General features: G+C 47.9%; 1 pseudogene; it reads right to left on the bottom strand.

Annotated features, from left to right (window-relative positions):
• Window positions 1-10,324: 10,324 nt before the first annotated feature.
• LOC102010681 lies at window positions 10,325-31,262 on the bottom strand (annotated as a pseudogene).
• Window positions 31,263-67,550: the final 36,288 nt, after the last annotated feature.

The raw sequence follows: 67,550 nt of genomic DNA, 5'->3' as shown, positions 1-67,550 counted from the left end.
GCCGCTGAGCTAAATCCCCAGCCCCTAAGTTATTTGATATTGCTAGAACACTAGATCCAAATGCAGAAAATGTATTTTAAGTGCACAAGAAAATGCACAAGGATAGGTTATCTTTTGGTCCAAAAATCAAGTCTCAGTAAATCTGAAGTACTAAAATAATTAAGGCAAGAAAACCTATTGTCTAAAGACAAATTAAATGTCCTTCTGCACCACCATTTCTCCTTTATAGCCAGCCAACCATGGGCTTAACCCACTGAAGCTGAGAGCCCAAGTAAACCTTCCTCTTTAATTTGTGGGTGTCAGGCATTTTGTCTCAGTGACAGGAAGGTAACTAATACAGTGGTGTTGTTAGGTGATATGGCAGGAGAATCTTTATCGGCTTTCTCCAGCTGTGCTCTTTGCACCTGGAACAAATCTAAAATGACTCCAAGCTGTCTAGCAGGATTTTTTCCTGCCCAGGGCAAAACAACCTCTAGTACAGTCCAAGAAAGGGCCTCCAAAAGCATCTTGACAGCTTGTGCATCTGATCACTGTGGAGGCAACTGATCACCACCAGATGTCAACTCTACCCCTGACTCTGCAGTTTCCTCTGAAGAGGTGAGAAGAGCTAGGCATTCACTCAGTGAGAAAGCCACCCTCTTGCCTGTGGGGCCCAAATCTGGACATGGAATGCTGGTGGGGACATCTAGTGCCTCCCTCCTCAACAGAGCTCTCCACAGGAATGGATCACGTCCCAGAGCTTTGAAGCCTTTCATCCTCTTTGCATGGCATGGCTGAAAGGGATCTAGACTTGACGACTTTCTCCTGTGCAGTATTCTATGACAAGATCCATATCGGTCTGGGATGTAGTGTATTCTTTGGGATTTAATAGGAATAATACACCGTGGGTAATGCTATTCAACACGGAAATAAAAGGGAAAAGAAATTGAACTATTTTATTTTTGAAATATCAACTATATCATGGAGAAAGCACAGGAAAGAATAAGAATTATTTAATACTTCTTAATGATCATCGTGAGCCAATTCTGTCGAATGATACAGTCTCTAAACTCCCTGTGAGGTCAATGACCGGCTGTTGCCTCCAGCCAGGAGGTAGTAAGGCTTCACAGAAACCACTGTCCATACGCAGACACACCCGCACTCCAAAGAACACAAACTGGGTCCATACGATAATGACCAGCACTGAGTCAGCCTGGAACGATGAATCTGCTTCAATACGGAAGTTCAGGTGCTCATCTTGCTTCTCACTTTGTCCTACATGTTGACAGTGTTTCTCGCTGTCATCCACACATGGCATTCATTATTTCTCCTGTCTGCAGATCTCAGAGCTGCATGAAATAAAAGGGCCAATATAGCCAGGCGTGGTCGTGCACACCTGTAATCCCAGCACTGGGGAGGCTGAGGCAGGAGGATCATTGTGAGTTTGAGGCCAGACTGGGCTACCAAGTGAACTCAAGGCCAGCCTGAACTGCATAGAGAGACTGTCTCAAAAAAAAAAAAAAAAAAGGCCCAATGAGCCTCACAGCTCTCAGGCAATCCCAAGATGCCCGAGATGATTGGAAAATACTCTCCCCATTCCAGTTCTCCAGGTTGAAAACTGAGGCACAAGTTCATCTATTGCCAAAACACCCAAGGGACACTGCTCTTAGGGTAGCTTAGTGTAGGCTAAGTGACATTGGATAATTCTCTTTGCCCTCGGTTTTAAATCCACAGCCACAGCTGCTGGAGCTTGAAACCTAGATTTACAAAAATAAAACAGAAAAACTTAAGAACACTGCTGTGGAGTCACCTACCAGTCCCAGAACTTGTGCACGGGAGACTGGCCCCGAGGTGTTCCCAGCATGTTGTACCTCTGGTCTGTTAGAGACACCTCCTAAGGCAACATCTGCAGGCCAGTGAAGCCTCTGTTGGAGTTTTTAGGTAAGTTATTTTCAAACTGGGGTCCCCATAACAGATTTTAATATATCTAACACCTATGTGTCATTTATTTATCTGTCAGCTATGTTTATCTACCATCTATCACCCCTCATGTATCATCTCTCTATGTGTCTCTGTCATCTATCTATCACCTATCATCCATCATCTATCTGTCCATCCATCCATCTGTCAGGCTGTCCATCTACTCATCCTGTGTTATTTTGTATCAGAGTGAGTGACGTCGGCTTTGTTCATGGGTGAAGTGAAAATTCCCTTTCCTTCGTGTGTGTTGAGCTCACTCGTTGGTGACCACCATACATTAGAAGGGTGGTGCCTTTGCAGTCCTCAGTAGCAGCAGCTCCATCCTGCATGCATTTCTCCATACAGACCTTTGCCAAGCACTCTGCAGTGTCCCAGGGAAAGTGGCCTCCCACCTTGCAGGTCACGGTGAGACTCCCATGGAGGTAGTTTTGGTGCTTGTTAGGAGTTTGACATCCTTCTTACCTCACTTTTAGTCATAAAGAAAAGAGAAGTTGCTACATTTTGTTACTTAATTTATCTTGGAAAAACATTTTCTTCTGTTCCTCTTGAAAGCTCCTGATCTAATTTAATTGGAATTGTCCAGGGTTTTAAGGCACACTTTAAGGCAGAAAGATCACAAGTTCAAGCCCAGCCTGGGAAACCTAGAGACTCAACAAAATGCTGTCTCAGTATAAAATTTTTTTAAAAAGTGTTAGGGATGTAGCTCAGTGGGAAAGCCCTAGGTTTAATCCACAATACTGCAAAATAAGAACGATAATCACCATTCACAGCTATCTTTCTCATTCTGTGAGCACAAATTGGAACGTTCTTGTCATAGTGCTACCAAAGCATAATAAACAAAAACGTGGCTTCGGGGGCCATATAAAAAGTATTGCAATCCGCTCTCCATTATGTCAACTTTTAAAAGTCTATTGAAACAATCTCATTGTTCTCTGAGTTGTAATATTAAGTATTAGAAAAGCAAACAAGATAATTTGATGGAAATGGATGTGTTTCTATCAGTTTTATGTTAGAGTCTTAGGTAAAATGGAAAATTTGAAAAATGGATCTTGATTTTGAAGCATTCCAGAAGATGTATTCTAGACATCACAAACTGGCAAAGGAGGAGTCACCCGTGGTGACCCATTCACTTGTTTGAAGTAATATTTTAGATCTCAGTCATTTTAGATAGAATACACATTTCAGGCTCCTCTGCAAGATGAGAGTTTTAGATGTGATCTCTAACACAGACTCAGTCATACTCAGCAGAAGAAGAGCAGAGCCACCTGCCTAGAGCTCCCTGGCTCCCCTCCTGAGCCTGGGCCTTGACCCTGCCTGCGTATGCGCTCAGCGCTTCTGAGTGGACTGAGAGCTGTGTCTCCCCTCCCTTTCTCCAGCTACACGTTTTGCGGCTGCCTTTCCAGTGCAGAGTGCCCTGCCCTGCCTCTTGCTTGGTGCACATAGATATTTCTCCTCTGTTTTTCTAGCATTTTGCCTCACACCAATTGGAAACACAAGTGAGATCTTCAGAAAGCTTTGTGAGGTTCCTGGGAACACAGTCGAGCTCAGTGAAGTCAGGACTATGAGACAGCCCTGCGGTCTGACATTGGTCAGGGGCAGTCAGGTGTTTTTGCCATAACACAACCCTGTAGGTTCCAAAGTGTGGACATAAAAAAAAAAAAAAAAAAATCAAAGGACTTAAAAGTGTTTCTCCAACATAAAAGGCACCTGACTCTCTTCCCGGGGCTGGGCACATGTTGCTCAGCACCTGCCTGAGCAGCCCTACAGGCAGGCTCTGCCTCTCGAGGTGTTGGGAAAACATTGCCCAGACAGATTGTCTTGTAATGGCTGCCCAGATGTTCATTTGCCTCTGAGCAAAACAGATGTTTGCTGAGATTTACAGGAGTGGAAGTGCTCCCCTCCTCTCCTCTGGACCCCTTCATGGGCCCCTCCCCACAGCGCCCTGGGCTTTGGGAGGCAGGGCTCCTGCGCACCAGGTACCCGAGGAGATGGCTGAGGACACAGCCTGGAAGTGGCCAGTGGGAGGGCGCAGAGTCCATGGTGGACAGACCCAGAGGACATGCAGGGAGAGTCACAGAGGAGAGAGCAATGCTGGCATTTCTACTCGGGGAGGAGGCAGCTCCATGTGCTGTCGCCTCTGGGCCATCTGCCAGGCTGGGAAGAGCCATGAGCGCTTTTTTCCGCACCTCTGCACCTGCGCTGCCATCCCACGGTGGAGAAAGAACGCTCACCACCTCCTTAGGCAGGGAGGGGCTCAGAGATAAGAAAGATAACCTGGGGGCAGTGAGAGAGGCCATGACAAGAAGCAGGGAGGGGGCACAGGGTCCCAGGCCTTGGAAAAAAACAGGGAACGAGGCCAGAAACTAATGACTAGGGTGTCTCACTCCAGAGACCTGAGTTGCCACAGACTAGAAGGGCCGGAGACAAGTAAGAGATACTGAGTAGGGCGTGGTGCTGGTGGTGACAGAGATGATGACAGGAAGCTGAACGGGGCCTGCTGAGGGCTCTGCAGAATGGAGATGGTGACTCTTTGCTGAGGGCTGGCAGGGTCAGGAGCTTCTTGGGTCTCTGTAAAAGGCACTAATCTGGTCATGGGGAACCATCTTTTTTTTTTGTCTTTTTGAGACAGGGTCTCACTATGGAGTTCAGGCTGGCCTTAAACTCACTTTGTAGCCCAGGCTGGTCTCGAACTTGCAACGATCGACCTGCCTCAGCCTTCCGAGGGCTGCAATTACAGGCGTGCACCATAACACTGGGCACAGGGAACCATCATTATAACCTAATCACCTCTCATCTCCTAAAGCTCCTTGGGGATGAGGAATTTAACACATGTGTTCTGGAGGACTGTTACCGATGGACCGATGGTGTGTGTGAGTGGGCTGGGGAAAGGCTCTGTATCCTTGGCATCCTGAACAAAGAACAGAGCAGGACACTGAGAAAGAGTAGCAAGAATAAGATTCATTAAGAGCAAAAGTACACTACAGGGAGAGAGTGGGCCAATAAGATCTTAGCGCTCTCAGGCACTTACTGCCTCTGTTGGAGTCCTGGGGTTATGGGAAGGTCTATAGCTGGAGACTGGTGGGACTCGTGGCCCAATAGGGTACTGACTCAGCCCACTATCAGAGGGATGAGGAGCTTCTGACATTGTGGTATTTGTAGAGGAAGTGTCACGGCATCCAAAAGCCCCCAAGGTGCCAAAACCACAATGCAAATGAGGTTGGACACAGGCCTGGGTCCTGTACTTTTGGGTTTATGCATGCCTACGGGATGGGTAACTCTACCTATAGTTCCCTGCTATTTGGGCAGAGTCATCCTTGCTCTATCCTGTTTTGTGACTCTTGTCCCAGGCCTTTCTCTTGTTTCTCATGTTCTGGTCTCTGGTCTACAACAGAAAGCAAAGTGGCGCAGGGGAAGACAAAGGGTGATCCTGTTCCACGTGTAGTAGTCCCACTCTTCTGTAAGCCTATGGATGCTGACTGTCTTTCCGGAAGCCTCAGCCCCGGGCCTTGGAACAGACTGAGTCACTGATGTGACGACCCTGCCCTTGACCACTCTGGGAGTTCTGCTTGGGCCTCCCTGATGTCACCTCTCCCAAGGTGGGAGGTGGGTCCAGGTCTAGGGACTAAAACATGCAGATGCTCTCTGTTCAACCCAGCTCCAGGGGTGAACCCACCTTGCTGTCTGGCAGGTGATGATAGCCCAGGACAACATGGTGAGATCCCCTATGGGGCTGCACTCAGGCAGGGGTCCTCCTCATCTCCGTGTCACACAGGACATAGCATTAGACTCTCACATCAGGAAGAGGACTGTGGACAGTCTCATATGAGAAGGTAGGTCGTGTGGTGGTAGATGTCATCATGTAGGGTTAATTTTTAAATGCAGTTTTACAGGAGATTCGGTGTAGACGTCCAGGCATGAGGCCGTGCTGTGTGAAGCCACATGTGTCTCCTTGGACATCTCCTTCATCCCCTTACTGCAGGTGGAGCCAGGAATCTGAAAAGTCCTGACATCCTATAAAATTATCAGAAACTTGGTTCTACTCCTTCATTTGAAAGATGTATGGTTAGCATTATCTCCTTTTAACTCTACATTTCTTAGAATAGATTTTATCAGAAGATAAAGACCACACTTCAGGACACAAAAGAAGCCAAGCAATGTTGGTGAAGAGGTAGATGAAGAATTCACTGTTATTTCTTATTCTCTTTCTCTTTTTTTTTGTTTTTTTTTCCGGTACCGCGGATCAAACTCACGACCTTGTGCTTGCCGGGCAGGCACTGTACCGCTGAGCTAAATCCCCAGCCCCTGTTATTTCTTATTCATTGTTATTTCAATTTTAATACTTTATTTAAACTGACAAACACAAAGTATAAACATCAATAAGAAATTATTTCTCTGGACCTCTACAAACGCAGGATTTCACCTTCAACAGAGACCTAAGTGCCTTTCCATATGAATGGACACCTCTCAACTCCTAGAAGCTCTGTGGAACAAGCTCCAACCCTCAGCCCTGAGAGCTGAGGGCGGGAGCTTCCCTGGGTCCCCACTCTCCGTAGCCATGCCACACCTCTCCAAGGTGCTTGCTACTCTGACACAGCCACAGGTGAGATCTCTGGGCTCCCTGGTGCCTGGCCACCCACCTACTCTGAGTCTCCACCTTCTCCCAGGGCCCAGGGCGGGCTCCAGGCCCCAGCGCATTCCGACATGTCCTCAGGCTAGTTCATATTTTCATTTTCCAGTCAAGTTTTTCCTTATGTGAAACTGAAACTGGGTTTTGTTTTATTTTGTTTTGTTTTACTTTGTTTTGCTTTAAGCCAATTTCCTCTTTTACAAACATCTGTGGATAGAGAAAATTTCTGCTTAATATCCCTTCATCAAAAACACTCACACTGTCAGAGGAGCCATTCCCACACCAGCCTGCTCCACTGCCCACCCTGATTCCACTCGCTGATTCACAGCTCTGAATCACTTTCACTGAGCTCATTTGTCGCTTAGTAATTAACTGTAAGTGATTATTTGGGAGCAGGGTTTCACTTGGGACCCTGGGCATTCGTTACATCCACTTAGTGTCACTCAGCAACGGGGAGGACGGGGCTTAAGCACAGGTATTTGGAGGCACTTGATCACTCCGATTCGGTTGTGTGGAAAGCCTAGAAGTGAGGATCCTGTCAAAGTTTTCAGGAACACCAACTTCAAAGCTTTAGCTTTGATTTACAGGCGTTTCAGTTTAACCCTGGAGGGGAATGATGGATGTCTGCTGTACAGTCTACGTCACATCAGTAGGGGATGGGTCAGAACTGACTTCCCCAAAGTTACTGTCTCTGGGAGAAGCAGTGGGGAGCACAGGCACCTGTAGAATGAGACCACCCTGGCATTTTTCCCACACGATGAGAGGGGAGCACCTTCCTAGTGGGGTGGAGGACAGGTCACTCTCCAAGGGGCTTCCCAGGGGTGATGGGAGCAATGGGGCGGCAGCCAGCGCGGCCCCTCTGCGGTCTCGAGCACCACATCCCCATCTGGGTGTGGTTCTTCCCCCAGGTAGGTGTGTGCAGCCGCAATGCAGCCACGTCAAGCCCAGTGGTCTCCTTAGGAGGAAACAGTCTCTGGGGGTTGTCTGGGAGAAAACAAAGTTTGCTCCTTCCAGACCAACAGGAACTTTGATCCGCTTTCCCATCTAATGTCCTTCCAGTTCAGCCTAGTCTACCTGTCCAGAGCCAGTCTTGTGAAGTGGCTCATGGGAGTGAGCCTAAGCCTTTGGGAAGAGCTCACTGGGCAGATCAGACTGCATGATCCAGGAAAAATCATTTCCAAAAAAGAAAATGAAAACAAAATCCCAGCCATCACCACCCGAGAGGCAGGATTGGTTTCATTTCTAAAACCTGCAGGGATTCTTCTGGAGGTCCCAGATGGGGAAGATTTCAATTTAGAATCTGATGGATCCCAGCTCACCTGTTTTATTGAAGTGCATAGCTGCCCACCAGACCCGCCTGCTGCTGAGCCAGGTCTGTTGTGAATTCAGACTTGGCTATAAGAGCTCTGTAATAAAAATAATTCTTTGATGTCCAATCCCAGCACATAAAAATCCCCAAATATGCTTTTACTAAGGTGAGTGAGTGAATGGTTTGGGTTAACATGTGAACAGTTACGAATGTCAGAAGCCCGGAGGGGTATAAACTGCACTGGAAATTTCACTCAAGTCAGGTGCCTGGTTCAAATTTGAGGAATCGAATATTTTAAATATGCTTTATTGAGCTGTCATGCATGAAATTGCATCCTTAGGTGCCTGAAAAACATTGGGTAGTTTTCTCAGAAGTTTGTAGGGTGCCCGTGGTCTTTGCAGACTGAAGGGCTCTGTCCCCACACCTTACCCCATATGGCCCTTGGCTCCACCTTGGCCAAGCCTAGGGGGAGCGTATGGTGGCCAGCTCTGCTGTCAGCACCCTGGCCCTGGCAGAATCTTGCACAGCCCAGGAAAACCTACCACTGTCTCTGTCCAGGTGTAGCAGCTCTTCTGCTGGGAACGGAGGAGGCAGCTCTTGCCTCTATGCAAAGGAATGTGGAGGACTTTCCAGCTTGTTTGCAACCACTGTCCCCGTGCAGTGTGCTCATAGGTGCAACTGCAGGAGTTATGAGTGACACCCGATTGATGTGTGCAAATGACACACTGCTTGATTCTTTGCCTTTAAGACTGAGTTTAAAAATTTAATCTACAAAATATACAGTGAAGTATTTGATAAACTGTACCATAGTTAAAGCAATGTATTGGATATAATTTATAGAATTCTCTAGACGTCATCTCTCCTGCCAGCTCTCTCTCCCCACATTCCGGGTGTGTGTACACATGCAGCAACAGGTGCTTTTATCCTCACTCAGTAGAAGCCCACACTGCTTGTGCCAAAGTCATTTAATCTTTCCAGCATTTGTTTTCTATGTCTACAAACAGTAGCAAGGAAGCCAAGCGTAGTGGTGCACACTCAGGAGGCTAAAGCAGGAAGATCATTGTGAGTTTGAGGACAGTCTGAGCTATGTAGAGAGACATTGCCTCAGAAACATAAATAAATATGTCTATTTTATAATACAGTAATGAGATTAACTAATAGGATATATGTAAATGACTAACAGCAGAGGTGAGAAAAAACACCAGCTATAATTATTAACAAACAAAATTGTCTTGGTCCTGTAGGCAGACGATGAATTTGATTTCAGGAGAGAATGCTAGCGAAAATGGAAGGCTGCTGATTCTAGCTGTTCCTTGGGAGGAGCTATAGAATGCTGTAATCCCCTGTGATGGACTGACAACTGGTGATCAGCTTGTAACACCCAGCTGAACTGAACCAGCATGGTGTTGGGTGTGGGAGGCCCACCTGAGGATTGTTGCCAGCATTATCAGGGGCTGTTAGGGAAGCTGTAGAGAGGCTGTTGGGAGCTGAAAAAGACTGCTGGGAGCTGCGAGAAGCTGTTGGGAACTGAGAGAAGCTGCTGAGCACTGGCAGGAGCTGTAAGGAGCTGCTGGTTCTCTTGGAGGAGCTTGTCACGCTGGCTTTCCTGATGAACTCAGCTGTTCTCATCATCTGAGAAGCTGAGGACCTTGTTGTTGAGACTGGCTTTGGTTCACTTTGGGGGAGCTCTGGTCCTCACTTTGAGCATCACTTCCTAGCTCCAAAGGGAAGATGGTACACTGCTGAGTCTCCTGGAGAAGCTTGTCAAACTGGCTTTCTTGATGGCAACTCAGCTTTCTCATCAGCAGAGGAATTAGGGACCTCACTGTTGCTGAGGATGGCTGTGGTACTTTTCGGATGAGCTCTAGTTCTTTTTTTTTTTTTTTTTTTCAATTTGGAAAGAATTTAATTAACAAAATAGAGTGGAGGGAAAATGGTGCAGGTGGGTCTATAGCACAAGAGGACTCCAGCTAAAACCTGACGTGCACCAGCACCCAACAGAAAGAGCTTTGACAACCAAACCAGCACGCCACATGCTTCCTGCATCGTTGCTACATACAGACACGGAAGCCAGAGAACCAAGCTCTGCTGCACAGGTGTCCAGCCCCTGGGTGCTGGCTTCGCATATCACACATGCAAACCAAGGAGACTTCGGGCTTCAGCAGTTAACTTTGGCAAAAAAAAAAAAAAAAAAAAAGAAAGAAAAGAAAAAAAAGAGAAAACAAAGAGCTGAAATTCATAAGCAGGATTAAAAGCCACTGCAGTGAAAACGGTGTATCTTCTCAAAAATATGGAGTGAGACTATCGCTATGATTTTTTTTTAAAGTCTCCGCCATCCTCTCCCCCAGTTCAGGTTAAAGTTCATAGCAGCAATGCAAAGTCCTCCTCAAGCCTGTTCTCTGCTCCCAGGGTCAGACTCAAGGTCAAGCTCAGTCAGTCTGCAGGATCATCGGAGGGTGCTTGCTGTCTTCATCCAGGCACGGGGTGCTGGCCTTGGCCTCCAGGCACACACTGCCCACGGCACCCAGGTCTTTGTGTAGGCTTCCAGGTTTTCGACCTGCTCCTTACCAAGTCTCGTGGGGGAAGAGGGCATGTGAGCACCTTTCACCCATAGGCCTGTGTTACTAAAGGGCGGTTGTGGGAGGCAGAGTCTACGATCGCACTGGTCATCTCCATACTGCCACCCAGCCTGTGCTGTTGCATCAGGGCACACTCGCTGCCCTCCTGGGAGTCCAGGTGGAACATGCACAAGTGGCCGTTGGAAACGCCTACCAGTAACTGGGGGATCTTCTGAATTGTGGCTAAGGAGCAGATATTCTTGTGGCCACAGAGGGCAGGTGGACGGTGGCAAAGGCTCTGCCCTGGTTGAATGTGCCTGTCACTTGTGAGGGCAGGTAGCTGGTGAACGCCATGAGCACCTTCCTGAAGAAGCCAGTCCAGGTGGCAGGCTCCTCAGGGAGGAGGTGGGTCCAGCCAAATGTGGGCCGTCATGAGGAGCCCACCTTTCCTTTACAGTCACGAGCTTAAAGATGTGCACAGTCTCAGTGTTTTTGGACATGGACAGGAACACACCTGAGTTCTGGAGAGGAGTAAAGAGGTTTGTGAGCATCTGCTCCCTGGCCTTCAGCATGGATGCAGCTCTGGTTCTTACTTTGAGCCTCATTTCCTGGCTCCACTGCAGATCCCTCAGCCTGCTAGCACAGATCCTTCATCTCACTGGCACAGACTTTCTAGCTTCCACCACTAACCTTTGGGCCTTCCCAGCACAGATCCTTGAAACAGGGCTGCATGAGATATTGTTATGGGCTCTGGGCCTCCAGTTGTTATGAGCTCTAGGTCTTCAGCTGAACTCATTTGGACATTATCGTGGGATCTAGGCCCTAGCTAGATTCTTTGGTCTTTAGGGTGTGAACAGATTTCCTGCACTCTGTTTGTATATGATCCTTTGGGTGACTATTATAAATAATCTTATAAAATAGGTGACCTGTATTGTATTGTTCCCTTTGCAAAACCCCCAAATGACAACACCCCCAAATTCTGTGCAGTGACCTATTCCTTCATGTGGTGCTGGTGGGAAGGTGTGATGGCTTGTGTCTAGATGTCTCTCTAATTCCTCATGTGGTCATAGGTGGGGCTTTTCAGAGGTGGCGGGATTTAGAGTGTGTGACCCTGGGATCAAGGATGTGTCATAATTAAACTAGTCCACTGATTGGTTTGGCATCATTCTGGGTAGGATTAAGGGTGCCCCACCCTGGGCATGAGTGCTACCTGCCTTAAGGGCAAGTAGCCTAGCTAGGAAGAGGGTTAGTGTCTTTCACTTGTTGCTGGCTGCTTTTGCTGCCTTCTGCCTGCCATGAACTATTTCTCCTCTGTGATGCCTCTCTGCCATGCCACCCTGCCTTGGATCCAGCCACTTCTGAATTGAAATCTCTACAAATTGTGAACCAAAATAAATTTTGCCTTCTTTAACTTTGGGTGTTGGGTATTTTGTCTCTGCAATGAGAAAAGTAAATAAGACAAAAGATAAAGTAGTACAGGCATTGCAAAACATCCATTGGAGTTTAACAGTTTCCTTAAAAGGTAAGGATCCGTTCACCACACAACCCCATGACTTGATCCCATGGATATTCCTCAAGGTGAATGATAGTGTATGAGCACACAAGATCTAGCTCTGGAATGGTTACAGCATGATCATTCACGACGGTCCCAACCTGGAAACTGCCAAGAGATAAGTAAATAACCCAATTATGGTGACACCCATATAGTACCAGGGGAAGTCAGTGACCAGTCAAGAGAGGGCTGCCAGTGCAAGCAGAGTCCTGAGCCCATCCCAAGAGTACCCCACAGAGCCTGAGAAGAAAGACACAGGAAAGCACCGAATGTGTGATTTTGTGCACATGAGATTCTAGAACAATCAAGTCCTCAGAGTGAGCAAAAGGGAGGCTCACGGGGTTTTAGGAGGAGGGATGGAGCTGGACTACAAGATGCAACAAGGGGGAGACTTCTGCAGTGGTGGGAAAGTTTAAAACTGAATTGTGAAGCTGAAGACACATCTGTGTAAATTCTTTTTTCTTTTCTTTTCTTTTTGTAAATTCAATAGAAATCACCAAATGTGCACTTACAACAGGGGAATGTTATGATATATAAATCCTACCTCAATAAAGCTGTGAAAAAAATAGTGAGGGTAGAATAAACTTTAGTTTTTCAACTAAGCAAAAAATAAAGAGACATTGTCACCAGCACAGCTGTGGTGGGAGGAATACAAGAGGAATCTGGACAGCAAAGGACGGCAGCTCCGTGAGGACCTGGATGTGACCAGAGAAAAGAGCAGGGGTGGTGAGCGGGGCCCTCAAACTGTCATTGCAGGCAGTTCTCCAAAATGTGCCTCGCTGTTTAATAAAAGTATGGAATGGGTTCAGAACACACGCAGAAGTAAGATACCTCAGCACACCGCTTGGAGGACTGGGATGGAGGGACCAGCTAATCCCACTGCAGCCAGCAGGAGCATAAGCGTGAAACAGCAGGTATGGCCAGCAACCCTAAAAATACTCTCTTCCAAATGCAGAAAAACAACAAATAGGGAAAATAGAAAGCTGAGAGTATGACTCTGTGTGTGTGTGTGTTTGTGTGCTGGGGATTGAACCCAGTTATTTCTCAATGAGTTACAACTACATCCTTTATTTACTATTTATTTATTTAAATTTTGAGACACAATCTCTCTAGTTACCATATTGCCCAGGTGGCCTCAAATTGTTGATTCTCTTGCCTCAGCCTTCCAGGGTGCTGGGATTACTCCTATACTTCCAACTAAACTTGTGGCCGTAATTTCTATGGCGTGGATTGTCATATTAAATATGAATGGTCTCAAGAAGAATCCTTATTTATGGTTCCCCTGACATCCATTTCTAAAAAATGCAGCCAGGAAAGGAGTGGGGACACAGGGAAGGGACGTGAGGGCAAATTATGAAGAGGCACAGTTGTGTATTTATGACAGACTTACTCAACTCTGTACTTCAAGAACAAGCAGTTTGTTGCATGTTCATTATGCCACAATAAAGAAGCCATAAACTAAAATGAAGCTTATCAAATTATACACTTTCAATGTATATAGTTTATTGCATGTCAGTTACAGCTCAATAAAGATAAATAAAATACTAATAAAAAAGAAATAAAATGTAATCAGACCTTTACGGACTGGCTCTTTGAGAATAAAGTTTCAACCACGTTTACTTTTTTTCTTCTAAAGTCCTATATACTGAGTAGATGTTGATTTTTAAAAGCTCATGATTTAAACAATCTGTTTAAAAGATGAAGGTGGTCAGACTGGATGAAATAACAAGAACAACCCAGGCAAGCACCAGGCATAAGAACTTGGCTGAATTAATGGGAGACAAAGTGGACTTAGAGCTTCCCGGACTTCAAGTGTCAGGAGAGGGGAATTGCGCTAAGTGCTGAAGACACTGTCCCAACAGAAGCAAGGTGAAGCCACCTCTGAGGAGAGGTCATAGAAGGAGAGAGCACTGGGAAACTGAGTCACATGCAGCTGATGCCAAGGCCCTGGGGCTTCTACCGGCTGCTGCATCTCGAACTCCCTCTGTGCAGTCCCTCCCCACAGGGAGTGTGCGCACATGGTCTCAGAGCCAGGATCAAAGCCACACTTGTGCCCCTGCATGAAGACATGAGTCAGGACGTGCCCTCCACCGTGGATGGGTATGTCCGCTATTTTCATATAAAGAAAAATTGGGGTGCTTTTGGTTGACAAAGTGTTAAAAAATCAGGAATGTGGCCATGCTTTTGGAATGATGTATTTTTGCTTATTCCTTCTGACAGACGTTCCTATTATTTATGGGAATCAGGGAATTGTGGCATTCTCGTAGGTCACCTGTGGAACATCTGGCTTTCATTTATGGACATGGGTTCATTAAAGGAGCTGTAATTTATTTGACTGCTTTTGGCCCTGATCAGGGAGCACTTAGTTGTCAATATTCTAGGCAGGTCTGTGAGTTCTATGCTGTATAAACAACAGTAAAAAGTCTTCAGGCTTAAGAGACAGCCAAGATCAATACTCAGACGCAGGATTTTTCCCTGCTGGGCGCACAGGTATTGGTTCGGAATGTATAAAATCATAAAAGTTTTGTTTGCTCTACCTTCTAATAATCATACCCTCTTTATGAGAGCCTGGTCAGCAAGCTATCAAAGAGCAAGGGGAAAAAAAATCCTCAAGATCCTGAAAAGCTTTCTGCAGAAATGAAATATATCATTTGCTCTCTAACCTCAGCGGATGATATTGCAAATGCTATAAGAATGGGTATTTCTGTCATTTGTAAAAACAGGACTGGAATAGAAATTAGCCAATAAACTGTTTCACAGAGGTCAGGTCAAACCGACTCTCTCTTGATTTCTAAACCAGACCCTTGCCTGGGAAAACGGCCCTCTTTGCCAAGGGGATCTGAAGAACTGTTAATTCCACGTCAGGAAATCGCTGGGAGCAGAGTGAGGAGGATGCGCTGTTTCCCAGGGCGACCAAGTGCACCTGGGGAGGGCCGGGAGGAGACCTCCACCCTCATCGCCTCCCCACGCACAGGGCCCGTGGACTCCTTTTCTACTGTTTTGATTATGAAGATAAAAATAAAATGCAACGGAAACCTTTGAAGGTGATTTCCAATATCACCTTCTGATGGCCTTGAGCACCAACCCAGGACCCCGGGGGGAGCGCCCAGGCTGAGGCGCTCCTAGAAGCGGCCTCCTGTCAGTCCCTAGCAGCGTCCCCCACACTCGGGCCTCTCAGGACCGGGGAGTTCTCTGGAGTGCTGGCTGAAGATAAGAAGCCTGCCCTACACAGCAGAGCTGAGAACCGGAAGAGGCGGAGATAGCACCAATACTCAACCACGCCAGAATTCAGGGTAACGTCAAAGGCAGCATCTCCGGGCACAGAGCTCTAAGTCTGGTGAAATGCATTGCTGAAGACGGCGCAATTAGATAATTCATCAAGGGAAAACACTGACATTAAATTATCTGATTTTAATTAGGTTAATCATGAAACTGAAGACAGCTTCCCTCGGGCACTAGACAGCCTCCGTAGTGGTGTTTATGAGGTTGTACGAAATACAGAGAGCAGGCGGGGCTCGAGATGGCTCTAATCATGTGAAGTCTAAGAACTTGCAAGAAAAGGCTGCGCCGCATCCCATGTGGGAAAGGTGAAAGTCAACGTCAGCGCCTGGGCAGTGGGTGGAGTGGGAAGGTATCTTGCGCAGGGCTGTGGTCTCCATGACTCTCTCCATGGTTGGCACCCTGACAGCGCCCAGTTCTAGGAGCGGCAGAGGCACAGCGCCTAGGCCTCTCAGACCGCCAAGTGGGACTCAGCTATGCACGCGCTTTGTGCACATGCGCGTTTGAGCTGCACCCCCCTCAGCTTTGCCCACGTGGCCAGGGCTCTCCCAAGGCCCGGTGAGTGGTTTCTTCAGAGCTCAGCCACCCAAGGCGGCAACCACGCACATATGACTCAAGTTATTGCTGGATCGTTCACGAGCTCCTTGCAGCCTTCCTGGGGCTGGCATCTGCCTCTGAGGAGAGTCTCAAGGGCAGAGGTGCTTGGCTTGTCTGCTGGGCACTGGCGATGTATTCAGAATGGCCAGGGATTTGGGGCCTCTGAAGATAAACACAGCCTGGGGATCCTCATTCCCAGGGTTTTAAAACGACAACTGTGGGCTTCTAATCTCTTTGGTAAGGTTTGGACAAGGAGCAGCGAAGGTGAACTCATCAGAGGTGACCTAAGGAAGGGGACTGCCAACCACCAAATATCCGCTACACATCTTGAAAAGAGGCTTCCCTGGGTGAAGCCTCTTTTATGCAAAGGGCAGATGGACACAGAAAATCCCAGGATACACACGATGCAGCCAAACGAACCCGTTCCCTAGAGGTGCCAGAACTGGCGAAGTCTGGACACATATCTAGACTGAAATTGTTGGCGATATAAAAGCTACTTGTGTTCGTTAACACTCCCTCACCCTTTCTGCGGAGAAGGAAAGGTCCACTTGAAACTTACAACCACTCCTGTGCCAGGAAATTAGAATTTGTTTAGACAAACTCTAAAATTCCTTTAAGGTCCAAATCCACAATTTTGTAATCATTTGGTGACCTCACATCAAAAGGAATATTGGAAACACAAACAGAAACCCAAAACCAAAAACACCCTCTTTGTTTGTTTGTCTTTTTCCAGCACTTAGGGACTGATTAGGTCCTGGGGTCGAGGAGGGACCTGCTAATCTCACAACTATGTGTTTTGCTTTCAGTGGTCGGTTTTTGTTTAGTTTGCTTTATTAAAAATTAAAATGGAACACAGGAGATGAATAATTGAATGAAATATCACCACTACCAGAAAAACCTTAACAGTAAATAGAAATTCATTTTTGGGAAAACGTAACTGATTAGTAACATGGATAAACAAGTGCATGCCCATTGGGTGAGATCAACTTTTTATCATCCCTGTCCAGCAAGGTTGGCTCATTGCTAAACTGCCTATCCTCGTACAGGAAGCCCAGATGAGATTCATTTCTTTATTACTTTGGTTCAAAGTCTATTATTTCAAAATAATGTACATTTAATTTAAATGCAAAATGAAATTTATCCTGATTTTGAAAATATAAGCTCCAGGGCAAAGCCTACATTTGTTTTATTTATTTATTTAGTCTTTTCAAGGTTTTCATTTTGGTGCTCACCTGTAACCCCAGCTCCCACCTGGGAGCCAGAGGCAAGAGGATCAAAAGTCCAAGCTTGGTCAATTTAGAGATTTAGTGAGATTCTGTCTCAAAATTTAAAAAGGCTGAGGATGTACTCATTGTGAAGGCTTTGTGTTCAGCCCCCAGTGACAAAGTGTAGAAAATAAACAAAAAGGAACACTAAGTGAACTGATAAAGTGGGTTATTTCTACTGATACTTACTAGGAAAGAAAACTAAAAATTTTTAAAGTTTTATGTTCTTTCTCTAGAAATATAACACAACATAACATAAATAATATGGAATGTTAACATAACTTCATGAAAAATAAATGTAATTTCTAACCAAATCATCCTAGTGACAATTGGTATTAATTTTACTTCTGCAAGTGGGATGCATAGGGTGTAGCAAGTTGGCCTCTTACACCTGCTTCCGCATCAACCCCTGCCAGTACATTGTTTCGATGGACATGGACCGTGCACACCCAGTATCATCACAAGTGAACATGGGAGTGATTATGTAGTGACCTGTTTCAGATGATCGTGGCCACTCCTGTCTGATCCTTCCCCAACTCCAGAACTGGTGGCTCCTCACAGGCAGCTGCTGTGGGGACACTGTCCCAGGAGCTTGATTCTGTTGACAACACTGACCTCTTTGGATGTGTAACTTGGAGTCCTTTCCTCACTCCTGGGTCACAGCAGTTGTCCACTCACAGTTCTTGTAGAATTTCCAGGCACTTGCACTTTTCATTGCACTAGATGGAGAATCTCTTCTGCCGTTGTCAGTGTGGATCAGATCTGGAAACCCTCCAAGGACCGTGCAACCAGGAGGCTCACAGAGTTAGAGTCTAATTACATTTTTCACATGGTCATTTCAACTTTATCTTAGGCAAAAGTACTCCCAGTTGTCTTTAAGGCAGGCACATTTCCTCATTTTTTGGAAAATGCCTGTCTGATCCCTTGTCCAGATGCCAAATTTCACCTGTCACTTACTACTCAAGTGGTCACCGTGTTCACGAAAACAAACACAGCCAGTTCTCTCGGCAACTCCAAAAACTGCATGGTGCCACTCCTGAAGACAACCACCACAACCATAACAGAACAGGAACGCTTTGTCCACACTTCCCGTTTTGATGGATGAAACATGGAAAAGACACATTCTCAAGGGGTGGCACTTGCTGGGCTTAAAGTGGTGTTGCTTTATGAAGGACCTGGAGCTGGACTTCAGTCAAGTGGCAAATGCCAGGCAAGGAACTGTTCCAAGCCTACCAGTGCAGGTCGAGCACCATCTTCATTTACTCCTGGCAGCCTGCAGTGCTGTTCCTGTTGTTCTGATGATCGGACACATTTCCATGGGGTTGCCCCAGGGCAAATGGTAGGATGTAGAATAGTTATTCGGTGCTTTGGATAACTAGGCATGACTCTGGTTTGTCGTGAAGCCTTCATTCAAGAGATTTCCTCTGGGGCTTAGATGGTGCTCAATCCAGATACATCTGTCCAGGTAAAGACCAAATTGAATTAACTGCAAAGTTACACATATTTATACTCAATACTAGAATATTCTACAAGGTCCCAAGAATGTAAAAACATCTTCTTTTAATCTCAGAGAGGTGCTACTTCACATTTCAAGTAACTTCCATTAATCTATGCACTCAGAAGAGAATAAGAGAGAGAAGACACCATGTGCCATATGGGTTTGCTGGGGTTGCCCTAACAAGGTACCATAGACTGGGTAGGTAGATAGTTTAAACAGCAGAAAACTATTATCTCAACTCAAATTATATCACAGACTTGGAGGCTTAAGTTGAAGATCAAGGTGTCAGCAGGGTGTATTCTGTCAGAGGACTACGGAGGAGATTCTGTTCCAGCATTCCCCTAGCTATCGGTGGTTTTCCGGCAATCATTAGAATTCTTTGATGGATAGGTGCATCACCAGACCACTGTCTTCATCTGTACATGGTTCTTCTTGTGTACCACTCTGGATCCCAACTTCTCCCATTCCCAAGGTAGAGTTACATCTGAAACACCCTTGTGTCCATTTATCTATAACTCCCCAATATCTAAAATATATCACATTCTGAGTTCCTGGGAGTCAGGGCCTCAAATATGAATTTTAGTGGATGCGATTCAACCTACAACATATGCTTTAACACTATCATGAAAGTAGCTTTTATCTCCAGGACTCCATATAGAACCCCTAATACCTGCAAGTATCCTAAGGCTGTAGCTTGAGAACCCACACATAAATGCCTTAATCTACGTAGGCTGTTAAAGCAACTGCTTTAGACTGGAGAGTTTAAAACCAACAGACATTTATTTCTTTCTCACAGATCTGGAGGCTCGATATCCAAGATCAAGGCAACATTCAATTCAATTCAGTGTCTGGTGAGGACTGCCGCCGGCCTCAAAGATAGTGCCGTTTCACTGTGTCTGAGTGTGGGAGAAGAGGAGAGGGAGCTCTTTTGGGTCTGTGATGAGATTACTATCCCCATTGTGGAGATCCACCCTAATGATGTAGTCACCCCCACACACACTAACTCCATCACCTAAGATTTCACCATACAGAGTTGGATGAACACAAGCACATAGACCATAGGGTAAATATTCCCTTACATTTTTTATCATGCTATTTCTTCATTATTACTCCTCTTTTCAATGAATTTTACAAATTTTACTTTCTCTTTAGCTAGAGAAAGGCTATGAGGCAGCAATCCTTTTCTTTCCAGTTAACAACCTGCTTATCAACATCCTTGTTATGGTTTGGACAGAATGTGTTCCTCAAGTTCCATGTATTCAGAGATGATGGTGATTGGGTGGTGGTTACACCACTCTCATCAGTGAACTCAACTATTGTAGAGTTCATAGCTAAATGTGTTCTCTGGAGATGCAGCCTGTTTGGGAGAAGTGAGTCACTCAAGGAATGTCTTTAGAGGATATCTCCTTGTCCCTGTCTCCTCCCTTCTGTCTCTGCTTCCTGGATGTCATGGGTTGAGCAGCTTGCTTCAAGCATGTCCTTCCACTGTGCTACTTCTGTCTTACAGCTGGTCAACCATAGACTGAATCACCTAAAGCCATGAGTCAACTGAAACCTTTTCTCCTGCAAGTTATGGCTTTCAGGTATTTTGTCCTAGTGATGGAAAAGTGGCTAATACAGCCTTTTTGTACGCACTTTCTCTTTTTATTTTTCTGTTTTTCCAATCAACTGGAAGAGTTTCCCACTTTTAACTGGTGATTGTTGATGCATAGGGAGATAGAAACTTTTGGACGTTTACTTTGAAATCACCAGCTTTACTGATTAATTGACTTTTGCTTCTCAGTGACATCTTAAATAGATTCCCTGAGCACTGGAGGGCTGCACACTCTGAGACCTGCTTCTCTTAGCTTATATGGGAGGGAGACTTTCCCAGGATGGACACTGTTCGAGTTTCTGCCATGCATTTGAAGGCTCAGATCACTGGATGCTGATGCCTCACCACTACTCACAAGAAGACAAATCAGAGTCCTCCTCACACAGATCCCACCGAAGAACCTGGCTGACACATCTTTCTTGCATTTCCGGAAGTTCTTCATTCCTACACAGTGTGCTGTCCGCTGATATATGCTCCTCACTCCCTGGAGCAATTCTATTGCCATCTCAGGCAGAAACAAGACACTTCCCTGGCTCTTCCATCCCCTGTGGGTTCTGCTCACAGTTACTTACTGTGCTCCAACCAACATCACTCCTTCCTGTGTTATCCTGTCTCATCTTCCCTCTTATGTTGTGGCAGGGATGTGTCCCCTGGAGACTTCTTGTATTTTACAAGATTGCCTGTTGAAGTATCATTATTCCTCTGAACTTTTCTGACATCTTCTCAGAGCAGAATGCCCTCCACGATGCTTGCTTCCAGAGTCTCTGTAGTTTGTTTCTACCATAGCCGTCTTCCTTTGCATTGTGAGGCTATTGCCTATAGGTGCTGGTGGGCAGAACCAGCCCAGGCTTACCCTCTCACCCAGGGCACAGACAGCTTGGCTGAGTGCTGTGCATGGGCAGGAGTGAGCAGGCTACCAGCAAAGCTACCAAGGCTCCTTCCACCTGCAGACTCCACGCTTCCAAAGCTTTCCTGCATCTCCACTCCTCCTGCTGCCACAGTTGTTCACGTCTCACTCATGGTTCAGGCAGAACATCTATGGAGAGTCCCCTGACAGATTCTTCTGTCTACTGCATTCAGGAGGAAGCTCACAGCCAACACTGGCTGCCTTCTGACCCCGGCTGGCTACTGAGCAGCAGTGAGGAAAGCAAGCCCCAGCACCAGAAGCTCCATCCCAGGCCCACTGGGAGCTCACTGTCACCTAAGTGTTCAAGTCCTAAGCTTAAGAACACAAATGACTTTTTACTTTGATAATTTGCAAATAAGCTTAGGTGACTGAAGTAAGTCTATTGTGTGACTTAGTAAGGCATTCGGGTAAGAAACTTCTAACCAACATCATCACTGCAGATTCCCCATGGGTTTGCATTTGATTTTACATGCATGCAACAATGAGGGTAATGAGGATAATGATCTGACTCTTTTGCTTGGCTTTGTTCAGTGGTAAACAAATATAAATCTGAGGGGGAAACCGAAGTATTTTTAACTTTTCTTTTAAAATGATGCATGGTATTTAAGTTTCAATTGAAGAAATAGCCAGATGCACATTCTATTTTGTTTCTTAAGCCCTAGATTGAAATTTATATATTTGATATGGAAATTTCATATTTTAACATTTTCTTGGGGACACATTCTGCCAATCTGCAGGTTTGGGGATCACTGTGGAGATTTTCCTTATAAGAACACATCCTTAGGCACAGTGAGCCAGTTACGGGGCGGGGCTCCAGCTGGCAGAGGCTCCTGCTGCCTGGGGTGAAAAGTCCTCGCTGCATAATTAAATGCCGGGATTCCCACAGCAGAACAGACCATGACAGGCGGGAAGGCCACAGGCCAAGTCCTCCTCGTTTGATGCACAGCAGCGGGAGCATCTTCCCATGCCTCACTGTGCCAACTCTCAGCACCATAGGCGACTCTCTGCATGGACTCTCTGACACCCATGGTTTCTGCCTCCATTCATGCTAGATTTTCTGCAGTGATAATTCTCTTACCTGTCGTATCTAGTAATCTTCCTCATTTCTGCTGCATGATTTCAAAGAAAAGTAAAAACAAATCGTCATTTGCTGAAAACTGACAGGCTGCTGGGTGCTGACTGTGATGCCTCCATGCAGGAATTCTAATCACTAGCAGCACCCTAGGAAGTTGGGATTTTTTTTATCAATGTTTTGTTGTTGTCTTTGAAACAGTTGCTTTTTAGGAACGTCCACGAGCGTGAACCCTGCAAAGTTAGCAAGCCATGTTAGTTCTGCTACACCACATTGTCCAAAACTTAACTCCAAATCTGAATGAACTCTGTGTTAGTCACCTGTCTGTCACTGTGACAAATATCTGAGATATACAACTTCAAGGAAGGAAGGTTTTTTTGGCTCACAGCTCTTGAGGTGTTAGTCCATGGTGGGCTGATGACATCAACTGTGGGCAGGAGCAGCAGCACTGGGTTGGGCGGAGATGTGAAAGAGCAGAACTGCTCACTCTGCAGCCAGGAAGCAGATAACACAGAGAGCCAGGGAGAGAAAAAGGCACTGGAGACAAGATATGGTCCTTATGATCTGCTTGTTTTAAGGGATCTTGCCCTCCTGTTTCTGCCACCTCTCAAGAACGCCATAAATTTATTAACCCAGAAATGGATTAATCCACTGCTGAAGTCCAACCCAGTCACCTCTCCAGGTCCCCCCTCATGGTACCCAAGTCTCTGGGGACACTTCACATTTACAATATAATGCATTACTGTCCTTGTATTGCCATCCTATATTTTCTTGCAAAAGTCCTTTGGCAGAGTAAATATTTCTAAAAGGTGAGAATAATGACAAATATATCACAAGGAGTGTAACACTTTTAAAAGACTTGGATATTTAAGAGTACAGCTTTGTACTCTAGTATAAGCTCATATGCCCACACAATATAACTAGTATTACACAATTTCCACTTAAATTAGTTAGAATTTGAATGTGATGTCTTTATAATGCAAATGACGCTTTATCGTCTTCATCTAGAATACTAAATCTGCATCAAAGGAAGGCTGAGCATTTCTGGTTAGAAACATCTACCCTAAAGTGCGTAGATAAGCCCATCAGTCACCAGTGGTCCTGTTGCTATAGTAACAGTAGAAACCAAAGCTCAGTGCTGTGGTTGGGTCCAGATCCAGGAGAAAGCAGATGGGTTGAACCTGCAAGGATGTCACCCCACAGCAGGCTTAGGGTGTGGCTAGCTGTAGCAGTCATCCTAATGCCAACCTTGAAAATAGGTGCCCTGCTTCCAGTAAGGATCCTGACTAATGCAGGAAAGGACATACAGCTTGGGCACCAAGTAAGAGATTGAAGCTAGTATGGTCATCATCTGATGCCACCTCCTGTGTTGACCCAGAGAAAAGTGTGTACCTCCCTCGGCTGCCTCCCAGCTCCTTCTCCCACCCCTTACCTCTGCACTCACTCTCATGCACATGCACATGCGCACACACTCACACACACAGCTCAGGATGGGATTCTGTGCAACTCTTGTGTCCAGCAGCCCTTGCATTCCTGAACATCTCTGCCAATCTTGTAGGAGATCTTTCCCCAAGGCACAGGAAAGGCCATAGCAACATGTAACTAGGCCCTATGGGCAACCTGTGATTGGCTAGAGGGTCTCTGCCCTCCCTCTGGGACTGTACCCCCACCCCAGGGACATTCAGGTTCCTGCTGTCCACTGATATCCACTTGTCCCTGCCTAAACCCAACACTGTTTATCTCTGAGAGAAACAAATCTCTTCTCTGTATGTTCATTGCCCTCCTACGGCTTTTTCCTTCCAAGTACTATCCTTCCCTTGGGTTTATCTGGGACATACATCCATGCTGCTGAGCTTGTCCTTGTTGCCAGGTCTTTCTCACCTCCCCAAGACGCAGAGCCCACCTACTGAGCTGCTAAGGCGGGTTCTTTCTGGGGTCTCTGCTATAGATTCATTTTCACTGTCACAGCCTCATGCATAAATCTTTCTGGGGCTTTTTCAGGAACTCTGATACTGTCTCATACTGCCTGGAGTCTTAGTTCTTCTTTGAAATCTGGGTAGAAGCCTGCATGACCCCCAACTCTTACAGTCTGCATACCTGCAAAACCAATTTCATGTGAATGATGTCAAATCCTATTGCTAATGTGAGCAATAGCCAGTTCCCCTTAGATGATGGCTGTAACAGCCTATGAGTATCTGGTTAGTTGATCATCAAGAAATTCTTTCTTAGGGGACCCTGAGTAAGCAGGCACCATGGTGCTCTTTTCTCCAAAGTGTAAACTTCAAAAGAGTTTACACTTTTACACCCTTAAGTCTTCAAAAGGTGAGGTTTTTCTGATTCCTGAGATCCTCTCAAGACATCTTTCCTGTCCACTTACAAAGTACTTGGCTTCTTTTTTTGTGTGTGAGACAGGGTCCTGCTCTGCAATTCAGGCTGGCCTTGAGCTCACTTTGTAGTTGGCTTTTTTTTAACCACACTAACCTCTTCAACAACCACACCCTCTTTGGCAAACCTTATACCGTGCTTCTTTTTTTGTTTGGTTTGTTTTGTTTTGCTTTTCTTCCGGTACTGTGAATCAAACTCATGACCTTGCTCTTGCCAGGAAGGTGCTGTGCCGCTGAGCTAAATCTCCAGTCCCCCAAGCTTCTTTTCTAGCTGAGTACAAGTTTTGAGAAAATCTTTCTCCTCTGCTTTTTGTTCCTACTTCTTATTGTAAATCTGGACGGATGCATCCAGCAGCAACCATGTTACATACTGAATATTGTTCTGTCTTAAAATTTCTTCTGTCAGATTAAGCATAATACACCACTTTAAACTCAACCTCACACATTTTAGGCAATGGACAAAATGTAGACAAATTTTTGCCAGAATGTGATACACATGACCCCTAGTCTAGCTCCCAATGGAGTCTTTACTTCATCTGAGGCCTCATGAACAGTCTTTACAGTTCAACACCCCTGTCACCATCCTTGTCTTCTGAACACATACAAGAATTTCCCACCCAGCTATGCTTACAGCTTTCTAGGTTTTCTCCAGCCAACTCTCCAAACTGTCCCAAGATTAGCCTCACAGTGTGAGAGCCTTGTGTGCATATATATGTGTGCAAATCTGAGAATGTATGGTATGTGTGGGTCTGTGTGTTTGTGTGGTGTGAGTGTGTGGTGTATGTCCATTTCCTCTGCTAGTCCATTGAGCTCTGGGACTCTTGGGTTGACTATCTCCAGTTCTCCCTCTCCCCGTTTCCCCAAGAGTCTCACCTCCTCTCAGGCGGTGGACAGGCTGGTCCCTCCAGTGCCTTCACCGGGCCCTTCTGGAACCTTAGGCATGCGTGCACAAAGCTCCCAGCTGTGACCTTCAGATGTACCCTGCAGATGCGCCCTGCGGAATCACGGCAGCCTTTGCACAAAGGGGTTCTATCTCCATCCTCTCCTAACCCAGAGGTCACTGCATTCACCTCAGAGCTGGAGACTGCACCCAAGAAGGACTTGGCTCTCCTTCTGCTATCCCTCTTCCCCAGTTATTATCCACTGCTCAGTAGTACCCTCGTTAATTTGAAAATATACTAGTTTCCCTTCATTTAAAATATTAAAATGTATTTGTAAAACCTCTGAGCTCAAGAGATACAGGAACTCTGTCTGCACCATCAGCAGGGAGCCCTGGGTCCCAGCCCTGTGTGGTGGAGGAGCTCTCTTTGTGGAACAACCTTTGATCTGGGGTCTTTGTTTTCCATAGCCCTGAAGTGTAGTAATGATAATATCTATAGAGGAGTTGTAAAATTATGAGAGTAAAATGCACAATAATGACAAAAAGGAATGGTTTTTAGGTCAGTCCAGCATGATATATACTTTGGCCAAATTGTTTGGTGTAGTAGATTGATAACTGGTGGTCAACTTATAACCCCCAGCTGAACTGAGTAATTATGGTGCTGGGTGTGGGAGGCCCACCTGAGGACTGTTGCCAGAAGTATAAGAGGCAGACCTGGAGAAGAAGAAGTAGGCTGTTGGGAGCTGAGAGAGACTGTGGGGAGCTGGCTTTCCTCATGAACTTGGCTGTTTTCATCCTCTGAGGAGCTCGGGACCTCCCTGGCACTGAGAATGGCTTCAGTTCACTTTGGGGAGCTCTGGTCCTCACTTTGAGCATAGCTTCCTGGTTCCAGAGGGGAAGATGGCGCACTGCTGGCCTCCAGGAAAAGCTTGCTGCGTTGGCCTCCCTGATGAGAACTCAGCCATCCTGATCGTTGAAGGAGCTCGGGACCTCACTGTTGCCGAGGATGGCTGTGGTACCTTTTGGGGGAGCTCTGGTTCTTCTGAGCATCGCTTCCTGGCTCCAGTGCAGATCCCTCAGCCTGCTAGCTCAGTTTCTTCATCCTGCTGGCACAGACTTCGTAGATTCCACCACTGACCTTTGGGCCTTCTCAGCAGATCCATGAAACAGGCCTGCATGAGACATTGTCATGGGTTCTGGGCCTCCAGTTGGATTCATGGGAGGCACTGTTATGAGCTCTGGGTATTCAGCTCAACGCATGTAGGACGTTGTTGTGGGATCCTGGCCCTCAGCTGGATTCCTTGGTCTTAGTGTGTGGACAGATTGCCTGCACTCTTTTGTATACTGTTCTTTGGGTGACTATTATAAATAATCATATAAAGTATGTGTCCTGTGTTATGTTGTTGCCCTTGCAAAATAAGCCCCAAACCGACACATTTGACTTTCCTTGGTGTTGCTCCTCTTCAGAGAAAAGCAGACCACGTGAAGAGAGGACCAGACTGTGTTCATTGTTCTTGGCCCATGCTTATAATGTTTCAAAGATGAAAAGGATGAGGTAAGAACACTTACTTTTCCAGCCCAATATGTTTACTTCAATTACTTTTGTGTGGAATGTATTCTAATTTCAATTTTAAAATAATTCTGAATGAACTATAACAGATTCTTTTCCTCTGGTAGTCTCTTCAAGTGATTGGTTTAAATTGAGTTTGCATTGCTTCTTTAAAGTCATTGAACACCGCTCTCTCTCTAAATCTCTTAGCTGTAGTTCTTTCTTGGTCTTCATCCTGTAACCTATGAGTCTTTTTGGTGTTCTTGTCTAGGAAAAGAATATAATTTTAGGTATTAACAAATGCAGGAAATGGATCAATCATCATGGAGGAACTGAATTGTTTCAGAATGTAGGATCCTATGAAGTTAAATAACCCTTACCTGGTAATTGACAGTGGTCTTGAGAACATCCCTTCCCTCAAGCCCATTGGCCTAATCATAAGGCTGGCCTTCCATATCACCGGTTGCATGGCACTATGTAATTTAGGAGCTCAGAGACCTAGTTATTGACCCAGCTCACCTCTCTCCAAGGACACCTGTACTCAGGGAAATTTAATGAGAGGCAGCCTCTTTGAGATTGTGTGTCTAATAGAGTTACCAATTTTGCATTGAGGTATCACATTTGTAATCAATATTACCCCCAAAGTTCCCTCTCCCAAAACATACCCCATATGCTACAGGAAAAGACTCCATGATGATTAGACATCTGCAAAATTGAAATCATTTCCCTAAGTCTATGAGACCACATCATGGCTAAGAGCCTACGCAATGCATCCTGATAGACACAGGGAGTCTTTAGGTCTTAAAAGTGTATCTTAAAAGTTAAAGTCTCATAATACTTAATGAAACAATGCAGTGCACAACCCATATTCATTGGTGTAGTATTTAAAATTAATATTCTGAGTCAGACTTCATTTAACTTGAACCAGCTGTCAGCCTGCACATCTTTCTTTTATTTTTTATATTTCAATATATCCTAAAATAATTGTAAATACTTCCACTCAAACTTTTTCTTCACAAACATAACGTAATTAATCGCTCTTGTCATGTGTTGTTCCTCAGTGATCACAAATTACATTACATTCAAGATTAACTTAGTGGAAAAGGACGTTAATTTTTCCAAATCCCATTAGTACAGGATGGAAACACTTGTGCAGGATTATTTCAAGATTTTATGATCAGCATCAAGGGATTTTACGGTTAAAGACTGACTTGGCAGAGATCGTCCTCATTGCTTTTCTCCATTGATGTTTGGAGAGCTCCAGTCACGGAGAGTGTTCACGAGATAGTAAAACCCATCTCTCTTCTCTCAGAATTTATATATCAGAAGGACAACACATGTAGGATGCCAGCTAGCATATCTTTATTATCTTGGCAGGGATATGGGTAGTTTTTATTGTGCAGATACAAACAGCAAATAACTGATTCTCTCCTTGTTCCTACCTGCAGGATGTGTTGGTGTGTATGTTTATAGACTTTTTTTAATTTTGGGAAGACTTACCAAAAAGTAAGTTGGAGATGCATTGCTACCTACTATTTGAAGGCATTCTATGCATCTAAAACGATCCATCCATCCATTCACTCATTCATTCATTCAAGAAACATTAGCTTAATACCTGGAATAAGCAGGTGTTACAAATATGGACATGGGACTGGCTCTAGCCTGTGGTGAAGTGACATCTTCCAACCTGTGACCACAGGACTGCACACCCTTGAGTCGGGGGGGGCAGTTGATGCAGATTTTAGATGCACCTTAAAGTATCTCCAAATCCAATCTCCTTTACTTGCTCCTTGGACAGAGGCCTGAGAAATGGAAGAACAAATGTTGGAGCAAAAGAAAGATTTATTTGTCGAGCCAACAAAACCTAGAAGATGGCAGACTAGTGCCCTACAAAGGCGGTCACCACTCAGCGTAAGTTTTATCTCCTTTTATCCTTAGGCAGCGGGTGGATAGGTTAGGAAAGGATTGTTGATGGAGACTGCCAGGCGCCTCTCCTGTGGTCTGGAAGGGACACTGAGAATCCTGGCTGTTGGCACAAAATCACAAGATCACAGTGCCCCTGCACATCTTGAAAACAACTCAGCTGTCTGAGTCTTGGTGCCATTAGTCCTGTTCCAGGCCCCCTTCTGATGCCTACCGGTTCAAGTGAAGAGTCAGTATTTTCAGAAGTGGCCTTTGAATTTATGAAAAGTGCTGGGGCCAGTGTCACCACTGTGCCGCATTGTGGCAGAGGTGTCATGCACACAAACCTTCCAGGAGGTTAACAATGATTGCGCTGCCTGACCTCTAAAATTAGTAGTTTTCAAAGTCAACTGAAAACAAGTAACTAAAAGTGAGTGAGACTGAGGGTTTATCCAGCTTTCCCCTAGGTTTCAAAGGTCTTTTTAGAAGGTAATGTTGATAATGATGGAGAAATATGGCACTAAAATGAGGTGATACTTAGAAAACCCTAAGAAGGTGTAAGACCCTTCTAGACTCAGACTTTCCTTGCAGGACAGAAGAGCCATTTAAACTAAATGAAGGAAAGTAATAACAACTTGCCAACTGACCCAGGAACTAATGTGCTTGGGTCACCTGGTGCCCCCTGGAAAGCAATGGCTTCACCACTGTGGGACCAGGACAGTGACATGAGCATTCCTGACCAGTGAGAGAGCAAGACACACTTTGCTCTTCCTTTCTCCATTGTCTGAAAGGATTCCAAAAATGATCCATGCACACAGTGAGTCCCAAGATCTCCATGAAGCCAGTGCTGCTTCCTATAGGAACTCAGCCGCCAGAAGCCGCGCTCAGGACACCTGGTGCCGCAGCTCTCAGATGAACACCTGGGCATAGCAGAGGACAAGGGAGCAGCCTCAGGGTTACTTCTGAGGCCTTCATCCATCAGAGGAGCTGGGGAGACAGATCCAGAGCCCAGGAGGCCGTGGCCTGAGGCTCATCATTTACCCAACAAGGACCAGGACCAGGAGACTTTAAACCCAAGAGCAAGTTCCAAAATGTTTGTTTCCAGGGGCTGGGGATTTAGCTCAGCGGCAAAAGCGCCTGCCTGGCAAGCGCAAGGTCGTGAGTTCAGTTCCCGGTACCGGAGAAAAAACAAAAAAAAAAAAAAACAAAAAAAAACCAAAAAACAAAAAAAAAAAACCAAAATGTTTGTTTCCTAACCTCCTTAACATCTGAGGTGTGTAGCCAAGAAAGCTGTGATATGTGTGTGTGTGTGTGTGTGTGTGTGTGTGTGTGTGTGTGTGTCAGGGCCTGTTGCTGATACAATCAGAGCAGGTAGCCTGATCCAGGCAGATGGTCAAGTTCTAGCACCCTGATGTACTACCATAGCATCCGTGAGACCACAAACGATCTATCCGACAAAGGCCAGGTAGCAGGTGCTGGCTTGTCAGTGTAAGCACAGTTTACACAGTGATGATACTGGTTACCATTTCCTGCGTTCATGTCCCAGACAGACCGTGTTTTGTATTGCTAAAATGCCAAGGCCCGGGGAGCAGCACAGGGGCCTTAGCAGGAGCACCCAGCAAAGGACCGCCAGGCCGGTGCGCTGCCTGGTAGCAAGAATGGAAGAGAACAGCACAGCTGTGATGAAGGAGGTGGTGTGCCCTGAGAAGCAGGACCAAGGGGAGGAAAGGAGACACAGAAGGAGAGAAGTACCTTAAGGAGCTGGATCACAGCATTAAAATCCAGAGAGTCCAGAGGCTGGAGGCCCAGAGGAAAGCAGAATCCAGAGGCCTCCTGGGGCAGAACCGTCTCTTGGTCAGAGGATCTCAGTCCTTTTCACTGAAGGCCTTCAGCTGACTAATAAAGCCCAGCCACACTGCAGAGGGTTATCTGCTTTACTTAGTCTATTGACTTAAAGGTTAATTTATCTAAACAATATAACTCTCCTGGCAGCATCTATGCTGGGGTTTGATCATTACCAGGACCCGTGAGATGAGCCAGCTCAGATAGCACCACATGGCCATGCACACCAGCAAGACTGTGCCTGCGGATCTTGGCCCGTGGCTGCCGTGTGTGTGCCGCGTGTGCTGCCGTGGAGCCAGGGACAGAGCTGCCTGCGCCACTGTCCGTGTCACGGGAGGCCGGCAGCATGTGACACCCTCCTCCTCCATCTTCACAGCAGGGATGACTTTTGAAACAGTGTGGGTGAGAAGCATTCGCTTGTGAGAGTTCAGTGGGTGTCCCAGGGAGGCAGGTAAGCAGGGGTGGAGGGAAGGCTCTTGGGTGCCCATGGCCTCTCCAGGTACAGAGCTGCTGCTAAGAGCAACACCTGGCCTGTCCAAGCACAGGCTGATTGTTTCCCCAGATGTACTGAGGTACGTATTCTAGCTGCTCTAGGTGTAGGGGGCTCTAAGGGGGCTTTCTGAGGGGCTCTGTTCAGTCACCACACAAAGCTTGTCCTTAAACACCACAGCCCCACCAGGTCCCACGGTTTCATGGCCCCTCCTGGGAGGCTGGATGCTGTGCACTGTGGCTAACAGGTCACCAGGCTGTGGGGGAAGTCAGCAGGCAGGGGAAAGGCAACATCTTGCCCTGATCCTCAGCACCAGCCTGGGGAAGTGGGGAGCTGCAGCTGCTGCACGGGGGCCTCACGTGGGGGCTGGCCCATCTCTGGGGAACCTCAAAGGAGGCAGCAGGAGGGAGGGCACAGGGCGTCTACTGTCGAATGACACAAATCTGGGTCAGCTGTGCTCCACCTCAAACTCCAGCACCAGCAGGGAGGAGGCCGGCCCCTGGCACCCAGAGGACGTGGGGGGTACTGTCAACCTGAGGGGTCGTAGGCTGCAGCTGATCGTCCTGGCCGCAGTGACCGCTGTGAGTGCACAGCCAGTGGGAGCCGGTGTCGGAGACGGCAGAGAGACTGGCTGTGGCTGCCCGTGCTCGGGGGTGGGGCCCTCCCCCTCCTCAGCCCGGTGTGGATATGGCGACATGAGCGCCACTAGGATCACTGAGTAGGGCCTTTGTCCTTCCTGGCAAGGTGGCAGTAAAATGCTTCAGCAGAGTGTTGTGCTAAGTCCTTCCCAGGCAGCCAGGGACCTAGCAGAGGTCAGCCTGGTTGGGTCTGCAGGTCCCAGAAACGGAGTACATGACATCCACCAACATCCTGCCTCCCCCCGGCCCTAGTCACCCTGTGCCTCTGCGTTGTGTGAAGTGTGTTGTATTTTTTCTGCACTCTTTTCAGAAATGAGGAACAATGGAAGGGAATGGTTAGAAGGAAGTGGAGTTGCTTAAAGGTTGTAAGCATTTGAGTTAATAATAAATCAAAATTAGATGGTCTAGCAACCTCAAATATCAGCAATCACATTTCTGAGCATTTTTTTTAAGGACATAAAGGAAAGCTAGGGGCATGTGGTTTCTCAGGCATTCTTATTTATGTTAAGAGACTTTTCCCAGGGACAGAAAGGCTGGCAGCAGACATAGCAAATGTGCAATGTTGAAAACAGACAAAAACTATCAAAGCAGACCTCTTTTAAAACAGGGTTATTTTTTCTCAAGTTGTTCTCTGTTGTCTTTTAACGTGCAATTCATCTTGAAGATGTGCAGCGCACCATGCAGACTGGCAGAACTACACACCAGCAAACATCCTTAAAACAGAGAAAGTATTCGTGTGTTTTGATAAATAGACATAAGGAAATAGAGTTGTATGCAGCCCATCTGCAAATAAAAGTATATAGGGAATTAAATGCATCTCTGTGTCGATATATGTGGTACACATCTGCAGCGTGTGCATATTGGTATAAATACAATGCCACTTCACTCAAATCCCTCTGTATTGTTTGGCGGACACCGTACAGGTATCACACAGGGCCATCATTCTTCTAAGTGGAGAGCCCCGAGGCTAGGACTCAGGATCATGAGCCACACGATGAGAGGAGCCCATGCACCGTTCTGACCAAGGCCCCCACACAAGGTCACCTCCCATAAGGTGGACAGCCCTGCTCTCTACCCGGGCCTCTGAGGGCAAAACAGGGCAAAAACAATCAAGACAAGCTCCTCCTGCAACATCTTTGCTGTTGGTCTTTATTCTCAATGGTTCTCATTTCTAGAACGCCCCTTTTCTGAGCTTATCTGGCAGGGCTGCTGAGGGTTGGCAGCGGGACATGGCACTGCTGAGTCCAGGCCCAGTGTTACCTTGGCAAAGTACTGGCTTTGTTCTGCCAAGGGTCCCCTGCCCTCTCCTAGCAAGTGTCCCACATGCAGGGTTGCTCCTTACCCGTGCCACAGGCTGCTAACATCCTCATGAGCGGGCCTTCAACCTAGAGCTTTCACCGCCCACATCCTCGTGTTCCCACCCAGCCAGACCCACAGCGGCCGTCCAGAACACAGCCACGTGCCTCAGATGGGCAGGGAGGGTGAGGGGCCAGCACCAAAACCCTACGTCACTGCTGCCACCTTGGTCTTTGTTGCATAAATGAACTCCTGCATGTGGAAACAATTTTATGATACCAAGAAATACTAAAATTTAAACTTCAAAAAAATGAGGTATGTATTTTTGAATCTTACGCACCTTGAGAGACCTATGCTTTACCCACAGGGCTCCAGTCAGACAGAAAAGACAGCACAGGACCAGGAAAGTTAAGCAATCTCAACGACAGCCTTTAAACCTCCAGGAATAGGGGCACTTCCAAAGGAGAGACACTTTCTGACCCAAGTTGTCTGAACAAACCCAAATTTTAAACCCACCGAGTATGAAGCCCCAGGGGCCAGGGACGGCCACCCATACTGACCATAAAACCAGAGCCAGAAGCTCCACGGTGTCCTTGTCTGGTTCTCCCTGGTGTCAGTCCTGAGAGGAGGAGCTAAGGAGCACACACTGCCGTCGTGCTGCCTGATACACACCTGTGAGGTCAGAGCACCCCGATGTCCAGAGCACCCCTTACCCCCAGCCCTGAGCTATGGGTACACGGAGCCAGACCTTCCTGTGATGGAAAAGCAGGTGAGTTTCGGTGCTGCGGCCTTCTCCAGGTCTCTGTGGCTGAAACACGGACCCTTCATCTCCGTAAACAGCACATTCCGCACAGCGCACAGCCTAGCTTACTACCGTTGTATGAGTTCCTGGAAGGATATCGTACCATATATTTTTAGTGAAGTACAATTTCTGTTGCAAAGAAGATACCTGAGTTGGGACAGAGCAAGGTGATCGTAACCACAGGGGCAGGGAAGTGGGTGAGAATCGGGGTGCTCCTGCACCATCTTAAGCACAAGCAGGTCTGAAGCAGGAAGACACTCAAACACCTACGATGCATGGAGCAAAATACTTGGATTTTGTGGAATTCATTTCATTTTAACAAAAGTATAGCTATGTAAGAAATGGGAATGTTTATATATATGTGTGTGTGTGTGTGTGTGTGTATACTGTGTATCAATTTACACAATGTTGGGTTTCTTTGTGAAATTCTCTTATGTGCATAGGCCATATTTTGAGCTATCCCCTGCACCTATGATTTTCCTTTACACTTTCCTCTCTCTGATTCTCTTCCTTTTGGGTAATACTCTCTTTTGTACTTTCATATCTTTGTTTGTGTAAGAATCCACATACTAGGAAAAAGCACGCTGCACCTGCCTTCCCGAGTCTGGCCCACGCTGCCTGGCGTGATGCTCCCTGGTTCCATCCACTTTCCTGCATATGACACGATTCAGCGCTTCTTCATGGCTGAGTAATACTGCATTGTGTGTCTGCACCACATTTTCTTTACCCACTCATATGCTGAGGGCACCTAGGCACCATATCTTGGCTGCAATGAACTGTCCTGCAGTGAACAGGGGTATACAGTATCCCCATGGTGTGCTGATTTTGAGTCCTCCTACAGTGTACCGAGGAGCAGCATAGCTGGGTCATACTGCAGTCCTATTGTTACTTCTTGAGGAATCTCCACAGTGATTTCCATAGTGATTATGCTGAGTGTCGTTTTTGCCAAGGGTGTAGAATGATCCTCTCCCCAGTCCTCACTGGTGTTTACTGCTTTTTGTGTTCTGAATGATAACCACTGTGGTAAGAGTGGGATGGAATGTCCATGTAGTTTTGACTGGCATTTCCCTGATGGGTGGCTGAGATGCTAACCATTTTTTCATATATTCATTGGCCACTTCTTTTGACAAGTGTCTTTTCAGTCCATTCAGCCAGCTTTGATTGGATTATTTGGTTTAGTTGGTGATTGAGTTCTAGATGCTACTCCTCTGTCGGAAGAGTGGCTGGCAGAGGTTCCCTCCCCTCTGTAGTCTCTCTTGCCTTTGTTGGTGGTTTCTCAGCTGTACAGAGGTTTTGACATTGATGTTGTTCATCTGCTGGTTCTTGCTGTGATATTTGACGTCACTGCAGTCCCAAGCAGAGAGCTTCCCACACTGGTGTCGTGTGTGTTTCTGCTGTGTTTTCATCTGTAGCACTGATGTTTTAAACTCTGAAGATTTGATGTCACCTGCAGTGGTATGAGGACCACAGGGGGTGACGGGGTAACTCAGGTGACTCCATAACCTCAGCGGAGGAGGACACCAGAGAGGAGCACCAACTCCTGCTGGAATCTCTAAACCTGTCGAATGTGGTCATTTAAAAGGGGTTTGTGCTTTGTCAGTGTTTGCCTGGTTTTCCTCACAATTCATTTCCATTGGAAGCATCCGTCTGTGAAGGAATATAGATGTAGGTGGCCCTCAGAATTGCTCTTCCAGTCGGGAGAAGCCCTCTGCCCTGAGCGCATCTTGTGCCTGCTCAGTGGTCTGTCGGTTCCAGGCCCCTGTGCTCCTCTGGGTCCTCTTAGCGCACATCCCTCGCCCTCCCTTTACCGCAGTAGCAGGCTGCCCCGTATTCCTGTCATGAAGCAGGGGCTTGGTGAGGAGGAACAGGACCACTGCCTGCTGTGGCGTCGGAGGTCTCACTGCAGGCCGGGCTCACGCTGTGGAGAAGCCACCTGGCCACCCGGTAGGTCAGACGTGGGTATGCAGGGAGCCGGTGCCTCTGGCCCATGGGTGGACTGGAGCAGCCCTTCTTGGGCAGCCTCCCAAATACTGCAGTCCTCAGTTGCCCATTTGAGAGTGAAAGGCTAAGAGTAAGAGTGTTTCTCACTTCAGTCCTACAACCCGTCTGAAGATTTGAGTGAGGAGGGGTTTCTCAGGGAGCGGGCACTTAGGAGACGACAGGTTCAGCCCTGTGCTGACAGAACATGCATGTCTGTTTCTACCCATGTGAACAAGATGTGCGTTCCACCAGCCACTCTGTGACTGTCGGCTTGGACTTTTCTACCAGGGGAAGAGGCTTGGACTAGAAATCCGTTAAGATTTTTTCTGAATTCTCCGAAAATTCAATGAAAAAAAATTGAGGGAGAGAAATGGGTAGTGTGGGCCGCACTGCCCAGGGGACAAGAACCCAAGTTAGCAGAGACTCAGCAGAGACAAACAGCCGGGATGTGAGTGTCTTTCCACGATGAGGTGGCGCCTGTGTGGTTCCTGATTGCGCCCCTCAGGAGGGTCCACGGCCTCTTCCAGGAAAGAGTGGTCACCACTTCCCACGGGGAGGGGGAGGGGCAGGGACGGCCACACGCACAGCCGCGCGGGGCGGTGGGAGCGGCAGGGGTGTGGGGAAATGCAGATAATGAGGGTCTTCAGAACCTTCTGTTTAAATTCACTCTTGATTGATTGTTAAGGAATAAAGGAAAGATTCCATTGCCCACAGCTAGGCGCCAATCTGAGAGACTCATCTACCCCGCATCTTTCGTCTTAGCTGGGTTCACAGATTTTAATAACTTGCAGATGATTCGTTCGAATGCAACAGTGTGGGGTCATCTTGTGCAGAGCTGAGCAGAAAGGAAGGGAGAAGGGAGAAATGGGATCAGTTGTGACGCTCAGAACTATGCAGAGGGAGAGCGAAAGAGAAAGAGAGGTGCGTAGAGGCACACACAAAGCTGCGACTGATATGCACAGATGGAAGAGGCAATACGATCGCATTAACTGACACGATCGCATTAACTGACCAGTTGCTACCAGTGCAGGCTGAAAAGTAAAAAACAACAGAGAAACGATAAAAAGGTAAAACAGAGAGAAATTGCCAACCATCTCAAGTATCATTTTAAATATCAATGGTCAAAGCATGGGCATTAAAAGACATTTTTGGAGGGAACAATAATCATAATGACTCAATTATATATTTTCCACAGGAAAGCCACTGTAAGTATGGTGACACACAGAGATTACAAGTGCATCGGGGGGAGCTGTAACCATGCCTAAGCTCCCTGGGAAGTAGGGCAGGGCTGTGAATTTCAGTTCCAGAGATTTCAGAACAAGTGACATGGAAAAGAGAGGATCATCCACAGCGCAGGGAAGAAGGGAAGCAGCCGGCTTTACATGACAGCTCTTGAATTCTAGTAGTTCTCAAAAACTCAGTCATGTAAGGAAAATGCTGAATAAAAGGAAATGTATTTTCTAAAGAAACCCAAAGGAGAATTTCCAAATTCCTCTAGAATCACTGTTCAGAACAAGGGTCCTACTGCCTTTCTCCCCAGTTTGCAAGAGAAGGTGAGAGCATATTCCTCCCTCCCTGGCACGTGGTCCCTTGCTAGCCCTGGGCATCCAGGCCAGGAAGCCAGGCCAGGGAAAAGACTCCCAGCAGGGGCAGCCGTGCTGATGGGGTGTGAGCAGTTGCAAGGATGCTGTGAGGTCCAGATTCCTTACTTATCACTACTCACCCATGGTTCTTTTGTGTCCTCTTCCCTGGCACCTCCTGTGTGTCAGCGGCATGCCGTGTCCCACTAGGGACAGACAGTCCTGGGAGTTCTCTACCTCCTGAGTCTCAGCAGTAGCTGCCTGCACCCCGCCTTACCAGTGCAGCTCTACCAACACTCCATGCTGCTCCTTCTGCAGCCTGGGTTGCGGCGTACCCTGCTCCTGCCATTCCTGACATCAGCACAGACCACATTTAGATGTGGAAGGGTCTCCACAGGGGCTTGAATCTTTTGTGTCTTCAAATGTGTCCGCACACCCAGGTCTGCTCTATCATTCACGGGATGGAGAAGGCTCTCCCGCACTGTGTGTCCTTCCTCGCTAGGAAATCGCAGCCACACAGCTGCATTTAGCGGCACAGGTTCAGAGTCAGTGGAATCAGCGATGCCCCAGGTACGTGCCATTTGAAAATAGAAACTTTCAAGAGCAGATGTGGATGGAGCTGCCAGCTATTGGCCAAGGGTCGTGTGTCCCACAGCTGCAGACAGCCCAGTTCGAGACGGCCACCCTCTGTGCATTGTGCTGGTTCTGCACACTGTTACTGCCAGAGATCCCGCAATTGGGTCACATTAAAATGCGAGCAGGATGTTCAGCCCTGGAAGGGGGCCAGGCAATCACGGCAAACCGCTTCTCAGCAATTCCTACTAGATGGGAGAGTTCTGAGCCAAGCAGCACTGTGGGCCCCAGGAGAAATCAGTGTCCACCCCGTGGGTGGGGGCAGGCGCCTCTACACTAGGTTGCAAGTGCGTTTCAGGACCAAGTCAAGGCATCGCTGTGCTCTTTGGCATCCATCTGCGGCACTCTGTCAGAGGAAACATGGTAGGGTGATCTTAGATTCCACATAAGAGGAATGATTTTCTGCTTTTCACAAATGCTAGGGCTCTCCAGGTACTGTCCAGAAGCCTGTTCTCCAGACAGAAGAGCCTCATGCTACCCAAAGTAAAATCTGCCCCTGCTTACCTCTGCCACATGGCAAGGCATCGGATTTTTATTTCTACAACCGAGAAAACTTAACAGAAAATGAGAAAGATGGACAAGAGGGAGAGACAGACCTGAGGCTCAGGACCCCAGTATTCACCTCGCCAGCAGCCCACCCGGGAGTCGGGTGCTTGACCACAACTGACCCATCATAGAGAAGACATTTTCCTCGAATCGTGTCTTTTACAGAACTCTAATAAAACAACAAATATGTATTGAGGATTATTTAGCACAGAAACTGTTACAAAATCCAGTTCCAAAAAAGTTTCAGAAATCCCTGAGCTGATCAGAGTCATTTTTGAAAGAACTCTTAGGCCCACATCTAAATATAGCAAAGTGCGCTGTGACCATTTACAAATGTCAATTTCAGTATTTAGAAGTATGAATCTCAATTTATAATAAAGGGGGATTGCAAGAAACATCCCAAGTTGCCGGCTCATGTCAGTGTCTGCCAATTATTAATGGTTGAGGGGTAACTCTTTTGAATTATGGCATTTGGACAAATTGTGTTTTGTAACCTAAATATTCAAGAGTTAGACAAATTTAGAAATGACGTAAACTTTTGGCGTTAGCTAGAAGAAGTCATGCTAAACTCCACGGTGAAATGAGATTTAACCAAATGCGTTACTAGCATGTGTTTCAGATCCAGGGAGGGGAGGTGTGGGTGCTCATGGGCTAAGCTCTCCGCTCTCAGGACTGGGGCACACATGTACCGAAGGGGTCCCCCAGTTCCCTGGGAAGGGACAGAGGTGTGCCAGGGTTTGCACCTCCTGCAACTCTGGGGGTGCCGTGGCAGTTGCCGGGCTTGCTTTGGCCTCTGCAGTCTGCAGTGCCTCCGGTTTGTGTCCCATCCTTTCTTTGAAGGAGCCTCAGTTTCTTCTCAGTTGCTGTGCAAACTTCGTTCAGATTCCTAGGACCTCCCCAAGACCCTCCCACATAGAAATCCTGGTGCTGTTCCTGACTGAAATGCGCCATTTCCACAGGTGAGAACTCATGACCTAGTTCCAGATGATTCATCTTTTCATGCCTCAGTTTCCGCAGCCGTGTACATGATAGGTTTATTGTTTTGGGAAAGATAAAAGCATAAGTTAAGTATGTACAAAGCCATTCAGCACAGTGGCTTGTGTTCAAAGTGCTGGGTATTGTCAAAATTACTATTTTCATCTTTGTTGGGAAAGTAAAGCTTCTTAGAGGGAACAGATGTGGTGGAGTGCAGGTGTCTCATTATTTTCTCCTCACTCCTCACAAAATACGTGACACGCGCAATGTAAGGGAGGAGGGCTTGTTTGGGCTCACTCCTCAGCCCGTAGTTGGCTGGCTGCAAGGCGGGACGGCTGAGCAAAGGGCCTGGAGAGGGAGCATCTTGTGCCGTGGAGGACAAGAAGCAGAAGGTGGAAGGAGGAGCTGGGGCGGGAGGTAAAGGCTTCCGGACCGCACCCCTCCTCACCTGCGTCTCCCATCCAGACCCCAGCGCCTAACAGCAAGTCAGCCATAAGTCCTGTTACCCAGTCTTCCCAAAATGCCGCCTCTGAGTCCACAAGGCTGTTGGATTCCTGGTACCAGTGAGAGAGCTGGGACAGCAGCCTGCACACTCAGCTGTCCTCTCCGGAGACCTGCACGGGAGCTCCCTGGAGTCTTCACCCGTCACCTATGTTCCTTTACCCCTGGGTTTCCTACCACTGGTGGGTGGACGGACGTGACACCTTCCTGTGCCAGGGGCTCCTGTTTGTGCTCCCAGCAGGGCTTGGAGGAGCTGTGGCCCCCCCAGTGAACAGAGCAGAGCTTGGAGAGCACAGCTTGCAGCCCAGCACAGGGGCTGTGCCTGACGACTTCGACACTGACCCAGGGCGGAGGTTGGTCTCTTTACCAAGCTGGGGCTTGGATGGCTTCTGGGCCGCTCAGGAGCTGCTCTGAGGAGGACCGAAAACGTCTCAGGTGACCTGGGGCTGCCTAGCCGTGAGCCTGCCGTCAGCCTTCTGTGGCACCTACTCGGACCGGTTCATTCCCGTCCTTGGCCACTTCCTGGCTGAGGTCCTGCACCAGGCTGGCCGCTGAGTCCTGAATTTGCATAAGTAACTGAGTTCAAGGCCATGCTGTAATGGAAGAAATAGAAGTAAATATACAGTGAAGATAAGATCACCGCTTTATATGAGAAAATGTATGCAAATTACTCTGAAACCAAGAGGGAGCGGTTGAATCCACAGTGCTTGTATGGAGGGCAGCTCGTGCCAGGAGCTCACGAGGTGGGCACCTGAGGTCTCCAGAGCCCTGGGGGCCGCGACCTTCCCACAGGCCTGAACAGCACTGAGGGTTGAGAAAGAAAACCCAGAGGCCAGGTAGAAGGCGGTTTTGCGGTCTAAAGCCTGAGACCGTGGGAGGGAACTTGCCTGTTGCACCATGTGAGGCTGATGCAGTCCGGAAGGTCTGTGAGACAAAGAGAAGTAGAAATTCACCCTCTACACACCAAACATCTCCGCAGCCATCCTCCCTCGGCGTGCCTGGCACACCTACTCGCCGTGGTGTGAGGTGCAGAATGGTGGCCTGCGAACTAAATTGTTCAATATAGAAACTGTAGAATACGGACACGTTGTGAAAAACAGGTCAGTAGGGGTCTATCCTGATGATACATCAGGGGGCTGTAAAATCCCTAAAAGAATAATTCCAAGTGTCTAATGAGAAACTCTTTGGGCCAGGGATGGCAACCACACACTCCAGTTTTAATTGTAAACTGTTTACACAGTAATACTTTATTCACGTAAACGTGCAGGAGAAAAGCCCTTACAGAAGCCAAGAGTTTCCTGTAGCAAATCATTTCAGGGATGTTAACGGAGTAAGTCTGGGATGCATTCAGGAGAAATGTATTTTCCACTTCCCAAAGCTAAATCATAAACCCTGCCTTTTGACACTGGAGAGGTACAGAAGCGAAGGGAGGCCGCCACTCCTCATACAGTTCACCTAATTTCTCCTCCTTTAATCGCCAAGCCACTCGGTTTTAGTTTTACACTTATCACGATTCAGTTTCACCAGCTGTAAGAGCATGGGTAAATGACGGAGAAACAGAGGACTTTGCTACAAGATTAACGTACACCTTTACCCCTGATGCGCCTCCAGGTTAGATACCGGACAAAGACCTTCCACCAGATGGGAATGTATCAGTTATTTTCCTTTTCTCTCTCTTCCTGGCCCTGACTTTAAACGCTAGATTTTGGAGTAAGCGATGTTAAGTTTCACTGAAAAACAGGGACTGTTCTTTTTGTTCCATTTCATAGGGCACAGAAGCAGCCCACGTGTACCTTGGGTTTTTTTTTTAAGATTTTGCCTCAGTGCTTAAATTGAAAACAGTGAACTTTGGAAGCAGACACAGCTCATCAGATATATTCTTACTGACAGCTACAAGAAGTTTCCCAGGGAATAGAACAGATCAGCTGTGAGTCGATATTCACTGGGACCCTGCTCCGTTTGTCCCACCGATGTGGGTGTGTCCCTGGAGGCCCGTGTGGATCCCCCAGAGGGACAGGGGCAGGGTGGCGCTGCGAGGACATGGCCTTCACTCTACATCTCAGGTGGCGCAGAGCCGAGAGACTTGGATGCTGGGTGCCCCACTGACATCATCCCCTCCAGGGCTCTGGACCACAGGAAACAGCGACCGGAACTGCAGTTGGTCTCTATCCCTCTACCGTGCTCCTTTTCTCAGGGCTGGCAGGGCTGGGGAGGCCACGTGCGCCGGAGGCTCCCTTAGAGAGTGATGTACTCGGATGTGTGGCTGAGACTCATCTTCTCTGCAGGCCGTACAGTTACTGTGAACCTTCCCAGCACAGAAAGGGCTTCCAGAACCTTCCCCAGCCACCTCCACTTGTGTGGGCCTGTGACCCACAGCAGAGGGGCCAGAGGTCAGTCCCACTGAGAAAGTTTCCTCTGGGCCGAAGGAGGGGGCAAGGCGTGGAGCCAGGGGCCATTCTGCAGAAGATTCTCCCGGTTTCCACGCCCATAATTACAAGCAAGTTTCACCCACGTCTCCCTGAAGCAGAGGTCCTTCTCTGCCAGGAAGGCAGAGCGTGCGGAAACTCAGCATACAGGAGGGAATACATGGCGTGGGTGTATACATTCACACACAAAATCACGGCTGTGGGGCAGAACCTGCCAGAACCCCAGTGCCAGCATGCACTCGTCTGAAACGATCCTCCAAATGTGCTTCTGTATGCACGGTTAAACGCTTATGCTTGTTAATTCGTCATAATAAACGTGTACGTTGCTCCGCTGTGGAAATTGAATTTTGTTTTTGTTTCTCCGTAGAAGACAACACTGAGAAAGTGATAGGACACGGTGCGTGAAAAGAGGGCTTAATAATACGCAGAAGGGGAATTTAATAATTCTTAATATTCTTGGAGGGGAATTTGGCATCTATTTGGTAGTTAATAAAAAATAGTATCATTTCCGTACTTTTTGGTTGAAGTGTTTTAGAATGACTAATTTGTTGAGGCCTGTGTTAACACCCTCAGCGAGCGCTGGCTGTTGTCATTACGTTGTCACGAACTTCTGCTTGCTTTTCTTGAACGGGGCTCCTGAATCACTCCCGTCCAAACCCCAGCCGGCGCCTGTGTCTGGGGATCCACGACATGTGCTGAAGGGGCTGTGCGATAATTATGCGGATGGACAGAGGCGTTAGCAAGTCTGTAGTCCCCTGACCTGGTAAATGTGAAACTTAGGAAAACGTTACAAAGCCAAGACAAAAGGAACGGAAAGGCTCCAATTTGCGTCTTTTAAAACGCGCCGGCGCCCCCTGGTGGCCGCTGGCCCGCGGCCGCAGCAGGTGCGTCGGACCGAGAGGAAACCTGTCTGGCCAGCAGCGACGGTGGCCGTGTGCTCCCTGTGGTCCCCAGGCCCCTGCGCCGCGTCCCACCGGACCCTCCGAGCTCGGTCGGACCGCACTGGTGATGGAGGAAGTTCTCGCGGCAGGGCGGAGGGCCGGGGTGCCGGGACAGGGGCCCGCTGAGGCTGCTGCGACCCCGGGCGCCCAGGGACAGGCCACGCCCAGCTCCTAGCCCAGGAGGAGCGGGTTTGACCTCAGAGACCTGGGTCTCCTCTGGTCTCCACTCTCGGGGACTTGGGAGAGGTGACTAATCGCTCTGAATCTTCGCGTGTTCTCTTTAATTTTTCAAATGTGCTTTGGGCCGGGCATAGAGCTCAGCGGCACAAATGCCTACCTGGCAAGAGCAAGTTCCTGAGTTCAATTCCCGACACGAATAAAATAAGATAAAATGTGCCTTTCCAGGTGATGGTGCCAGTCAAGAGTGACTCGTGTGCAAGGAGCGCCTCCCCTCTGCCTCTCAGGACCAGGCCTTGCCTGTCCTCCACCGGGCAGGACACCCAGGGCCACATGGCCCCTGTGTTTCCAGCTGCCCAGCCTCCAAGGACAAATATTTACTCCCTCAGCACCACTGTTACCAAACCAAAATAATAACCATGTGCTCTGCTCCTGGGTTCCCAGCCCCAGTCAGCTGTGAGTCACCAGGCCCAGGCCAAGGGCGTTTGGGGACATCGGCGGTGCCCCCAGCTCTTCCTCAGGTGACAGCGCAACTCCGCCACACGCAGGGACGAAGAGCCACTGGTGACTGCTGCAGACCCTCCTCCCGCCGCTCCCCCGAGCTGCTCGTGACTCGGCGGCGGGAACAATGGTGCATTGAGGGCTTGTCTGTGGCCGGGGACACTGCTGCCTTCATCACTGCCGACCACAGGGCCCGCAGAGCGGTGCCCGGCACTCCGACTGCCTGATGCTTCACTCAAGGAGTGGGAGGAGGAGGCTCGCTGTAAATAGAAAAATGCCCTCTGGAAACTATTATTTATGGCTGCTCAGGAGCGGAGCCCGCCCCACGGCTGCAGTTTCCAGTACGCGGACGCCGTCGCCATGGGCCCCCTAGGAGGTGGCCCCGAGCTGCGGCCGGAGGTGAGGATGCAGACAGCGGCCGGGAGCTCGGCCCTTCCATCTGACCGCACGCCGGCCCTCCGCCTGACAAGATTTACACCCTGTGGGCGCCGCGGCCTGGCGGGGCCGCTGGGCCTTCTCATTAGCATCGCTGCATGGCAGGCCCGGGATTCCTGAGCAACTCCAGGCTCGCCGCTCAAGCGCTGTTTTCTGTTTTTCTGTATCCAGGGAAAGGTTATCTCAGGGGCCCGGCCACGGGACAGCGTGAAAGCCGACTGTGACAGCTCCGGTCCTCCTGCCTCGTCCCTCTCTGTCCCGCACAGAGCAAGGCGGATGACATGCTTGGGGGTGGGGGGAGGCCTGGCAACTTTGCACTTTATTTCTCCTCTTTTCCCTGCCTTTGTGCCTTCTTTCTCTGTCTTTTTAAAGCAACGTATAATGTATGACACATTACCAGTTGTTTACCAGAAAGTAAAAATATAAGAAGTATACTAAAAATAGTGCTGAAGTGTTCTTTCTGCATTCCTGTTAGGGAGGTCTTTTAAATGACAGGAATCCTTCCTGGCACCCCACCAGGCTTCACTGTCCTGAAAAGCAGTGGGGAGAGGGGTGATGGGTAGTTAGTTAAAATTTTAAAAGCACTTTATGTCCTCATTCACCCTTTACAAAATCAGAACGAGGTTTGTAACTGTCAGCAAGAGTTATCACAGGAAAGTCAGCGGCAGGGAGCTGGCCCGGGCAGGAACAAATAACAATTTCTTGCTCTGTTCGTAAGTTCAGGGCAAAAGACTTTAAAATGTGGTTTAGGGGCCTAAATGCCTAAAGTATTTTGGTCTGATTGCTTGGTTGTAGATTTTTAAAAATTTCTTCCCAAATCAAACCCACACACTTATAGGTCTACTGTGTCTTCATTGACACACTGTTTTGTGCAGAGGGGACAAACGTGGCTCACAGTAGGGCAAGACACCGCCCCACCGCAGGGCCGCAGGAAGCTGGTGCCCGCTCATGGGCTCTGCTTCTGGAGGTGTCTGTGCTTGGCTTTCCCTTAAAGAGCCACTCTCCGGGGTCCCACGGCATAAAAGCTTTTGCACATCGAAGAGTGTGTTGGCCTCAAGTGTCCCAGTCCCTTTGGCCTGCTCCCCCGCCCTCTGCAAGGTGTACAACACCTTCACACCTTCAGCCCACGCCACGCGCCCTGGCTGCTGAGACAGGCTCCTGGGCTCTTCCACCCGGTTCCTGCCGACGTAGGGAAACCCTAACAGTGCGCCCCCTGGGGGGACACTGGGTGGGCACGAGGTTTGCTTTTCTGCTCAGAGATCTTTGCAGGCTGTGCCATGTGAGGAAGTCACAGCTTATATCAGAGAAGTGTGCTGTAATCCTCGGCCATGATTCTCAGAGCCCCTGTGTCTGCAGGGGGACGTGGAGATTTTCAGTTTCACATTTAAAAATATTTTTCCAGGCGAGACTGATAGTAAGTAGGGGGGAAAATAGGCCCCGATTCTGCCAAACAGCACTGTTCTTCCCCAGAACTTCTGCCGGCAGAGCCCTGCCTCTGCTGCTGGCTGTCTTGTCTCAGTCTGTCTTGGGGACTGTCTTTCCTCCACAGGGCAGCAAACATCTAAAAGTTCCTCTACAGAACGTACCACGTTGGATTCTTTTCTGTGACAACTGCACATTTAGAAGAGATTTAAATATATTGACTATCGTACCTCGTCCATGTTGTAATTTTCTATGGTGCACACGATGGCTGATCTTTAAGCCCATTTAAGAATTACTGTAAAATGTTAAGCAAAACATAAAATGTAAGTGTAATGATAGCTTGTGAATGCATAACGTGAAAGAATTTTTGTAGTGAATGATTATGCCTTTATTAATCTAAATCCTGTGGTAAGTTGTTCCCTCTTCAGAGGCAGTAAAATTGTCTTCAGACCTCAAGAGACACTGGAATGCTTGCAGGAGTGAAGGCGCTGCAGCTATGTCCAGCGCCTGACACCTCACCCTGCGGCGGCCTTGTGGCTCAGTCTGTGTGGGAGGTGAAGAAAGGGCCTTGGGATGTCCGCATCACTGACCACCTGCAACCCTTATCACTCTGCAGCTGGGGTTGAACTCAGACTCCCTTGTGATGGGGAGCCTACTCTCCAGGTGGGCCTGATGTGAGCCAGGGGCTCATAAAAGGACAGCAAGAGGCTCAGTTAGCTAATGACCAGGGCCACAGGAGCCTTTGGAGTGGTGACCTCTGAAGAGGGAGGCGGGCCCTGAGCCGAGGCATATAAGCAGCTCCATGGCTGGAAAATGCTGGGAAGACTCCACAGGAGCCCCCAGAGGCGTGTGGCCTTGCTACTCCCAGGCCTTAAGTCTGTGTCCTCCGCAACGGTGAGAGAATGAGCCTGTGTGATTTCAGTCAGCTTTGTGGAGATCAGTGGCCACAGGTACAGGAAACTGATCAGTAAAACCCCGAGCAAACACAGCGTCTCACCTGACCATCCGGGCTCCTGGTTTTATTTATTTATTTGTTTGTTTGTTTTTGTTTTTTTCCGGTACCTGGAATCGAACTCACGACCCTGTGCTTGCCAGGCAGGTGCTGTGCCGCTGAGCTAAATCTCTAGCCCCTGGTCTCGTGGTTTTAGATACCTTGCTTCAATCTTTATTTGACTACAAACATAAACTTTATAAACACATAGTCTATGTTTCTACTCCAAAATTAGTAGCTATCTTCTTTCATATCCAAAAAAAAAAGAAAGAAAAGAGAAAAGGCGAAAAATTCTGAAAAGAATGCCTGAAAGTAATTAATTTCTACAATTGAGTTATGGCTTTTTCATGATTTGGCTTATTTCAGTACCCCAGAAACTGACTCTAGCTACTTAAAAATGTGTTCAATTCAGTAGGAGACCTAACCTCTAGAATCCAGGTTGGATTTTTGATGCTGAATCCCCATTCCCGGGACTGGGCTGGTCTCCTCTTTCTCCCCGGGGAGTGCAGCTGGGTCAGGGCTGGAGCGATGGGCTGCCTCTCCCGGCACCACGGCTGGAGGCCTCCCAGACCTGTGTGTTATCTCAGGCAAGGCTCACTGCTCATCGACCACACGCTGAGCGCTGGGGACTGTGCTCGGGTGGCGAGGGGTTCCTGACAAAGTGCTGGCCGCTCTGGTACTCAGCAAATTCACAAGCCAGCAGGAAAAACAAGCAGCAGGGACAGGAAGCCAGGAGCAAGACAGAACTGAAGGGCATTAAGGCCCTGTGGGCTGCATCCCTGCCACAAAGCTGGGCCACAAGGCCCAGGCGTCCCTAGAGGGGGGACAGCTGGCCGGGAGGGAGGAAGCTACGGAAAGCTTTGCTCAGCACAGCAGCACTCTCTCCCTCCCCGTCCACTACCCTTCAGGAACCAAGAGGGAATCCTGCGAACAATGAGCCAACCGCTTTTCCTTACAGGTTGCCCTTTTTGCTTTGATTTTCAGAGTTCAAGATATTTGAAGCGGCGCCATCAGAAGCATCCCTAAAAGCGCACCCCCCTGTTTACCGGCTGTAGAAAGGTCTTCAAGCCGCGACGCCTGGGCCTGGTCCAGCCCGTCCAGTTCCTCCCCTTTCCATGCACCTGCTGCAGAACGGATGAATGTGCTCGCTACCAAGTCCAGACAGCTCCCTGTGGGCCTCAGGGTGTCCCTGGCAGCCAGCAGCCCCAGGTGTGTGCCCGCCTGCCTGCGCTTCCCTCCTGCTTGGTTTCACATGCCCCGTGCAGGGGACAGGTGGCTGAAAAGGTGTCTTTGTTTCCAGATAGTTCTGGGGCGGCGGGAGGACAGTGCAGGCAGTGCCTGAAGCCTGCCTGGTCCTGTGCTGCCGCAGAGTCCCCTGTCCCTGGCTCCCTAGCGTTGTGAAGTGACTTCAGACTTGTCCTCCTTGTCCTTGGTGAGCAGAGCGGGCTTGGGCTGACTTGAGGGAGAGGAGGGAAGGCTTTGCTCCTCAGCAGAGCAACCATGGCACGGCCTCTTGTGCCGGTGCTGTGGGCTCCAGCTTGGGGTCCAGGCATGGTCTGTGGGCAGCAACAGCCCAGGAAGCCTGACCTGAGCAGGGACCACCGAGGCTCACCCTGCACACGAGTGTGGCGCTGGTCCTGGTGCCGCTGCCCCCGAGGCCCCGTCCCAGGTCTCAGTGGGCGCTCGGCTGCAGGAGCGGCAGTCTCTGAGTGTCTTTAAACAAAGGAAGGATGGACCTGGGACAGTGTGAGGCCAGGGACTGCTGCTGCCTGATGTTCCCCCCAAGTCTGTCCACTGCTTGGCCTCAATGTCCCCGCCTGGTATGAGGGACCTCTCAGAAATAGGCAGCATCATCAGCAAAATGTGGAGACCCATTCTTTCTGAAAAGAGAATAGGTCAGAAAGGACACCACCACCCGCGACTCCAGCGCTCCTCCGGAAATTTGTGTCACCTGCATTGGAGATGTGCATTTCCTTCTGTGAGGTGGGCAGAAAGCTCAGGGGTACAGCAATGTCGTATTGGTCCGGAGCCAGAGGAGGAGGCCCAGGGCGCTCCTGCTCTCCCAGGCCCAGCCCAGCATCACACGTGGCACCCCACCACTGAAACCTTTAAAGTGGCCACCTTGAAAGAAGTAAAAGGAAGCATTACTAGCTTTAATAAAATAGTTTATTCAACCGCATGTACTGTATAACCCCTGGATCGGGGATGTAGGAGGAGCAGCCTATAGTATGCCATGGGGGGGTCAGGCCTGATTTTTACCTAGGGCTGCAAATCCAATTATTTTTGCATAGACCACAATAAAAGTACAGATTCTCTTCTTCAAAATCCTGTGCAATTTATACATTGTGCACTTCAGTGCAGACGGGATTTCAGAGCGCTGGGAGTACGGAGTGTGCTGCCGTGTCTGGCTCAGACTGATTTCAAGTCTGTAGCATCTGCAATTTGTGGTCATGGTTGATAAGGCAGGTCTCGCCCTCTTACAGGGACCATCAGGACCCTTGGATCGGATCACAGGGGCTACAGGGACGAGTGGCCTACAGCATGACCTGGGGGGGTACAGACCTGGCCTCTACCTGGAGCTGGAAATCCAGCAACAGCTTCATGAGGCAGAGTGGCCCAAAGCAGGGTCCAGTTATCTGAGCAGCCTGTCACTGCGTGACTCTGGGTAGTTACCCAAGTGGCTTCGTGTCTCAGTTTCCCCCATGTGAAGCAGTCTTCTTGGGGACTGATGTAACGCATGCACCAGGAGATTGCTCGGTACATAGCAGATCACCCACCGGTTCTTTTCACAACTTGGGTAGTTTTCTGAAGGTCTGTCATTCTTGGGGCCCGATTCGAGCAGCACGGCCCCTCCCGGTCCGGCTCCTTCAGTGCTGACCCTGCGTAGCTTGCCTGTGACTTCACCCATTTCCTTCAGTGCATTCACACGCTTCTTACCATTGCCCAGGCAAAACAGAGTCCTGCCGACTGTTTCTAGGCTTTCACGACCTTAACGCTAATATTTTAAGATTTGATGATATATGTATGTTTGTTTATTTTTTCCAATTTTCTTTTTTTTTTCCTTTTGGTCTTTTTGAGACAGAGTCTCACTATGCAGTTCACGCTGACCTTGAGCTCACTTTGTAGCCCAGGCTGGACTCTCAGAGATCTTCCTGCCTCAGCCTCCTGAGTGCTGGGATTACAGTGTGTGCCACTACGCATGGCATGGTCCATGGCTTCTGTCAGCTAAGTCAGGTTTTATCACAGTAGCCCTCAGAAAGTGGTCTGGGGTCCTGGGCTTAAGGGAATTCTTTTTTTTTTTTTTTTTTTTTTTTTTTTTTTTTTTTTTTGTCTTTTTGAGACAGGGTCTCCCTGTGCAGTTCAGGCTGTCCTTGAACTCACTTTGTAGCTGAGGCTGGTCTCGAACTCCAAGTGACCCTCCTGCCTCAGCCTCCCGAGTGGTGGGATTACAGACATGCACCATCACACCGGGCTATGTTTTTTCCAATTTTCTACACGCTTATTCTGATGGTCTTGTGATTCCAATATACATTTATCCGTTTCATGTTTCGTGACTTCTCATGTTTACCATGGCTACTCTTCACACCTGAGGTCTCAGCTTTAGCTGTGAGAGCTCCTCAAGTTTGATGTCATACCTGACACATCTCTGTTCCCTCTCTTTCCCCCTCAGAAGGACTAAACAACCCTAGGCAATCAGGTTTTCCCACTTCCCCCTCACAGGAATCAAGCTAACTTCCCCCAAGCATCGCAGGCTGGCTTCCCCAGTCACTGAGCTCGTGTTTCGGGGTCACTTCTGAAGACGGTCCCTCGGTGGTGGTGGCCCGCTCTGACACCTTCTCCGGGCAGCGCAGCGTGGAGGTCTCCACACGGTGGAGCCAGGGCTCCTGCAGACCCTTGCTGGGAGCGTCCACTCCCTGGACTCCTCCTCCCTCGCCAAGCCCCTGTAACCAATCTGTGAGTGCTGCCCTCCTCACGGGACTGAGGTTGGGGGCGGGGCTGCGGCCGGGCACAGGCGGCCCGCTCCTTGTGTTCTTTCCCTGTGACTCGCCTGCTTTGTCTTCAGCTTTCAGCCAGCTTGCTCCTGATATTGTTAAAGTGGTGTTGTCTGTGAGATTTCCTCTGATTCCTTTGCCTGCCTGCACCTGAGTATCCACGTCTCTGTCTTCTGTACTGAGCCATCTAACCTGTTTCCCTCATTCTAAGAAGTTGCCTTTCTCCGTTAAATGACCAGCTGCTTTCAGCTCCCGCATAATTCTTGTGGAGAGCAATTGCTTGAGAACACACAGTGTGTGGGTTCACAATGTGTCTTGAGATCCTTTGAGGAAAGACTGTGTGGCTATTTTTATACTGTTTTGTTTTAGGTATTTTTTCTATATCACTACTTAATGCCTTGCCTTGGTTTCATTAAAATGAAGGGTTTCCATCTTTGGAAGTCTAATAGTGGTGTACTTTTTCACACTAGGCTGTTAAACTCAGTTTTGTGTGAAACACAATAGTTTATTTGGACAAAATCAAAATTCTACCTCCTTGGACAAATTATTCATCAGCACATTGTAAAATATTAGTGTTTCTCATTTTTCCTCACCGGGTCATATTAAAATCATTTTTGTCATTTGTCAAAGTAAATAATGTTCATCACTTGGAGATCAGATGTTGAATGTAATGAGATTCAGTAACAGGACAAATCCAAGTGTAATTTTCTTATTCTGTTAATAAAACAGAGTAACTCCTTTCTATTGAAATACCCAGGCATGGCCACTAGAGGACACTGCACACCTGTCTTTTAGGAAGCGCTTTCAGCTCTAAAATGCAAAACTGCCCTTTGGTTTTAGTCTATTTGTTTACTTCCCTAAGTATGCAGCTCGGTGATCATACCCAGTGAGCATCTAAACTTCACACAGGCTAATCAAGAACTCTGGTAACACACTTTGGATCAGTTTTTTAAAAGTTTAGAATCCAAAACCCACTGCATGAAGCTGTTAGTCTCTGTCACTGAAAATGTGTGTGCATTCCTGCACACGTGTGTGTGTGCGTGTGTCTGCGTGAATTCTAGATAAATAAGCCCCCACGCGAGCAGAAGGCCAGCTTTCTGCCGCTCTGCTAGACTTCTGAGGCTGTGACTCCCGCTACTTCTCTGTGGTCCGATCAAAGCCGCGGCGACTCCACTTGCCCCTGCGTGCGCTCGGGTCCCCGCGGCGCGGACACGAAAGGCGCAGCCGCTGCCCCATCTGTAGCTTCTGCTCTGACACGGGATGAACTTCTGACGGAACTCCCTCTCTGTTCCCTGTGCATCCTGGAGTTCTAGGTCTGCCCTTTCCCCTCCATCTTCTTCCCTTCCTTCCTTCCCTCCTCCTCCCTCTCTCTTTCTTCCCTCTTCTTCCTCAAGAAGGGTGAGTCACCCACCTCCACGCCCGCTGCCTGCCGCACTGGTGCGGAGGCCGCCTGTCCCTTCTCCGCCTCCTCCTGGTTCTCTGCAGCGAGGCAGGCACTTAGCAGCTCCTCCGTGCTGGGCCGCGCTCGCCTTCCACTCTGTCTGCACTCTCCTTCGTCCTGAAGACCAGTCTCTCCTGGGGCCCAGCGTCCAAAAGCTATCAGACTTTCTCCTCTGTTTGCCTCTGCGCTACCCTTTCCCCCTCCCTGTCATCATCATCCTCAAATCTGAGGAAGCTTCATGGGTTCTAAATTCACCACCTCCCACTGTGTCTCCCTGTGGCTGTTTCAGGCAAATCTTTGCCGTCTGCTGCTGTGACTGCTGCTCCCGCTTCCCCGGCCCCCCTCACTCTGCCCCAGGCACCCACCCTCCCGTGGCTCCAGCTGTGAACGTTCTGGAGTGCAGAGGTGTGATCTCTCTCCCGCCTGGGTCCAGCCAGGTACAAGCTAGAAGGCTCTGAAAATCCCCGCAGCAAGCACCAAACACAGCCAAATGTCATTTTTACCCGTTCCTTTGAAATCTCATGGCTTGCTGAAGGTGAAATCCTTGACCCACTAGACTGATAACAATCACGGCTTGCATTTAGTTCTTGGGAAGGAACTTAAATTCCGTGCTATTTTTAGCCAGAAATTAGGCTAGCAAAGGCACTGAAGTCAGCCCATTCTGGGAGCACAACTTTGGTTGGAGTCCCGGCTCTCGGGCTCTCCCAGGCCTGGCTGCAGTTTGTAAGGTCTGTGCTGCGTACGGGTCTCCTCCACCTACCCGCCCTTCCCCAGGAGCCTAGCCTGACTACCATCTGCAGACTGCCCTGCCCGTGTTCCTGTGCCCCCTGCCCATGAAATTTACCAAAAAGCACGATCCTACATTTGAGTCATGACTATATTTTATTTTAGATCCCTGAGCATAATATTAATACCTGCCTCAAAGTAATGACGTAGTAGTTAGAACACTGCTTCTTCTTCACTAATGAGTTTTTTGCTGGGCACGGTGGCACATACTTACAATCCCAGCACTTAGGAGGCTGAGGCAGGAGGATTGTTGTGAGTTCGAGACCAGACTGGGCTACAAAGTGAGCTCAAGACCAGCGTGAACTGCATAGCGAGACCCTATCTCAAAGAGTCAAAGACTAATGAGTTTTCTTCTGGAGTTGGCATCCTTTTCCTTTTCCTGTTAAGTGAATTTTGATTCTATTCTGGACATTGCCAGTGTTAGGTCCTTCTTCCTCTGGATTCAGTTATATTCCTCTGAACAGTGTTTCACTGTTTTCTTGGGGGTGCTGTTGTTGGGGTAGAGTAGGGTTTAGTTGGAATCAGGTCATAACCCTTGTCTCGAGACAGCAACTCACATCTCAGTTCTTGTATCTGTAGCCAGGCTGCTGGAAGTCTATCTTGCATACGCCTGACCCAGGGTTCAGGCAGCTATTAGGGCAATGTCTCTCCATGTCTCTCTCTTTACTACTATCTCCTCCTAATTTTCTGTGTTTTTGGTTACACCTGATTTTATTGATTCTCCAGATGAGAATTCTGGAGATTTTCTACTGGAGAAATATCTGTCCCGTGTGGCAGACTCGGACCTGGCCTCAGGCTGGATGCTATGAAGTGGGAAATTCCCTGGGTGCCAGCTCCTGTCCCTAAGAGCTGCTACTCTGACTCCTGCTACTCTGGCCATGCTGTGAAGTATGCCGTCCTCAGCTGTGAGCTGTAGGAATCTCCTCCAGTGCCTGTGGGAGACTGAGACAGTTTGTGTTGGTTCATGAGTCAATTGTGAAGCAGTCCGCAATTTCCCAAGCTGCTGGGGTGTTGTATGAAAGGAGAGGAGCTTAGCACTGCCCCTGACAAGGATGGACAAGGCTCTTGGGCCTGACAACCTGCATACGGTTAACACGTTGTCACCCACTCCAAGCTGGTCTGTAAATCATTTGTAGCTTGAGATAAGACTTGAATTGGAAGCCAAAGGAGGCCTCGCGCCCTGGTAATCAGCGTACTTTAAGATCAAGCATCAGTCTTGGTGATGAACAAGTAGACTACCGCTCAATACCACCCGCCCTTCCAGCTCTCACATGTCTGTCTCCCACAAGAGGCCTGTCAGGCCTCTTCTCCACTTCCACAGAGGGTAGCTGCTTTGAGGTGTGCAAATTTCATTCTTCAAAAGGGCAACGACAGAAGAGAGCTGGGGTTTGTCGGAGGAAGGTAAGGCTGTGAGGGGCTTGCCCAGCCATGGAGGGCTCACAACGAGCCCACCCATCCCCCTCTCGGAGCAGCCTTGGGATGCTCAGGTGAGTGAAGGCTCTTCCCACCCCTCGGCTCCATTCCTCACTTCATTCTTGAGGGCTGCTTAGCTGACCTGATCAGTTCCAGTACTCGCAGAAGACCTTCCCCATATTAACATGTGATTTTTACAAAAACTGCATTTAACCCGGGCCAAAATGGCAAGACCTCCATTTCCAGGTGTAGAAGGAAAAGGAAGTCCCTGTCACGATCTGCGCGAAAACTGTCTCCTCAGCGACAGGAAATACATTCTGCCAGCTCTGGGGGCCACCAGCTATGAACTGCGAGGCCCACCCACCAGCCCCTGGGACGGTTCAGCATCCAGCCCGGGAACTACCCATCAAATTTTATATTTCCTTCCTAAGGACGAAGCTTAACTGTAGTGGTGAAAACACCCAGTTTATTCATTAGTTCTGAAATACTCACTGACAGTTTGACTACGCAACAATCGTATAAAGTATAGAAGAAACTAGTAAAAAAACCCTAAACATAAGAACTGGTGCGCTATGAGTCAAGGAGAGAGTGAGGTAATGACTACAGTGGGAAACTGCCAGGAGAGCGTTTACGACAGGCTGAGCAGTAGGAATGAACTTTGAGCTGAAGCCTGAAAAATGAGAGGAAATTATTCACCGAACAGTCTAATAATCAGAAGCTAACAACCACGCCTAAGGAATCCGGTCTCTAAATTCCCTGGGATAAGACTGAGTTTTCCAGCATCTTAACAGAACTGGATGAGGTCCTTGTGGGTGGCATTCAGTCATCAGAAAGCAGAGGGTATGCCACGACGGGCACCATGGCCCAAGCTAAGCTGAGAGGCGTGGGTGCTGTGATGGCAACACACTGGCACGGTATTTTCGGGGTGGCCTGTATATTACAAGGTACCAAGTAACCAGGACCTGTGCAATACCTCTGACAGAGCTGGTGTCATTCAAAGAGGACAAGAGACAATAACAGACCACCTCGGGGTTCTCTGGGAGGCTACCGAAGTTGTGTGAGTGGTGGGTCTTGGTGGCTTTGAGCAGGTTGTGACAGAGGCGATGAGGCTGAGAGCCACCTTCATGGACTGCATCCTAAATAGGGTCCCGGGAGGCCCGTGTTATTGATTCCTTGGAAACAGTTGAATTTAAACGCGCAGTAGAAGACAAAGCCCTTGAGGGAAGGATACAGGACAATAAAAAGATAAGAGAAAGAGGTATTTGGATGCACAGTTGTCTTCTGTTCGGGTCTAATCCCACAGTTTCCCCCTGTGTATTCTGAAGAAGAATCTGCCATCTGAGGATAACTTGTAGAACAATGACAGAGAGGGTGTCCCCAGGCCTCTTGGTTCCTGCAGACATTAAAACACTGTTAAAGAGTCAGTTTAGGAAAACAGTACAAAGAATTACACATTTTGCTTCATAAGGGTCAGAGTAGAACACTTTAACTGTAAATATCAAATAGGTGATTAAATATATATGAGTGAAGCATTCTGAGCTGTACTCTGGTCTGGAGAGAGGCTTTTGAAATCACTGACTTGGAGATGAGATCTGAAGCCACCAGCCCTTCTGGCGCTGGGCCTCTGGATTTAATGCACATTTCTAGGCATGTCTACCCTCATGCCCCTGGCTTCACGCACCGCTTGCAGCTGGCTAAATAGGGGTCGCAAGGGTACGCCCACATGTGCATCCCTGGAGCCCGAGCATGTGACTTTATGTGGAGATAAAGTCTGTTCAGCGTGATTCAGTTAGGAATCTGAAGATGTGATCTCTCTGGGTTACTCGTGTATACCCTAAAGTCCATGACCACGTCCTTGTGAGAGAGGCCAGGGAGGTTAGATACACACACACTGAGAGCCGCAAATCCAGATAAGCCGAGGAACACAGCCAGAGGAGGAAGCGGAGGAGACTCTCACCTACCCCGGGAGGAGCACGCATGCCTGCCCTGACCTTGGGCTTCAGGGAATGAACTGAATGAATGCATATGTGCTGCTCAAGCCGCCCATGTCCCGTGATGTCACGGCAGTCCTGGAGCCCCACAGGGCAGTGGTCCGGGACAACCTGGAAATCTGCATTGCAGAGCAAATCCTTGGTGATTCTGGCTAGTGGCTGGCGTCAGGAGACACGGCCTAGGGGATCTGTGTCCCTGAGTCTCAGCGGTGTGGGAGTCAGGCTTTCGGCAGAAGAATCAGAAGACAGGGGCCGCTGGGCAGGTGCAGGATGAACTGCACCGGGAGGGTGGGACGGTGCTTTGCGGCTAGGAGAAGCAATGTGATTTGCACGTGTTTCCGTGCTTCAAGCTCTGTGACTGAGTTTGTAACTAACAATACCCCCAGGTTAGAGGCTCACTCTGACTGAGCTGGTGTCATTCAAAGGGCTGTGGGGGAACCCTGCTGCTGGCAGAGACCCTCACGTGTACTCAGCGCCTGACCCCACTGGCCTCCTCACCACTCTAGCACTACTTCATAAGCCCAACAAAGCTCCTCATCGCAGCTGCACGCATTCCTTTCTTTTCATCAGAGATAAAGATTTTCTGGAACTTCAACCACCAATCTGAATTCCAACCACCAACCTGAAATTCTGACCACCGTGCTGAAATTCTGTTTCATTAACAATAACAATTTCATCTTCTCTTTACATAAATAGCCTGGTCCGTACATGTAAATGCCTGCACTTAAATTAAAATACTGAAGCCAGAAGGAAAGATGAGCAAAGCAGGGCATTTCTTGCTTACAGAGCTGGCTGTGACTTTCTGGGTGATGCTGGAGACAATAATGCTCTATTTTGGAACTCTCTCTTGGCCCCAACTGGACTACATGAGAATTTGCCTTCCCAGTGCTTCCTGGAATATGTGATCAGTGGTTTGGGGAAATGTGGAGTTTTAGGCACTGAAATCACCCACTCCCTTAAAATCAAGGGTTTTAATAAAAAGCTGCTTTGGGGGTTTGCCCTCATAAGAGGAAAAGAGTACAGGGAAATAATCTTGACTGGATTTCTGCTGGGAGTCTAAGGCTGGAACTTTTAGCTTCTTGAGTTTGAAGTTTCACTCAACTGTCTTCCAGTCACACGGAGAAACTGAAGTCTGACCCTTCACCATGGGCAGCCAGCAAATAACCACCTCAACTGAATGCCAAATTTGGGGTGCTTCATTTTTGCCTTATCTCCCTTTCAGCCTAAGGAAACTTCTTTGCTAACCACATACCATATTAGTCCATGTGCTGGTTTCACTAAGGTTACAAAAATTCCTCTCTAAGATGATAAATGGAGGAAACTATCCACTAAAAAGTCTTTGTTGAATGACTACCTAGCTTTAGTCACTGCTTCTGGGCCAGCAAGAGATGTCCAGACAGAACAAGCTCAGCTTCCTGCAAGTCTAGGCACGCCAAAGTGGGTTGGAGGTATCTTGGAAGAAGAAAATGGTCTGCACTAGTGGACTCCCAAGCTGAAGCTCTTCATCCCGTGGCCACTATGTGTGGTCACTCTGTGAGGCAGAATTCCCACAGTACTCCAGGTGCCTTGATCCGGATGAACACTGCCTGCCTCCCCTACTACACCACCAGCTTCAGGAAGGCACGGACAATTCCCCATGGATGTCCTCACTCCTAACACTGGGTGCTTAGTGCATGTTCCATGCACTAAGAATAAATGGGAAGATCAGATAGAAGTTTGGGTCAGGGGATTTTTAAGGTGCCCACAGCCCTGTGTTGAAGGAGATAAAACACAGTAGCTCTAAACAGCTAGGGTGAACATTTTACCTGGGTTGCTTCTCAAATAGGAAAAATGCAATACGTTTAAAAAATAATTAAGAAGCAAAAGAGAAAATGCCTCCCGCGGGTTCCATGACAGCTGTAGCTTTTTCGTTCCCATGAACTTTTGCAGGAGTCTCATTTTTCTCACATTTTCACCAACACTTGACCTTCCCCTCTTGTCATTTTTGCTGGTCAGCCAGACGTCATCTCTGCCAGACACCAGTCTACTCCACTCATGAATCCCTGCTTGATCGGTACAGTGCAAACTGTTCCAGCTTCACCTCTCCTGACTTTCTAAATGTAATCTCCCATTGAAAAGATTTCTTTAGCTTGGATTATCTACTACTTTATCGTTTGTTTTGCTCTCTGGTACCTAACTTAAGAAGTCTTCCTACCCTAAGCCCCAAGGATATTCTTATTCTTCTTGTATTCCCTTTAACATTCTTTCATAATCGTGGATTGGGGCTTTTGCTCAATCTGGCATTCATCAGATGTGGCACAAGACAAGAACGCAATGAGATGAGCCAGTTTCCATGCCATCATGTCCTATGTAGCTGTCTTCTTTCACTGATCACGATGCCTTCTTTGGAGAAAGTAGCTTTTGTTTAATGTCATAAAATTTGGAGAGAAATAAGAAAACAACTAAGGCCCTCAGTGACCCCTCAGATAAGCACTGTGTGAGACCCCCTCACCTCCTGCTCAGGACATTCATTTCCTCGTCCCCATGCTGTAGGACCCCGCTACCCTCTGTCTCTCTGTGGCTCCCACAGACTTGAGTCTGACCTGTGGTCAGGTTCCCTGACCTCTTCTTATTCCTGTGATGTCTCACGACTATGTCTGGGACAGGCACCCAGCACCTGCATTAGTTTGCGTATTGTTAGAAGCGGTAAGGTAATAGTATCTGGGCCCATTTTTTTTTTTTTTTAATGTAGCTCTTGCTTTTTCTCCTGATACCCTTCCTAAGTCCCCTTTAGAATTTAAGATTCCCAGTGGTGTACTTCACCTTTGATGTCTGAGCATAGTAAGTCGGGGTTTTCATTCTCTTATTCCACAAACATTCATTGCATTCCTTCCGAGTGATGCTCTGCTCGATCGGTTCTGGGAACTCCGCCTGAGGATAACAAGCGTTCACAGACCTTTTTATTTCTTTTTATCGGTTACGGGCACGTTAGTTAAAGGGCACCTTTCACAAACAAGCAAGCGTGCAGCAGGCAGAGAATCACTGTCACAAAAAATGCGAGAAGGAAGCGGTGCTCTAAGCAGCGAAGTCATGAGAACCTGGTGTTTTCTGAGAGGACAAGAAGCCTGGGAAGAACCAGAGGACGGCGGCCAGGCTTGCGTGCGAGGTGCCCGGAGACAGCACAGGAGAAGGGGCAGGGGCACAGACCGGCGAGGAGGGCACACCTCACATGATCTTGGTATGACACAGACGGGAACAGGGACTCCGCCTGCAGACCCTGGGTGCCGCGCTAGGTGGCTTGGGCTCTACCCTGAAGTGGTTATTTGTGCAGGAAGAGGGGAGGTGAGACATTGGAGAAAACGTGATGAGTAAATCTTAGCGAAGTTATGGGAAGCAGCCATACTTCTAAAATAAATATTAATGGTTTTGGACTTGTTTCTTTTGCCATATTTACATCATTATGGAACCCTCAAAACAACCCAAGCCACAATATATTGTGAATGTCTTCCTTGTGTATGACTGCGGGTTTCAAACTTCAGTCTATATGCATAGAGATCACTTTTCTTTTAAAAGGCATTTTCGGGGCTGGGGATTCAGCTCAGTGGCAAAAGCGCCTGCCTGGCAAGCGCAAGGTCGTGAGTTCGGTTCCCGGTACCGGAGAAAAACCAAAAAACAAACAAACAAACAAACAACAAAAAAAAACAAAATAAAAGGCATTTTCAACAACAACAAAATACCCTATGCATTCTGAGAAATTTTGCTATAAACAGCTGGAAGGGGACCCACAGGCTTATCAGGTCCTGGCTCTCCTTCCAGTGTGAACAGCAAGGCATTTTGCTGCTCTGATTGACAATGCAGAAAGAAATGAAATAATGGACTGAAAATAGTGAAGCCGATGCTCCCATCTGTGTTATATGCAAGATCATGTGAGGCGTCCTGTAAAGAACTATCTTCTTAGTTTTACAGTTAGGAGAGGAACTGCCTGGCTCTGCCCTCTCAGTTTCCATGTTTTTTGGCCCAACACACACACACACACACACACACACACACACATAACCTGTGCCTTGTGACCTGGAAAGGAGGCCTCCTGAGGAGTCCTTGGATAAGAGCACCTAGCTCAGTATGAGGGGAGCTCGTCATTGTCACTGACCCCCAAATGCAGATGTGATCAGACAGGGGCTTCCTTAAACACCACTTAATAGAAAACTTCATAAATATTTATGCAGGAAAGGGGAAGAAGACGTAAAACATGTTCATGCACGCACAGATGTTACTTTGCTTAAGGAGAAATCTAGGGAGATTTTAACTTGGAAGGGTAGGACCCAAATACGTTGAACATGCTGGGCCACTTAACAACATATACTCTATGATTCTGGGACACAGTCCACATGGTAAGTCTTGGTTATCCTCTTACCTTTAGCCAGGAAGAGACAAAAGTACCAACATGCAGAATTTGGGGTGCAGTAGCTGAGGCAGTGGGGTGAGGGTTGTTACAGGGGAAGCAACCTTTGTGAGAGAAATATCTATGGTAATAGAGAGCACTTGCAAATTCACTCAGCTAAAACCAAGACCCTGCCTATCGAAGCTTAAATGCCTTTCTAATTATGTTTTTGGATGTTCAGAAGGGCCAAAAATTTCTTTCTTCTATTTCTTCTCCCAAGTCCCTCTGTAATTTTTAGGCCATGTGCTGAGAATATTCTTTCTTTCAAATTCACAAACAACTCGTAGGCTTTGGCCACGGCTGTTATGGTGCCGGAGGGAGGGACCCCTGTGCCTGTCCAGGTCACTGAAGTGGTAGCTATGCTCTTGGAGAAGCAGGTCCACCCAACTTTGTGTCCTGGGGCCGGCATGGCCGAGCACTGAGTGTGCTTACTCACAGCGCCCTGCCCGAGGGATCTGTGGTCTGTGCAGGAAAGTCCTCTCCCCTTTCTGCAGGGGAGTCCAAGGCCAGGAAGAAGCCGCACCCTGGGCTGTCTGCCCTTCCTATGCCTTCTCTTTCATTTTCTGCTTTTCGTGTGTCACCATCACACATTTTCTTCTGAGGTCATGGTTCCCGTTTCTAAAGGAGAAGAGAATGATGAGGCTCTCGCTCTGCCCAGCTGGCACCTAGAAGCCAGTTGCCAACCTCACATCTTTGTACAATTGCCACATTAATATCCCTCTGGTAGAATAGTTTCACCTCCAAGGTCAGGAAACTGAGAGTCGGTGAAGGTAAGAAAGTTGGACAAAGTCATAGACAGCTAACACAGAAGCTAGGATCCAAAATTAGACTGGTCTCAATTATACACTCTTTAGCATTGTTATGAGAATGCCCATTCCAATAATAGAATTAATGTGTCAGTGAGGGTCCAACCACAGAAGCACACGGTGTGTGTTCACTTGTCGCAGAGTGGCTGGTGCAGGCATTGGCCAAGCTCTCTACACAGGGCTATTGTCGGCACCCAAATGACTCTGGACCTGAAGCCACTGAAGCAAGTGGGCCTCTGCAGGACCACCACACAAATCACTGCACCTTCCCTTTTACTCTGTTTTGACCAGACTCTTTCCAGTACAGTTCATCCTCTAGCTCACAGTTGTCAGGACTCTGATGCCACGGGACATCCACACTGCCCACATCCGCTCCTGTCCCTTGGGCTTTGCTGTGGGCGTGTGTTGCAGAAGTAGAAGCCCACAGCTGAGAGGGCATCCAAGGAGAGGAAGAGCCACCACAGCCGGGTGGCAGCCACACATCCACAAGGTGAGCATGCAGACCAGCAGCAACCACGGGGATGGCAGTGGTGTGGGCGTGCTCTCCACGTGCTGAGCCCCAAGGATATTTCCTTATGCTTTCCCAAAACAGCACAGGTACAGAGGAGGCTTCGGGGAGGTGCAGGTCTGCCTGAGGCAGGCACACTTCAAATCCAGGGGTATTGGCTGTACAGACTATTAACGGTACGCAGGACCCAGGACTGGGCATGGGTCCTCTTTTCCTTGCAAACCACTGGGAGTTGCCTCTGGCCGGGTGGGAGCAGAGACCTGGTTCTTCCTGAGTTATATCTAGTGTATTTCAAATTATCCCTCATCCAGAGGGATCTATTAAATCTTCGAACACATGAGGAGCTCTTCAAGTTCATTAGTTTCTTCTGCAATGTCAAACTTGCCACAGCTCCCATCAAGTGAGAATCTAATCACCTTATTGTTTTTCACATTTAATCACAATATTATTTCTAAAAACTTGGGTATCCTACTCATTCACATCACTACTCAACCCGTTGAGCATATAGAGTACAGTTTTGTAATGATTTTCATCATCTCATCCGTAATCTCTAAACTCTTCATCAATTCTTGTGACTTTAAATGCTTAAATTTCCTCTGAATTATAGGGCAAGTTTTTGTGCTTCTTTGCCTGATACTTTTTCATTGGGTGCTGGACACTTTAAAAATTGGGTTCTAGGCATTTTTATATTCCTATTCTCGAGCTGACTTGGGGATGCAACAAGTTACTTGAAAATAGTGTGATTATAATCTTTCTGAGTCTTGCTTTAATATTATTTGAGACCAAAATGCTGCTTAGTCAAAGGCCAATTTTTCCCCATAGTGGAGCAAATCCATTCTATGTGATTTTTCAAATGTCCTGAAAATCGTGAGACTTTCTGGTCTGATGGTTTGGGAGAGACACTGTCTGGCCTTGGTGAGGATAGGTTCACTTTTAGACCATCTGGCAGCTCTTCTGCTGTAGGACTCTCCCGGACTGCAGGTACACAGTGTCCTGCTGAAGTCCGGCGTCCTACAGTGAAGCCTCTGTGTGGCTGTCCCATCTCTGCTGCTCGGCCCAGTGAGCCAACTCTCCTTGTCTTCCTGAGGTCTCAGACCTGTCCCAGCTCTGGGTCACCTGGGCTCCTCCCAGGGTCCCTTCATATGCTGTGGCCTGGGAGGTCATGGGACTCACTCCGTTTACTTCCCCTCTTTCTGGGGTCTCTGCCCACTGGTGTTCAAAATCCTTCAAAATACCGCTTCATGTACTGTGTCCTTATTTGGCAGAAGACAAGTTAACTCCTGTTTATTCCTCTTGGGCTGAAGCAGGGCTTGTGCTTAGCACTCACTTGCATGTTCCTACGCCTATGGGCCTCAGCAAATGTATGAAGCAAGAAGGGCTGTGAGAGCCCTGTTCTTCCAGTCACAAGCCTGGGTGACTGGCCAGGATCTGGTCTGTGAGCAGCACACATGAGGCTGTCCTTGGAGACAGCAGGGTCTAAGCTTAGCATGGATCTATTTCCTAGACTTGTAGATTGAATCCCTGCTGTGACTGTGAATTTCAGAGTGGAAATGACACCTTCCCAGGGACAGAGGGCATCTCCCTGCTGAACTCCCTAGTCCTTCCTGTCTCTGTTCTTTCTCCTCTCTCTCCTCGTTCTCTTCCACATGCCCTCTTCTTCCCTATTCTCTTCTTACTTTCCTTTCCTCATATATCACCCTCTCTTCCACAGTTTCTTCCACAGTTTCTCTTTTCTCAGAAAGTGCTTTTCCTTATAATATCTCCTTCAAAATTATTGTCTGCTGAGTCTGAATTGGGCTTTTAGCTAAGTCTTTGAATTTCTGCTGAGCTTCAGATTCCTTGGCTCAAAAATGTATATGCTAACACCCGCTCTGGTAGTTCTCAGGAGAATTAAATCAAGTAACACACGTGAAGACTCAGCAAACCAGCCTCCCGCTCCTCACTCATGTGTGGTCACCGCTGTGTGGAGGCACCAGGGCAGCCCCAGGCTCACTCCCTACCCCACAGGGCTAAGTCACAGTCACATCGCTCCCATTAGTCAGTGTAGTTGGCAAAGACTTAGAGCCACGCTTCCATCTTCCAGATCTTCCCTGTCTTCACTGCCTCCTGAATGAGCCCTGAGACAGAGCTCGTGCTCATTCTCCAACTCCTGTGCTTTCCATAAAGTGCTGTTATTTCTTTTTGGGCTTGAATTTTATAACCTTTCATTTCTGGTTGAATTTTTTTGCCCTCAGGAACCAGTGACCCTGCTGTGGTCTCAGTACACTCTGAAATCCTCCATGTGCACCACTTCCTGCCCTCAGTTCTCCATGGTGGCCAGCGCCTGGCCCTCCACTTCCCTTCCTTGTGCTTTCTGGAGCCTTCTTGGGTGCCTTCACCTCTCCAGCCCCCTCATATACATTCACCTCCTCTTTCTGTCTGGGCTTCCTATATGCTCCTGTCACCTTCTACAGACAGAGGGGTGATAGTCCTCAGGCTTTGCTCTATACCCAAAGCTGTCACTGGCCTATACAATACACTCTCCTCACATTTACCCAGAGCACAATGAGCTACAACTTCGCTCACTCAGGACATTCCTCACCCAGGACATTCTCACCCTGCATATGAATTTTTAAGAACGTTGTACTTGATTTCTAAGTGGTGAAGCTGATTTTCTCTGCATAGTACTGTTTCTTGATGGGTTTTAACAGACACAAATAAGACACTGTGATGGAGACTATGGCTGCTCTTCCTCCTCCAGGGAGGTAAGTCAGGGTTCTGAGACACTACATCTGCACACTCACTTTATATCTACAAAGGAACCTGTCATGGTTTGTGTCTAGATGTTCCCTCAAAGCCTCCTGCACTTTTAGATGGGGCTTTTTTGGAGGCAGCTGAATCTAGAGCTTGTGATTGATTTGCAGTGCAATGCCAGGATTAAGGATGCTGGGATTAAGGATGAGTGCTGGATCAGTCCATTGACTGGATTAGCACGGCCCTAATCCTGGCAGACTGAACACAATATAAGGGACAGAAAGAGGCTCACATTCTCTCTCTCTCTCTCTCTCTCTCTCTCTCTCTCTCTCTCTCTCTCTCTGTCTCTCTCTCTCTCTCTCTCTCTCTCTCTCTCTCTCTCTCTCTCCTGTTGTTTTTGCTGTCTTTCACCACCATAAACTGTTGCCTGTTTGCCATGTACCACCCTGCCTTGGAGCCATCTGGTTACATCTGGTTATAGACAGAAACCTCTACAAACTATGAGCTAAATAAATCTTTCCTTCTTTAAATTTAGGTGTTAGGTATTTTGTCTCTGCAAAGAAAGAAAAGTAAGTAAGACAAAATTCCATCAACAGTTCTCTTGTGTCTCAGCTCTTCACTGATTTACACAGCCACAGGTAAGACAGTAAACCATTTAGGGAGTAACCAGATTTCAAATCGCTAAAGTAGCTTCCCAAAGGAAGTCTGGACTCAGGATCATGGTGGGTTGAGATTGCTTTCCTCTCAGGTCTGAACATCTGTCTTATTCAGAAAAGGAGATGCCAGAAGACAAAGAAAAATCTCTTGTGTGACTCAGAATTTACTTGAGAGTGAAGGTACATAATACATAACATTAAAATAAAATGTTCCACTTCTAAATACACAATTCCTGGATCTCTTTGGATTTATTCTATCTTTTTTTTTTTTTTTTGGTTTTTCTCCAGTACTGGGAACCGAACTCAAGACCTTGTGCTTGCCAGGCAGGCACTTTGCCACTGAGCTAAATCCCCAGCCCCCTTCTTCTATCTCTTGTAAGAGTTGGAAACATACTCTATAGGATGGACAGATCATTGTGTCTGAAAGGGTCTAGTCACTCCAATGTCCAGGTCTAGAATCAAGTCACCCAGAAGGAGTGGCCAGGAAATCCTGTTTTTCCAGGTAACCTTCAAGGTTCATTACAGAAAAAAGAGAAAACACTGCAACGTATTTCCAGCGTAGATTTCAAAAATAATTAGGAGCCCACAGAATGGCTAGAGGGGAGCAAAATTGTTTGTGGGGCATCATTCACATTTTATACATCACAGCCCAGCCTGGGGGCTACTTGGAAAGGAGGAAACTGCTGCTGAAGACACCTGCTGGAGGTCACTGTGTCAGCTGACACCACTCTGAAAAGTACAGATATGGCTCCTCTGGTTTGCTCTCAGAGTGTCAAGCAGATGGATATCACCAATAGGGTCTCAGTGGCAGCTGCAGACCTAGTGCTGAGAAGTTTGGAAATGTCTCCAGGATTCGTCAGAGGACACAAGATGAAGCAGCCATCTCAGCAGGCACTCTCAGTGTAACTGTTCCTCAGGTGATAACTTCCACAGGACTGAAATGGTGCAATGCATGGAAAACAAAGAACAGTTACCACTAATATTTTGTGGCAGTCTGTCTGAGAAAGTCTGTGTTGCTTAATAGGAATTCAGAAAAAATGCTGATTGCTACTAAAATAGTTAGTGCTGTGTGCTATAAAAATATAGCAAATCATCTATCAGAAAGCACTGATGAGCATTGCTGGTAAGCCAGGTCCTTCACTGAGGTAGCCAGAAGTCCAGCCAATTGTGTTGTCTCTTTTAAACATTACATCCATGCTACTTTGCATAGACATTTGTTATTTGTTGGATTTAATAAGACAATTAAAGTATGAATTCATGATTTTATGGAGCAATGTAAACATATTTTTACCATTTCCTTTAGTATTTGCGTTTTTTGTTTGTTTTTTTTTCCAGTACTGGGAATCGAAGTCATGACCTTGTGCTTGCCAGGCAGGCGCTGTGCCGCTGAGCTAAATCCCCAGCCCGCTCCTTTAGTATTTGAAAAAAATGACCAAAGGCATGTGATGGTTAACCTTAGTTGTGTCAACTTTATTGGTTTAAGAATTTCCCAGGAGATTATCAGATATAAGCATGCAAAATTGGTCAAGGAAAAACAATTTTAAGCATTGACTGTTCCTTTCAATAAACCACAGACCAGCAATGCACCTATGCCAGCTATTCTTGTATATACATATAAATTTTGTTTTTCATTTTAAAGAGAAAAGAAAAAGGGGGCTGGGGATTTAGCTCAGAGGCAAAGCGCCTGCCTGGCAAG

Source organism: Chinchilla lanigera, unplaced genomic scaffold, assembly GCF_000276665.1.
Source record: "Chinchilla lanigera isolate Chin_1 unplaced genomic scaffold, ChiLan1.0 scaffold00010, whole genome shotgun sequence".
In the NCBI taxonomy this organism is placed as follows: domain Eukaryota; kingdom Metazoa; phylum Chordata; class Mammalia; order Rodentia; family Chinchillidae; genus Chinchilla; species Chinchilla lanigera.
This window is presented reverse-complemented; position numbering and strand designations above follow the sequence as displayed.